At 37.6% G+C, this 60,948-nt stretch overlaps 2 protein-coding genes and 1 pseudogene across 2 annotated transcripts; 2 read left to right on the forward strand and 1 right to left on the reverse strand.

Moving 5' to 3' along the window:
- Positions 1-24,247: 24,247 nt before the first annotated feature.
- LOC119263255 lies at positions 24,248-25,281 on the reverse strand (annotated as a pseudogene).
- Positions 25,282-38,664: 13,383 nt separating this feature from the next.
- On the forward strand, positions 38,665-43,893 carry myf6 (myogenic factor 6). The gene is made up of 4 exons (XM_017709103.1): positions 38,665-38,831; positions 40,197-40,576; positions 41,990-42,083; positions 43,572-43,893. Exons 1-4 carry the CDS (start codon positions 38,687-38,689, stop codon positions 43,682-43,684), a joined length of 732 nt encoding a protein of 243 aa, XP_017564592.1. The 5' UTR covers positions 38,665-38,686; the 3' UTR covers positions 43,685-43,893.
- A 12,655-nt stretch (positions 43,894-56,548) lies between these two features.
- Positions 56,549-60,551, forward strand: myf5 (myogenic factor 5). The gene is made up of 3 exons (XM_017709105.2): positions 56,549-57,151; positions 59,472-59,547; positions 60,138-60,551. Exons 1-3 carry the CDS (start codon positions 56,711-56,713, stop codon positions 60,329-60,331), a joined length of 711 nt encoding a protein of 236 aa, XP_017564594.1. The 5' UTR covers positions 56,549-56,710; the 3' UTR covers positions 60,332-60,551.
- Positions 60,552-60,948: the final 397 nt, after the last annotated feature.

Raw genomic sequence — 60,948 nt, forward strand, 5'->3', positions numbered from 1 at the left:
ACCTGGTTCTAATTAACCTGTTCACCTGTGGAATGTTCCAAACAGGTGTTTTTTGAGCATTCCTCAACTTTCCCCGTCTTCTTTGGAACGTGTTGCAGGCATCAAATTCAAAATGAGTGAATATTTGCATAAAACAATAAGGTTTATCCATTTTAACATTAAATATCTTGTCTTTGTAGTGTATTCAAATGAATATATGTTGAAAAGGATTTGCAAATCATCATACTCTGTTTTTATTAATGTTTTACACAACGTCCCAACTTCATTGGAATTGGGGTTGTAAGATGTTTTGGCTATAATAACATCCCAAGATGTCTCAAAATGTAGATGCATAATATATATATATATATATATATATATATATATATATATATATATTCATTTTACCTACATTTTTTAAAAAATAAAGCTTTTACTTTAAAATATTTTGAAAGGAATATTAAAACGTAACATTATATAGAGCAAAAATGTTTTTATTCTATGTAGGATGCGTCATAGTGTTATTTATTTTCAGATATATTATTTTATAAACATACAAACATTACATACATTAGTGCATACTACAGTGATGCATTTCAGAACTAATTTAACAATAAAAGAAATAATAATAATAATAATAATAATAATAATAATAGGCACATGGTTACCAGTCTGTCTATGATAAGTCATTTTATATCAAACCACTAAATGACTTTGTTTACAATGCAATGACTGATTTATGCAAAATTTTTAAAAATGTGGAATTGCCCTTTAAATGTTTCTGTTGCATTAGAAAAGCTTATGGAATCAGTCATATGATGAAAATGTGTTAACATAAATCCTATTGTTTTTGAGTGTATACCTGCATTTTGCATAGACTGCACCACTGATCTCTAAAATCGGAAGGGAGTAATGTACTCTGGAGAAGTTTCTCGTCCCTCTAATTCATTCTGAATTCAGGCCACCACCCCTACATTCTCTGCATGAATGCCACTTTTGCAAATGCAGGCTCCTCTGAGCATGTTATTAAGGTAAATACATTTAACAATCATGCCATGTCTCGTTCTAGACAGACATCTTAATAAAACAGGACTGGTCATTAGTGCATGCACTGGGCATGTTAACATGCTGTGCTTGTCAAAGGTTTGGGAACACTTTGCATTCTTTTGAAATTTTCCCGTAAACATTTGGCTTTCCGGTTTACTGTTCTTTTTTCAAATTAGGGCAAGAAAATACTTGCAAAGGTTTTGCAGCTCTGTGCTGATGCTTTGAGTATATTTCTCTTCAACAGCTGTATGTTTTTCAAAGTGTCTTCCTTGGTATGAAGAGCAGGTTTTTCAATAATGATTGACAGCTGTCTTTTCCAAACTTATTAAAAGCTTATTTTGAAACTTTTTGGCTCAAAGCTGGTGTAAATAGCTATAATGTTTGAGTACTGCTGACATCAGCACAAGGGGATAAAATGGGTGGCTTTATTCCCAATTTTATTCCCAAGATTTTGGTTGTTTTTTGCTGTTTAATAATGGTAAGTTATTATATTAAGTTATTAAGTTATTATAGTAAGACATGCTTATTTGTAGTAAAAACAATTTGAATAGTTAGGTGTCTCCAAACTTCTGATGGACAGTAGCATTCATTTGCCATCTATATTTCACCATCACTGTTGCCAGATTGGTGAAACGTTGATATGGATTTGACCTTGTGGGACCAGCCCGGGCCATTTGATAGCCGGGGCAGGGTCACTGTGGGGTGTGTGTGGGGGAAAATGTGACTGCAGGAGTTAGCCGAAGGTTCCCGAGCCTGACCTCACCATGACCTCTGTTTGTTTATACAGATTGGTGAGACTCTCTTTGAAACTGACCTGCCCAACCCCCACCATGGTTCAGTCCACTCCAAAAACATATAGTGGCTCAAATATAGGTCAAGCATCAGGGCAGAAACTATGGCATGATCCACAATATTCCAGACAACCCACAGTGAGCAAAGTTCTGCATTGAATTTATTTAAATTTACTTGATTGATTATTTCTATACAAGTAAAATCATCAAATCATCAACACAATTATTGCTTCTATTTCTGTTGCTCTCACATGTTCAAATTACAGTGGCTCAAATATGAAGTCAAAATCAATGAAAATCGTAACACTTTATCTGAAGGCTACCTACATAGGAACTATATATTATGCATAAGCATTAAAAATGACATTCAAAAAGAAATACCTAAATCTTTCTAAAGAATGTTATAAAGTGTAAATGTACTATTTTACATGATTGTTTGAATATATATATATATATATATATATATATATATATATATATATATATATATATATATATATATATATATATGTGGGCAGGGCCAGCTCTAGCCTTCTGGACATGATTTTTTGGTGTCCCCATCTTGCTGTCTGATCTACTATAAAATTAAAAACTATCTAATAACAACGATGACCACAGTCTGTCTAAATCATATACACATAATGGCTAATTGTGTATTGCTGATGATTGAAAGGCAGTTTAAATTAGCTGTAAATGTGGTTGTCCTGTTTATTCTGTCCCAAACAATATGTGGCTCTCTAACCTTTTCAGATATGCTGAAATTGAATAATTTAGCAAATTTTCAACACACTAGCTTTGTAGCTGTATTGCTTTACAATAAAGGCTCAGGGTGATCTGACCATGATCTCACACTTTCAAACTCTCTCCTTCTCCCTCCTTTGGTGTATCAGGCTATGCTCCCTCTGCGCCCTTATGCCCTGTAAGGTCATGTTTGAGTGGAGGGTGATACTGATCCTAGGTCAGAGGAGACACACAGTGGGGATAAAACTCTAGGGAACCCACCAAAAACAGCCACTTCAGCTTTATTTATCTTTATTTACTCATGATGCATGACCCGTGAAATGGCCTGTTTTACTGAGTCCTCTGGGAGGTCAGCTCCAAAAACAACACCCCAAAGCTGCTGGATTTACAGGCCTTTTGTGTGGAAATGTGTAACTGCACAACATGTGGATGAACACTTTGTAACATGGGTTGTGTGTGTAGTCGTGACCCTTTCTCTGAGCAGATGAATCTGACCATTGAGTGTATGTTGAATGAGTAGTCAAAGAGAACTCCATAGACACGTAACACTGTATTGCTCTAAAGTGCAGTGTATCCCTCCAGTCCTCCCACTACTGCTTCTCCCTGACCCCTCATCATTACACATGAGGACCATGACCACATGACTAACCCTTCAGGCACGTCCCTCAGGATGAAATTCTGGCAGAGCCTTTTTTAACACTGCTACACACGGCTCTTGAAAAGACTGAATCGGGAATTGATTATAATCTAAATGATGATTTTGTTTTGTTTTTAGAAAGAAATTGTTGACAGCTTTCAGCACAAATTTCAGGTTTGTTATTACTCTTCTTCTGAAACCCCCCATGCAGCATTCTCTCTCATCACGCATCTTCAGTCTGGAGCTCCCCAACATCTCATTTAAACAACTGTAACAGTTTTCAAAAAACTTCAATAAACTGTTCTTTTTCTTTCTTTCTTTGCTTGTATATTTTTGGCCTTTCTAGCACTATATTTCCTTCAGGAAATCTAGCTATTACTGGTAATTGACTCAATGTAGATTGACATACTGTAAGCTAGACACCACTATTAGTCTTTCCTTTTTTCTCCTGTGGGTTTTAAGGTGTAAACTTAGGAGCTTAGAAGGTTAAAGTCAGTTACCTCACTAGGGATGAAATCTGTAATTTGCTAATGCAGACCAGGAACCAAATGTGCTCTTTGATAATCATGGTGTTTTGTCCCATGTGGTCTGTGGCGACGTGCTATGTGTGTGTGTGTGTGATCAAGCAGAAGTAGCCGGCAGCATCCCTGGAGCTACAGCAACAGAAACACACTGCTTGTCACTGTGGGTGGGATGAGGATAAAACACTGCAGACTGGTGGGCTTGTTTTTGCTACTAGTTTGGTAGCAGCACTCACACACACTCACACACACACACACACACACACACACACACACACACACACACACACACACACACACACACACACACACACACACACACACAGAGCAGTTCTTGTTGCTCTAGGCTCTAGCCATTAAACTGAGTTTCAGTGTTAGCTTTGCTCTTTTCCAATAACTATGACTAAATTTTCAAAATTTTCTAAACAACTGTAACAATAACATGAACACATTTAACAAATAGACACAATAAAAAAGAGGGAGTTGGTTTTCCCATTTTACCCTGATATAGTGGATCAGCCAAGATGTTTGCTGTCCAAATTTTGCTTCTTCATTTTAGTGCTGGAGCTACAAAGCTAACACTGTAAGTCAAACACTGTAAGTCAAAAGCTTTTCCGGAAATTCATCTCTCGCTCACATCACATCCAGCTTTTTATTAAGGTAGCACATACTAGTAGATGAAGCACAGACTAGATGTGGTTTAGGGCACAGTATTACTTTCTGTGAGAAGTATATATATATATATATGTTCATAAATAGAAACAACATAAATCACAAACATAGTCTGTCCATGTCTACATGCCTCCGTGATTTGTCCACGTGAAGCAGAGTTGGAATTCAACACATCTGTAGTCTAAAAAGGCTGCCTCTGCTGTTTAACTATGTGGTGACGTTAGGTTCATTTTTGTACTTTACAGTGAGTCGTATTGTGTCTTAAACCATACAGAAGAGTCTGTGAGGCGTTAATGAACAGCTGCATATGGACTGACCAGGTTGAGAGAAGAGTTAGGGATGTATTTGCAGAAAAATGGGGTAAGTCTAAAATCATGTAAATGAGATTTTTTTCAAATTTAGCAGTGTGTTAAAGCAACATTATGTAACAATTTCACCTTACAAAACTGCTACAAAATCATTTTGATGGTCCATTGTCTTACAGTAGAATGCCGTGTCTGTCATTTCCAACCCAGGCCCAGAATGCCTGCTATAGCACTTTGTAACTTTTGGAGGAACAGGCATGAGACCTCTCACTAGAACTGCATAACACTTTACAGCATCATGTCATACACCAACAACTATCTTCAGCAAGCTATAGGAGGAAGCTAGCTCCCAGCATGGACATCATGGCAGAGTCTATGAAGTGACCGAAGAGACCAAAGAACATGTTGTTGGGTTCACTATGTCAACCACAACACATGAATATGAACAAGCAAGCAAAAACAAACAAATAAAACAAAAAAACATGTATTAGTGTGTCAGGCGGTAGGATTCCCACGCTGATAACCATTGACATAGATCACATTAAAATAATTAAAAGATGAATATGTTGATTGTCTATGTAGAAAAAGATCAGTAAATATAGAAATCAATGTAAGGACACTGCAATGAACAAACTATGGAACTGAATAACTATATCATGGATGTGATTAACATTAACCTTGTCGAATCTAATTGAAATGAATCCATATGACTGGACTGTGTGAGGTGTGTGTCTCTGCAGAATGTCTTTGTGTGGGATGGCCCCACCTGTCTGGTTGCCCTGAGCTGAGAGGGTCAATGGAGGTCCAGTAGGAGGGCAATGCAGTCCTCACACACTCATACACACACACACACACACTGTTACACACAGTGTGAAACAACAAATTAAGCAGTCACCCTCAAAACGACACTTAAAACCTGAAAAAACTTTCCAATGCTCGCTGTGTGGTCTGCTAGCAAAGGCCAAAGCAGTATGGGTGGGGAGAGAGACTAAAACACCATTAGACCTGCACAGTACTGCATAGTTAGGACTTAATTCCAGTATTACAATTATAGTGTTACATGGACAAAAGGACAATATTTCTAAACACATCATCTACAGTTTTTAACATTTCTAAAAGATTCAGAGAATCCTGAGAAATCTCTGTTCATAAAGAGCAAGGCTGAAAAACAACATGGAATGCCTTTGACCTTCAGTCCCTCAGGTGGCACTGCCTTAAAACCAATATGCTTCTGTAATAAATTTGAACACATGGGCTCTGGAAAAATACAGTAAACCCATGTCAGTAAACACATTTCATCTCTACATCTACAAATGCAAATTAAGACTCTACTACGCAAAGCAGAAGCCTTATTTTAACAACATTCAGAAACACTGCCAACTTCTCTGGGCTAAACCTCATCTGAGATGGACTGATACAAAGTGTAAATTTGCTATAGTTCGATAAGTACATCTTTCAAATTATGTTTAAATAATAGTGAACATTATGTTCTCTAGGCCAAACAGGAAAAGGAGCATCCCAGTTGTTCCCAGCAAGTTCAAAAACCAGCATCTCTCATGATATGAGGTATGTTGATGGGTAATGCTGAGTAGTACATTCACATTTGTAAGCAACACAGGGTACCATGCACAACATCTTTTTCAGGGACGTTTCTGCTTTTTTCAGCAAGACAGTGCTAGACTACATTCTGCATATGTCACAACAGTAAGAAATTACAGGTGCTATACTTGCCTGCCTCCAGTCCAGATCTGTCTCCTATTAAAACTGTGGTGCACTATGAAGCGCAATATACAACAGCGAAAATCCCAGACTGTTGGGAAGCTGAAGTTAAGTGTTACGTCAAGCAAGAATGGGAATTTAAAAAAAAAAATGCAACAATCAATGTCCTCATTTCCCAAGTGATTACTGAATGTTTTTAAAAGGAAGGCTGATGTAACACAGAGGTAAACATGCTCCTGTCCCTGTTTTTGGAATATGTTGCAGGCATCAACTTTAGAATAAGCATATGTATGCAAAAACAAAAAAGTTAATTAGTTACAACATTAAATGTCTTGTCTTTGTAGTGTTTTCGAGTGAGCAAAACATTTTTCCTACTTATTCAACTTTTTTGGATTTGGTCTCACTTGGTCCACATCCTGATATAAAAAGCCATGTGAGTGTGTGTGTGTGTGTATGTGTGTGTGTGTGTGTGTGTGTGTGTATGTGTGATTCCGGTGTGTGTGCCTGCTACTGTTCCCCACATAAATCAGAGCAGCGTGACTAAACTCCCCAGTAACAGGAGCCCCCCAGACCCCGCTGAGTGAATCAGTGTGTCAACACACTACACTCCCAACCCAACACACACTGATAACACAAACACTTAGGTCAACTCTGAAACACACACAGGGCTGAAGACTAAGCCACTTCATCTTCTGAAGTCCACCCTGGGTACACAGTATAAGAAACAAAAGCATGCTGGGAAGTCTAAAGCACTTCAAGTACTGATGATGTAAATCAGAGATAAATGTAACTTATTACATATTACAACTTATTGTCATGAACTATGTAATTATGTAAGTTAATTATATAAGTTATTATGTAATTACATGTAAGTACTACAGTCTTTCACTCCTTTTTTTCCCTATTTAAGGACAACATATGGAGCTGCAAACCTGAATACCAACTGCAAAAAAGAAAAAGCTTTTTTAAATAATTGAACTAAAACTAGTTGAATGAATGAGACTTTGAAGTGTGCCATAAGAGAAAACATAGCAACAACATTGGAAAATCAATTAGACTTTAAATAAATGGCAAAGTAATATTCCCTGTCATTGTAATGACTGACAGCCTTTGAAAACACAATGTGATTTTCGTTTAAAATGTAGACAAGATGATTACAGCTCACCTCTGTGTTACCCAGGTGACAGTTATTGTCACAGTAAAATCTTTACTGAGACTGTGCAGGTGGGACTGACCACCAATAGGCCAGGAAGGTAAGTGTGTGTGTGTGTGTGTTTGTTTTGTTTGGTCATCAAATGTCCTCATTAGGGTCGCATAACTTTTATATCTAATTCCCATTTTTTACAGCCAAATTTGCAGGTGGCCAAGTTTGATTAGCCATTTTTATGTTAATTTATTTTTACCCAATTTCAGTCTCAATTTTTTTGTTGTCAGTTCTACCCATTAACTAGTTCTCCTCCTATCACATGATGCTACCAAGCTGGGAGGCTGAAGACTAGCATGTGCTTCTGCTAAGGCAGCTGAAGTGATACTAACACACAATGGAGGAGAACACTAACTGCTAATTCTGTTACATCAGCTAAGAGATGCCCATGTTGGCTGGCACTGTGCTGAATAATGGGTGAAAAGCAAGACCCATCCTACCCACCTAGAAAGACCAAGGCTAGTTATGCTGCCTTGGACTCCCAGATGGCTGTGGCGTCAGCGGGGATCGAACTTGCCAATGTGTAGACAGTTGCACCACTTGGGAGCCTCTTTAGCATTTTTTTAAACCTGAAGCTCACACTGTGTGGGTTATATGAACACATGAAACACATGGCAATTTCCAGTACTATCTATTAGCCAAAGCTGCAATATAAATAACATTAGTTGCTTTTAAACTCTTTAAATTCCTAGGCTTCTTACACCTCAAGGTTTAATATTTTGTAACTACATGGATCAGTGATGCCTATTCAGGCCTCCACCACACCCTTTAATGTTTTGCGATGGTTGTCGAACACAGTACATAGCTTATATTGCTGATAATATTTTCCATTAAGTCTCTCACGCTAGTTATATTGCATTGTCATTTAAAGCTAAAACAAAGGACATTTATGTGAAAACACAAGCGAAACACACCATGTACATACTCGGTGCCAAAAGAGCCTTCACAGCAGTGTGTGCAGCAGTGCATAGTGAAGAAGGTAGTCTTATGTTGGTTTACATTTTAGCAATGAAAAGCTGTTGTTCTGTGCCTCATAGCAGAACTGGCACCAGTAGACAGTGCTTTGTTTACCTAGTTTTAGGTATGAAACCTTCAACTTTTATGTTTAGGCCTTAAATGAAAAGTTGCCTATTCAAGCATCAAGAGCTACATCTCAAGTAAGAAGTGACAGCACAACAAGTTGTCTATAACTGCACTATGAGAGCTGCACAGGTGTAGTAGAAGCATTCTGTGTGAAGGCATTTACACAGCTCACATTTTTTACCTAATAAAAGTGCAACACAGATCAGCCAAAATGAAAATAGTACACTTGCAGAATAGCTGGACCAAAAATCAGCCTTTTCTAATCTTGACCAATACAGACTGGGAATCCCTACTCCCTATGTTGATAAAAAATGTAACTGTTATGAAAAAATTGTGTTTTTACTTTATTTATGCAGAATACATTTGTCTTTATCTAATGTTTACATGGTTTGGTTTAGTTTCTCTATAATACAGTTTACTGCATGTAAATCCTACAGAAGTTAGTTAATATTAGTGTTCATGTGTGCTTGTGTGTGTGTGTGCTCAGTGTTTGTTTTCTGTCTCTGTTTACAGGGGTCCTCCTAGTTGGCCCACATTACCACACTTCTGCAGCATCACCCTCATCAAACAGGAATTTAAGTGCTGCAGTTGTTCTGGACTTCTCAGACTCAGTCCGTGGTTTTAGAGAACAGTTCAGTTACAGGTAGGCCAAGTGAGCAATTTAAAGTCATGGTTGTAAAAAACTGATTTTCCAAATTTACGTTTACTTTAGGTTTTGATTTGCTATTTGGGATTATTTAACAATTAAACACAATTTGAGGTGAGCGTGTGATGATTTGTCATGACTAATGGTAATTACCATGATAATAAGCTTGCATCATTTGTTAGTTACATAAGCCTCATAAGCCTCCAGTGTAAAACTAAAGAAGCAACCTTCAGGCACCAAACATGTATTCACTGATTGACTACATTGGTAGTGGGGGGTGAGGAGGGGAGTGAATAAATTAGATTTTTTTGTTGAATTACCTGCGTCTCACTCATAAAACTCCACAGGGGAAAAAATCACTGTTCAACGTAAGTTTGCTGAATGTCACGCTGAAGCCTTGGATATTCTCATAATATCCACTCCTGGGTGGATGAAGCTTAAGGACAATGCTATTTGTCACCATTATGAAGATTGGCTGTAACTCAAATTTCATTTATTGCCTTAGCTAGACTCATCCATTGCTGAAGAGGGAGACAGAGAAGAACACCAGACACTCCAGCACTCTGTCAAAACATCAGTGCGTACTTCAGGCCATCCACTGGATTAAAGCGTGCTAAATCAGCATCACTGTCTGCAGACCCCAACAGACACAGTATTTTATTCATAAAGGGGAGATTAAAGGAACAGCTTTGTGATCTGTCAAATGTACATGCCCCTCAAACCCACCCTAGCTTACTCCATCTAAGACATGTTCACTGTCTGAAGTTTGTGCTTCTTTATAGCAGATGTTCCACCCAGTTTTCATTTGTTGATCGTCCTCCACAGTCTAACCAGATTGTCTTTGTTCAATGATCAGTGACTTGCGTCATTTTTGCTTGCCAGAATTTTGAAGTATTAAAAGAGTTTGATGATGTATAGAAACATATCAACATCTGACTGAAAAGACTGAACTTTGATGGTGTGAAAATGTTCCCTGCAGCATATGCCAAGTTTTGCAAAAAGCATGGAAGCTGTAAGGAAGGTAAGCAGTAAAGAGGACACACTAAATACTGAAAAAAGTGTATTTTTTCAGCTAAATATATATTTTTTGTTTATTTCCTGATGCTGAAAAATGAATAACTTCATGTATTAATTTCCAGCCATTAGGATGGGTAATTAATACATGTAGGGTGGTCTCTGACTATTGCACAGCACTGTATAGTTACCAGTGTTACTGATCGGCTGATCAAATGAAGTGTCGGTTAAGACCAGTTCCCACCTGAGTCGTAGTAAGCAACATTAGCATTTTTTTCCATCTTTGGCAGACATGACTGAACATTCAGATGTGCAGAGTGCATTACTGCTTTTAAAATATTTGTCAAAAGCTAAAAGTTAAACAAAATGATCAGAGCATAAAGATGTCCCACCACTATGAAGTCTGTCAGCTAACTGTCCAGCACCAACAAAACCTCCCCACTCATACCCTTTTATCTCTAGTGCTGCAAACCGAGATTCCTTCTCACTGATATCCACTGTTATGACATCCAGAGATGCAGAAATATTAGTGATGCAGTAACACTTTCTCTTACTGTACATCACAAGTATTAACAAAGTAAGTGTGAATGGCACACATTACAAAGATAGCAACTGGTAAGAACCCAGTAAAACTTCAGTACAAAGAACGCCTGGCTTCTACAGTTAGAGGTAAGCCTAGATTATTTTTGCTGATAGGAAATAAACAGGTATGTACTATAAGACTACATGATTCAAATACAATATTCATATAATATATCAAACAACTATCTGGTACTTTTTGGGCAAATCATTTGCACAACACTGTAGAGTTTGTACCTTACATTTACTCAGTTAATACTACAATGTAACTACTGATGATTTAGTCAATGTTACAGATGGAGTACAGAAGTACAGCCTATGTAAGTACAGATGTGCATGAACTTCAGTTTTGCTTCATGTAATTACACAAGTGTATCTTCTACACAGTAGTGTAGTGTTAAATAAGTGGGGAGTTCCTGTGTAGTTGTTATGTAGGTAATGTGTAATGATGGAGTGGTAATATAGACATCGCTTTGGGTTTAATGCAACAAGTTTAATCAATGTCCTAAAAGTTACATTTTAAGATAAGAGGATGTCTGCTGCCCTGTCACATATATACAGAATGGTTTAAAGTTGAAGCTGGTTACAATGTCACAGCACCAGCAACATGAATACTAGCTAAATATTTGGAAAGCTGGTAGATAAAGTGTAAGTAATATATTAATGCAAGTTATTACATACTTTCCTAAAAAATCTTCTAAAATTCCGTTCCAGTAACAAATTCCAATAACAACACATTTGTGTTATTACCCTTATATTATTACATGCAAGAGAATAGGCTGTCACAACTATTAAGATACACTTGTGTAATTGCATGAGGCAAAACTGAAGTTGATACACATGTATAATTACATAACATGTACTTCTGTAATCCATCTGTAGCAGTGACTAACTCATTAGTACTTACATTGTTATTCACATGTAACTACACAGTTATTAGAGACACTTAATATAAAGTGGGACAGAAACTCACTCCCAAAATAATTACCAAGTACTAGTGAGGGTATGTACCTTACATTTACCTGGTTAATACTTAGAATTTAAGGCACTGTCAAAAAAAGTGTTACCAATAATATTGGAGGGAAAATGTCTACATTAGACTTTTTGCTGAAGTGGAACTCACAAAATGAATTAAAGCTAATTCTACTGAATTTACCACCACCAACAAGTTACTGTTTGGAGGCCAAAAGTGTTTTGTTTTCTGTGTGACGCAGTGAGAGTAGTGTGGCTCACTCTGGAGATCAGAGTGCAGCTTTGTATTTCATTGAATTTTCACAGTGCATTTTTAAACATCACTGTTTCTTTTACCAACTGGAGTTTTTATGGAGATCACATTCTGTCGCCAAGTTGGCCTGAAGACTCTTCTTTGTTGTCTTAACAGCCCAAACCAGACAGACTTTAATTTCGCACACCAGTAGTGGCTATTGCCTCACTACTTAACAATGACGTTTATCAATATCCTATTAGTTTCTCTTGGAAGAAATCAATGAATGTCTAAAAACCTGTTGTTGTTTCTTTTTTGTTCCTTCAATCCGCTAATCGTTATTATAACATAGACTAAGTGTGCCGGCTTACAACGTCTCAGCAAAGCTAATACTGGTGAGCTGTTTCTTTCTTTGTTGTTATGGTAACCACTGCACTGTGGTGGCCAGGCTTTAATTGGGTTTATTGTGTCTTATCAGTGGATGAATCACAAGTTCCCTGAGGAGAGAGATACTAATAACACTTCAGTCTCTTCTACAAGCACTTAACATCAAAGAACAGACAAAAAAAAAAAAAAAAAAAAACTGGCACATGTATCCTGACTCCACACACGCTGGCCTCTTCGCTGGAAACAGCAACTACGTAGCTCCTTTGCTGGTGTCCATTCGTTGATGCTAAACTGACTCAAATTAGAACTATGCAATGTTTGGAACAACCTGACTCAAGTGGAAGCTTGTTCTAATAAGGTGGATGGGATGTGTGTACATTAAGTGACTGGAGAGACACCTGCTTGTCCTCTTCTTTGGAAATCAATTAATCAACAGGGAGTTTCCCGCTTTTCATCAGTAACAGCCTCTACTTGTCTAAGAAGGCTTTACAGTGGAGGTTGAAATATTCTGTGAATATTTGATTGCATTCAGCCCCAAGAGCAGTAGTGAGGTCAGGACTGGGTGGCACAAGTTTTGCAAAAGTTTGTACTTTAGTATACATTTAGTAAAGTCTTTTTTAAGCAAGACCAGCATACATTATACTGTAAATAAGCTGCTGTTGAAACACTGACGACAACTGTCTGTGTTTTTTTTTTGTTCCAAAATATTCAGTATATACTGAAGTACAATTAAGTAAGTACAATTAAAAAAGTCATTTCATTACATTTACTAAATGTATTATTTTAAAATGGATGGATGGATGGATGGATATTATTAATTTATTTATTTATTTGTTTTTTCATTTTCAGATAACCATTCACATAAAGGACAGCCACTCAGTATCGATGGCTTTAAACAGCCAAAAAACATTGCTAAGCTAGTTTGTGTTTTTTATGAGACCAAATATTCTCTACAGGGTTTTACTTTGGACTAAACACAAAAACCAATGGTAAAAACCCTTACATTTTGAGCTTGGCCCGTTTCGTTGCAAAGAAGTGTAAAATATATGTACATATATGATCTGTAAGTATGAAATATTGGACATGTATGCAATTTATATGTATTACATAGCTGAATATGTCCCAGAACAGTTATAATTGTTTATATGTTATCAGTTTGCTTTTAAATTTTAATTGATTTATATGTATTAATATTTTCTTTCATTTGATGTTTTGATGATTCTACTGCATAGCCCACAAGGCACGTTCTTATATGTAGCTGTTTTACTAATTTTTACTTCCCTATGAAGCATGTGGAAGAAATGAAGAAAAGACAAAGCTTAACTTCATAAAATATGAAGCTATATATCATATATATGTTACTCATATATATTCTATCAGATATTGATATAGTGTTTGTTTATAAATGGCTGAATTTGTGTCCAGTATTGGCCACTTTTTAAACGTCATATATTTGAAATTCATACACTGCTGAATATCAGATTTCTGTGTGGACTGTAAAGTGAACTAATGAATTGGACCTAAATGTGGTCACAATAGTCATGCCAGAATTGGCCCAAAAATATTGACCTGCAGCTGAACAGCTTCTGGCCCACGTGTCTAAAATGTGCAACAGACATAATCGGCCCATAACTGCCTGCTATCTGAGACAACAGATTTATTTACTTTGCCGAATTAGGAAAACAAGCTGTTTCCTTGGTTCAACAAAGTGGCTGCAGAAAATCAATCAGATTAGTGACCAACGTCTTAAAAGACTTGATAGTGGATCTAATACAGTAAGTTGTGCTGTGCTGCATATGCAGACTGCATGTGTTTCCATTGTTTAAGATGTCTCTTACACATCAGCTGCTTTTTCACCCTGAAACTGGCATCTCTTGTTTTATCTTTGAACTCCCATCAGGGGAAAAAGCTTGTTAGCAGCATATTGCTTTAATAAATACAATTATACTGAAGTGCATGTAATGGAGTTTTATTACTGAGATTGATGAACAGCTTTGTATAAAAAGTAATGTTCATGAGATTAATAAAGCCAGTTACAACACTGTTATGATGCCGCATTATTACTGTCAATATTCACGCTGACAGGAGCATTGATAGTTCAGCATGTTTGTTTAATTATAATAAAAGTAATATGAAGTATTCAAGGCCAGACTGTTTTGTATATTGAATAATCCTTTAATGGCTCATTCCTAATATACTCAATGCTAATAATGAGTATAGAACACTTAACCTGGGTTAGGTAAGTGTGAGCAGTGTGTTGAAATGAAACCTACACTAATCGTATTGAAAACACTGATTCCAATGTGGAGCAAGTGGAGCATGTACTCCTTCACTTTTATCTTTTTACTTCTCAGTGGAAGTAACTTCGTGAGCACAAGTTTACAAGATTAACTTACCTTTATCCTCCATCAAAACTAACGTGTCAGGTGAGAAGATCAATCAAAACGCTGGATGCTTTGATTAGATATTCAGGCAGGAACAAAACGCTACAACAGGGAGGAGTTCCTCCATTTGGAAGCTCATTTTTCTCCCTTTTGGATTTTAACAACAGTTTGAATCCAGTTTTTATCTCAAAACAATGACCTCACAAGGTTTTCTTTGTTGACATAATGACTTATCGATGAATTATTTAATATTTAATAATAATATTTAATTAATAATGTAAGAATTGATCATGTCCAGAAAAAATATTGTGTTTTTTTTCCTCCTTCTTGGATTCTAACAACAATTTCACTTTTTTGTCCTCCAAACAATGACTTCTCAAGATTTTCATTGTTATGTTCATAATTTCTCAATAATGGTGTATTTAGTCAAGATTGTAACTAAAAATATTTTATTTCAGTTTATTTCATGAGAATTTGACCGATTATGTTGAAATAGTATCATATTTTTTGGGGGGAATCAATCAAAAATGTCCTGTTTTCTGTGATTTTGACTATATTGATATAATGGCTTTTTTTCTCAAGATATTGACTGTACTGAAATAGCAGTCTTATAATGTCTTTTTTTTTTTTGAGATTTTGACTACGTTGAAATAATGTCTTATTTTCTCTTGAATCTGGCTGTTATGTTGAAATAATACCTTATTTTCTAAAGATTTCGACTCATTATGTTGAAATGTTTTTGTTTTCTAAAGATTTTGATTGATTATGTTGAAATAATGTCTTATTTTCTATTTACTAGAATTTACGGAGCCCCGCTGGTGACATCCTGTATAAATAAAAAATAATGCGTGGCCACGCCTTATTAACATGTGGGAACGAGATCCTAATGACTTATTAAGGCATGGGAACGAGATAATTAAGTAGTGGCCATGACTTAGAAAGGCGTGGGAACGAGATCGGGGCTTACTAAGTCATGGCCACAACTTAATCATCTCATTCCAATGCCTTACCAAGTCGTGGCCATGCATTATTTTTATTTATACAGGATGTCACCAGCTGGGCTCAGTAAGAATTTGATAAAAAATGTAAATTTTTTTTGATGCAACAGGAAACTTCTGCAATGTTATAAACAATAAATGAAGCACTTCTCTTATTGCACCCCTGTATCATTAAACACACGCATGTACAAATGGTTGTAACTGAGCAGCAGACACTGATCACTAAACACACTCATTCACCCGCCCATAAAAAAAAAGAATTTCCCGTACTTTCACTCCAAACCAAGCATCCATGGTAACCATAACTGTCAAGTCACATGGAAATGCTCAATGCAACACAACCTGTCAGTGCTTGCATGTACATTTTACCAGGTAAAGCCAGACCCAGACTATTTGTCTTTCATACGGTATAAGCAGTGGAAACAGTGCCTTCATATAAGGTTTCTTCAGAGGCTATCAGAGGGTGGCTACAGCTCAGAGTCTGACCCCTCTCCCTGTGCTCTTTACTGAGGTTTAAGCTTACAAAAACACAGCCCAGTGCCCTTGCCAAAACCCAGCTAGAACCCAGAGACCCCAGCCTCTGCTCCGGCTCCACTGCCCTGTGTGATAGCATCTCAGCTGAAAGAAGCTTTATTAGCGTGACTAGATTAAGTTACAGTGATGCCAAAGCATTTAAATCTGCTTATCGTCCATCAGTCTGTTAACCAGTGAATATGACCACATTAACTGCAGACATTAAAGAAACTTAAAAAAATCATTGAAAAACAAAACATTGAAACAGACGGCATCTGGAGTCTTCAAATGGTTTCTTTGTTGGTTCAAAACTCTATAATTTAATTACGTTTATTTATTTAAAATAAATAATTGAAAATTATCTTTTGTCCCTACCAAAACAATCATAACGCTAATGAAACATTATCAAATATTTCAGTAGTTACTGTTTCAGGAGTGACAATTCAATCTAATTTTGAGCAGAACTCATGACTAGCAAACGTTGAACAGTTGTACACCCATAAAATCATAAGATTTTATTAAAATGCAAAAAAGTTTATTATTATAAAATGTTTGGTATTGCAGAAAATGCGTGTTTATAGTGACAATTCCTAATGTAACACACTGATTTTGACTTTGAAACACATTTCCTTCAAAACATTAGGATCTGCTCAGGGATGCAGTCTCAGTTCCTGCTCTATAAAGCAAGGATGTGGCTAAAATAAGTCTCCACCTATGAACTAAAACTTTGTTTTTCAGCAGTGACATAAAAACATGAGAAGGTTTTTTACATTTAAAAATCAAACTCACTTTAAAAGAAAACAAAAAACATCTTTTTAAAAGCAACACTGAAAAAATGCAAAAAGCATTATAGTAAAATTGAACATAAAATATATTGTAATAATATATATTGGGAGAAAGAAAGAGAGAGAGATTTTTGGACAAATAAGTAACACATCCATAGGGCAGTAATGCTCAATTACTGTTCATTTGCTGAATTTAACACATTGAAGAAAAAAGCTTAAAAAGTGTAAAAATGCCACGTATATTATTTTACGTTTTTAAAATATGATAAACTCAAAAACAAACAAACAAAAAAAAACATGAAAAAGCACAGTAAAAAAACAGAAACAGTGCAGTAATGTTTGTAGAGAATAATGAATTGTGTTCTTTGCAGAGAATGCTTTTTTACCTTGAAAATCAACAAAACATGTCATCTGACCAGGTGGCTCAAACTTTTGCATAAGCCTTTACATCATTGGATATACACATCAGCAATGGATATAAACATCTAGCGTGAAGCCTTCCCAATGCAGTAAAGACTCTTACTCCCACACAGAGGGACAAAGTAATACCCTTGATTTCAGAAGAAACGTTGGAGGAGCAGAATTTTACATATTTGTTGGTCAAATTTAGTCAAACCATTGCTGTAATGTTAAAGTTAAATAAGTTTTTAAGTTAAATATTTAAATTAGTATTTGTAAAGCATCTACAGTGGACCTCCAGGGAAAATCAATTTCAATTGATTATTCTCACTAACGTTAGCTTCTTCCAGCAGGAAAGCAACTTTCAATTAGAAAAGAGTTTATTACATATTACCCCTTTCACATCTTCCAGAGCATCAAACAGTACACAGTGCGAAAAAATTTGGTGCAACATTGGTGTTAAGGTCCAGCTGTGTAAGTTTGAAAGTTTATTGACTTTCTCAGGGGAAGGTGCATATTTGTACCATTCCATACCCAAACATAATAAATATAATATATATATATATATATATATGGAGTCAAGCAGGGTGTATGGTGTCAATATTGTTTAAACAAGTGTAATTGCAATGGAATATAGTACATTTATATTTGCTACACTCAAAAAATTAAATATTGGATTAAAAAATGTTATGTCCCACACAACTGTGTTAAGTAGCCTCTAAGATACAGTGTTGAGTATTATGCACTTAATGAATTCAGGTAAATCACACTCAAATGATTGAAGTATATTCTAACAAACTAGACTGGTTATTTCATGTATTCCGCAAAAATTAATTGTGAGAATTACTAAAAAATGGTCTGTCAAGTGGGTCCACACAGCTGGGTTACATAGCTTTTAAAAAGTTAAACTGAGTAATGTATTCAGTGATTTCACGTAAATCACAGTAGAAAAAGAACAAAGTTAGCAGGTTTATGATGAATCTGCATACACTGTAAAAAATGGCTCCTCAGATCTACTTAAAAATTACTACATGTGGTAGCAAGCAAGAACTAAAACTAGTTTTATTCAACTTTAAAACTACATTGATTGAAAAAAGTATTTATTTAGGTTGAATAAACTTAGTTCACTTACTTGTTACCACATGAAGTGTTTTTTTTAAGTAGATCTGAGGAGCCACTTCTACAGTGTAATTTCATGAAACTGTGACTGTAATATTGAGCTTCATTATTTTTTGAATGCCAAGGTCACCCATAAAAAATGGTTCTTCAAGGAACCATGAACACTCAAAGAACCCTTTGCATCATTAAAGTGACCTTTGCATCGTGAAAGTGTTCTTCAGATTGTTGGAGAATGTACTGTAGATGGTTTTATATAGCCCTTTTTGGAAAAGGGTTCTATATAGAACCAAAGGGCTTCTGCTATTGTTATGATGTCAAGCTTGTTACAATAGAAGAACCCTTTCTGATGCTATATATAGAACCATTTTTAGAACCAGGTTCTAAATAGCATTAAAAGACATACCCTTGATGATGTCCCTCCAGTTATGTGACACGTAAGAGTCTTTTGGTCGATATTAGATCTACTTTATAGATACAGTACATACAGCGGCCCCAAAAAGTATTGGATGTTAGAAATGTATTAAATTGAATGTGAATGCATTCAATAGAACTGTATTAAATTGAATGTGTCAAGTTGACTGTGTTTTGTTTATTTTAAACAGATTTTGTCAAAGAGTGTGCTGCTCTATTTGGCAAAGTGTTCCTTCTAAATGCAGCTGGTGTGTTTCAGATCGTCATCGCTTCTTTGCAGACTTCTGCAGGCTTGCACCTAAACGACTTTGTACACTTCATTCACTTCTAATCAGTGAACACAAGCTCACCGACATTACTGTAAGAAAACCCCCAGATTTTGACATTTCCATGTCTCTGCTTTACAGTAACTCTTAGTGGACTTTCTTTAGAAATTCTTTAGTTTCCTCGTGTTTAAATAATTAAAGTGTCCAAATATTTTTTGGGGTACAGACTGTAGTCCATCTGTTGCTGCACAATTTATTAGCCCCTATACCCTGTTAATTATTGGTTATTTTCATGCCTTCCTGAAAAAGACAATTAGACCATCAGGATTAAAACCTAGTTTTGCTTTCTAATGTGAATTGGCTTCATGGATATCATTAGAGACCACCAGTTTCCTTTATCAAGCCCTTATGAAATGCCTCTGGTATAAATCCCAGAAAACTTGTTAGACCATCAGAATCCTTTATACTGTGATATTAACCCATCTGGATAACCATTAGTGAATTTTAACTTTTAATGGTGTTTATGATTTTTTCAGCAGGTTGACCACAGGACCACCGTGGACCACAAATAAGTTCAGGTGTATTTTTAATTTATTTTAAACATGAACAGTGTCATGTGCCAACTCGGTTTGCCTCATGATCTGATATTTTTGAATGTATCCACCAGCCAAAACTGCATTTTGCCCTTTTCTCAAGGATTTCATCACATTCAGTTGTTTCGTCTTTGAATTTAAAAAAGCTTACATCTTGGTTTCTTATATTTTGACAATAAATTACAATAAATAAATACTTTGCCATGATCAGAAACTAGCCTCCAGCCTGGCTCAGGAGTCCAGAAACAAGCTGTTCTGGAAGACCCCAGTGTGCTAATGCAAAGAAAACAGATGCCATCCCTCCCTGTCATCATGGGGTAGCCGCTAGCCGCAGGTCAGAGACAAAAGCAGTTTGAGTTTCAAAGCTAGTCAGGGGAAATGATGATGGCATAGGCGCTCTCCTGGGTGCTCTGTGCGTGTGTATGTATGTCTGTATTTTTGGGGGCTGTTTCAAAGGCACAACGGCTGAACCATGTCAGTTAGCGCTGGCATAAAGTTAGAACTTGCTAGCCAGATAATAATGACCTCATCGCAGCTTAAAAGTCTTGTTAAACTGGCAGAACAGAGCCAGATAGAGCTTACATGTGTACAGAAGGGATGGATCAAGGGTTATTGATGGGGACTTCCCTTCTATTCAGTAATTGGGAAGCTGAGTATTGAGGTTATTGAGAGTTTGCCTTTCTATTCATGCAAAGGCACATTAACCTAGAGTGTCAGTTAAATTCTCGTCCCACTGATCGACTTTTCGCTCATTAGAAGTGGTAAATGATCAATACCATCATTCGCGCCTCCATTTTGTTCACTATCCCCTTCCTCACAATTCCATCTGGCAGCAGTCTGGGAGTAAAAATGCTCGGGTAACTGTTATTCTTGTATTTTTTATAAAAATCTCTTTCTCTTGTTGGATGAGATCCTCCTGCGCTGCTTTTGCCCTCTGTCAATTTAGTTTAGCTACTTTGCTGTGAGTGGCTCATCTGTGAGCAGATTGAAGTGGTAGTAGTGGCCACAGGTTAACCAATCACAGCTGAACACTAACCCTAAGCAATCATAGGCTAGTCAGTCATAGGCTAACTAATCACGTGCTAACTAATCACAGGACAACCCTAACCCATATAGGCTAAGCCATAAAAGACTAACTAATCATAAGGTAACCAGCTAAGCAATCATGGGTCATTTATTTACAGACTAGCTAATCACAAGCTAACCAATCATAGATTAAGGATTCATAGGCTAACCAATCATAGATGGAGAAACCATACAATCACATCCTAGGCAATTGTAGTCTAATTAATTATATGTTACTTAATCATTGGTTAATCAATCACAGACTTCTTCATCATATCCTGGCCAAGCATAAGGTAACCAGTTATAAGTAACTAATAATAGATTAACTAATCACAGCCATGACCAATCACAGGGCAACTAATCACAAACTGACCAATCACAGGCTAAATATTCATAGACCGATTAATCATTAGGTAAAAAATCATAGCCTAACCAATCATAAGCTAACTGATCACAGGTTAACCAGTCACAACCTAGCTAATCATAGACTGACTAATCTATACAAATCTATAAACAGACTACGGAAAATGACAAAACTGATTACTTGCTGAATATATAGCAATAACCTTTACACAAACAATGTCATTAGTCCAATGATTGTTTAAAACATTTAAACCTCTAAATCTCTAAATTGTATACATCTGATTCAAACTCTAAGGATAGTTACATGTAGTTGAGGGTCATAATGTAAAAGCGCAGCTTTATGTCATTGAATTGAACAGTTTTATACAATGTTTTATGGTCCAAAGTGTTAGATTTTGGGCCTTTTGTGGCTTTTCACCTATATTTCCTTTTCATTTTATAATCTCTCTGTTATACTTCCACTCTTTGCTCACTTTATTAGAAACAACTCCTCTTATTGGCTACTTTATACAGACAGTTAAAGGCTGTAGTTCATCTGCTGCTGCACAGTTTATCAGCCCCCTCTATTCCATTCATCATTGGTCAATTTCTGACCACAGAACTGCTGTTGTCCAGATACACTGCTAGGTCATTTTCAGCAGAGCAGTGACATTGACATGGTAGTGGTCATAGTAGTGTGTGTGTTGCTGATAAGAGTATATCAGACACAGCAGTGTTGTTGACGTTTTTACACGTTAGTGTCACTGCTAGGTTGAAAGTGGACCACCACCCAAAGTATCCAGTCAAAAATGGCTCTGTGGTCAGAAACTGACCACTGATGAAGGATTAGAGGATGACCAACACAAACTATGCATCAACATATAAGCTACAGTCTCTAACTGGACACCAGCAAGGTGGAGCTACTAGAGAGGGGTTTCTGAAAAAGTGACCATTTAGAAAACATTTTGAATAGATTTGAACATTAATTTACATTTCTGATACTTCTTTGAAGAGGAATCCTGTCAATTAAAAAAAAAGTTAATAATTAAATCATCATCATCATCATCTTCGTTAACTGCTTAGTCAAGATAGGGTCTCGGTAGCACTTGGGAGAGCAGAGAATCCCAGATGACCCTATCTCCCACAACTTCCTCCAGCTCATTCCCAGGGACCCCAAACTGCTCCCAGGCCAACTTGGAGATATAATACCTCTGGCAGGTCCTAGGACGACCCTGGGGTCTTGTCTCAGTAGGCCATGCCTGGTACACACACCTGGTCCAGAGGGCATCCGGATCAGATGCCCGAGCCTCCTCAGCTGGCTCCTCTCAATGTGGAGGAATAGCAGCTCTCCTCCGAGCTCCTCCCGGGTGACCGAGCTCCACACCTTATCAAATAAAGTGTAGCCTGCCACCCTACGAAGAAAGCTCATTTCTGCCACTTGTATGCGCAATCTCATTCTTTCAGTCATTGACCACAGCTCATAACCATAGGTGAGGAATGGGATGTAAATCTTCACCTTATGGCTCAGCTCCCTCTTCACCACTACAGTCCGGGACAGTGACTGCATTACTGCTGCCACCTGTGGCCGCGGCCGATCTCATGATCCCTCTTCCCATCACTCGTGAACAAGACACTGAGATACTTAAATTCCTCCACCTGGGGCAAGTCCTTTCCCCTTACCTGGAGTGGGCATGCCATCCTTTTCCAGGCTAAGACCCTTTATTTCAGACTTGGAGGTGCTGATCCACATACCAACCACTTCACACTCAGCTGCAAACCGCTCCAGTAAGTGCTGGAGGCATCCATGTGATCCAGCCAAAAGAACATCATCATCTCCTCCACACATAATTCCCTCTTGACCCTGGCTATGCCTTGACACCCTGTCCATGAATATCACAAACAGGAGTGGAGACAGGGAAAAACCCTGGTGGAGTCCAACTAACACTGAAAGAGTCTGACTTAATGCCAAGTATACGAACACAGCTCTCACTCCGGGGTGAGTGGTCCAGAGTAGTGGCCCTGGCACCCCATACTCTTGGAGAACCTCCCACAGGATATCTTATGGAACACAGTTGTAAGCCTTCTCTAAATCCACCAAACACAAGTAAACTGGGTTGGCAAACTCCCATGCCACCTCAACAATCTGTGAGGGGGTAAGAAGCTGGTCCATTGTTCCATGGCCGGAACAGAATCCGCATTGTTCTTCCTCAGACTCAGGTTCCACCATTCCTGAGGTCCATGCAATATTGCAGAGGCATGTCAGCCATGACAGCCCTACAATATCCAGGGGCCAGATGTTCAAAGGTAATCTGATCGGATTTTGGTTATCGGATTGGATCAAATCTGGAAAACGGGTTGTTCAAAAGGGAAAGAAGCATTCTGAAATCGGATCAGATCATGTAAACCAATCCTAGTTTGGAAATGGATCAAACCTTCAATTTCTGTTGTTCAAAACTTTTCAGTAGGATTTGGATAACTTTGATCCAAAAAAACAGGATTACCCTAATCCCAACAAGGGGTAGGATTTCAAGGTGGATTTCAGGAAGAAAATGTAGTAAAACTTTAAAATTAAAGTTTTAAAGTAAAAAAAAAACATTTGTATCATTTAGTATATATACTCTTATTTCTATTTTGCACTTGACCTGTTTAACTGTTACAGTGATAAAGTAGACATAGGCTACCAATTAAGCCTTTTACTATAGTAAAGTAAAAATAAAAATGATCTTGGCCCCATGAAATAAGCCCCCAAAAAGATTTCAATAATAAAACAAAAATAATATATTAATTTTTTGATCTATGTCACTGTCATTCATCACTGTATATTAATGTCAAAGAAACATTCATCAGATATGAACATGTCGAAAATAATTTCAAACAGTTGCATCGCTTACTACACGTCCAGTCAGTCCCTCATTCTGACAGAACACCAGAGGTTGGTCTGGTTCTTCAACAGGCTCAGGTGCATCATAAACATCACAGAGTGGGACATTGCGTCTGGTAGCAATGTTGTGCAGGACAATACATGCAAGTATTATGTTGCATACTCCGTGTGGTTCGACTCACAAATAGTTCAGGCATGAAAAGCGTCTCTTAAGAACTTCATTTAAACGTTCAATTGCACATCTTGTTTTGCAATGAGCAGTATTGAAGCGGGCCTGTGCAGGCATTGTTGCTGCAAGAAAAGCCATGGTCATCAGCCATGGTAGGAGTGGATAGGCACCTAATATTACGCCATCCGGTCGGTTGGTTTGGAGCTCTCTATATAAAACACTCTCCCTCAGAATACGCGCATCATGAACAGACCCAGGCCACTTCACAACACAGTTTGTGACGATGAGGTCAGCGTCGCCTACAAGCTGGATGTTGATGCTGCACCTCCCCTTTCGGGTGATGTACTCCCACTCCCTCTCAAGAGGTGCTTGGATATGCACATGAGTGCAGTCAATAACTCCAATAGTATTGGGCATGTTCCCCAAAAGAAAAAAATTGTGCTTGGTCTGGGCAATCTGTTCATCCTTTGGAAGTGAAACAAACTGATTGACCAGGCTGGCCAATGCAATTGACACAGCTTTCACTACATTACTTGATTCGTCCACTCCTACATTGTCACCAACAACTTGGTAGAAAGTCCCAGATGCATAGAAGCGCAGAGCAATGAGGACCTGTTCTTCCACAGACTGTGACTCCTTCGGGTTCTCCGTTGAAGTTTGGCCCTGACAAGGTCTGCAATGTACTTAATATCAGCATTCCCAAAGCGAAAGTGAGCATACAGTTCTTCAGTGGTGTATTGCTCCAGTGGTTTTGCACACTCAAGATATTCCCTTTGATGGTATCCTCTTCCACCAAAATGGTGGTAGCGATGCACAACACCTGCCATGTCAGTGCCTCTCTGTAAGTCCTCAGAGGAAGGCTTAATACAAGATGGCTGTCAAATACCCACCCACTCATTAGCTGACATGCTTGTGTTCAATTAAGTCAATCATCCCCAAGTCCTACAAATACTATGTTCACCACCACAGATGAGGTGGAACCATGGATTCAAAAGGAAATAATTTCACGGTTGCAGAAACCCATGCACTGCTGGAGGGTGTAAAGTGCCATTATGCCTCAATTGTAGGAAGTTCTGTTGTGGGAATGGTGACAAACAAAAGGAAGAAAGTTGTTTGGGTTGAAATCACCCAGAATGTTAATGCAATGGGGTCTGGCCAGAAGAGGACCTTGGAGCAGGTGAAATTTAGATGGAAAAATCTGAGGGCCAGAGCCACAAAGGACCTTGCTGAACAAAAAAACACCCAAACAGGCAACAAACCATTTAAGAAAGGTGACTACACAGATGTGGTTCTGGACCTTATTGGGGGTGAGATTTCTAAATCTCTGCATGGTATTCAAGGTGTTGTAGGGGATGATGAGCCTACAATTGAGGAGGAAAATGACCCAGTTCCACCTAATACAGAGGAAACATTTATTGTGGATCTCAAACCTATTATTGAGCAACCTGAATCCTCACCGGTAGAGCCAGCAGTCACAGAAGCTCAGAAAAGAGGCTTGAAGCGTCCTTTGCAAAGTACTAATGGTGATGACTATGAAACTCTTCTTAAACGAGAAACTCAAAGAGCAGAAGCACAGGTTCTCCTGGAAGAGGAACAAATAAAGCTGACCAAACTGCAGCAAACCAGGGTTCAAATCCGCCTCCTAAAAGCAGGTCTTGAAAATGCAGGTCTCTCTTTCTCATATGAAGAACCCTGAATATCTTGTTAACTATTGGACATTTTTCATTTAAGATGCTTTCAATATATCCACAATATATTTGTTAATGTATATGTTTTTTATGTGTTGTGGCTCAGATGAGGGGTCATAAAAGAAATTATAAATGGAAGTGGATGTTTATGTTTTGTGTTTTGTCTCAAAATAAACACTTAAAGTGACCCCATGTTGGTTCTTCTACCTGTTCTTTACATAGCTGGTAATCCGGATTAGGTAATCCTGAAAACTGTGTATCTGGATCAGGGTAATCCAATCCAATGGTGCTTTGAAAAACCGGTTTAAAAGTAAGACAGATCACCTGATCCTGGATAGCAAAAAATGGGATTACCAAATCTGGATAATTTTGATCCGGATTACATTGTTTGAACAACTGGCCCCAGAGCCTTAATCATCTCTGGACAAATCTCATCCAACCCCAGTGCCTTGCCACTGAAGATCTTGCCAACTTCTTCAGTGACCTCCACCAGGGAAATGGAGCTAGACACATCAGAAGCCTCTGGCTCTTACTCCCATGAGGGAGACATGTCTCCCAGATTAAGGAGTTCCTCAAAGTGCTTCTTCCACCGACCGACAATATCCTCATTTGAAGTCACGGTTTCTCCACCCCTGCCAAATACAGCTTGAGCGCAGCCACCCAGACTGCTCTTGAGTCACTGGACAGTTGTCCAGAACCTCCTTGAGGCTGAATGAAAGTCTTTTTCCATGTCTTCACCAAACTCCGCCCATGCCCTTGATTTTGCTTTTGCTACCATTGCCGCTGCCACCTTTTTTGCCTGTCAGTACCAATCTGCTGAGTCGGGAGTCCTTCAGGCCATCCAGTCCCTAAAGGCTTCTTTCTTGAGCTTTTACAGCCTCTCTCAACAACAGTGTCCACCAGGGGGTTCTTGGGTTACCGCTCCGACCGGCACCCACAAGCTTTCAGCCACAGTTACACCTGGCAACTTCCACAATGGAGGTTTTGAACAGGGTCCATTCATACTCCATGTCCCCTACCTCCTCTGGGACATGAGAAAAGCTCTCCCGGAGGTGGGAATTAAAATCATTCAGAACATGGGTCTCCGAGAGTCATTCCCAGCACATCCTCACTATTCACTTGGGTCTACCGGGTCTGTCCAGGCTTCCTTGCCATCTGATCCAACTCACCACCAGTTGGTGATCAGTTGACAGCTCAGCACCTCAGCACCAAAGTTGATCATTGACCTTTGACCCAAGGAGCTGTGGTACCATGTACACTTATGAACATCCTTGTGTTCGAACTTGGTGTTTGTTCTGGACAATCGATGTCTGGCACAGAAGTCCAATAACAATTCACCATTCAGGATTAGACCAGGCAGGCCGTTCTTCCCAATCACTCTTCAACAGATCTCCCAGTCATTGCCAATATAAGCACTGAAGTCTCCCAGTAAGACTATGCAGTCTGTAGGCGGGACCCTTTTAGAACCCCACCCACTCGCTCCAAGAAGCCCGAATACTCTGACCTGTTGTTTGGTGCATAATCACACACAACAGTCAGTTTTCCTCGCTGCGATTTTAATTTGCATTGAGGTGACCCTCTCATCCACTGGGACAAACTCCAACTGCTGAGTAGGAGTTTGGTTCCAGAGCTGACACTGTGGGTGGAGGTGAGTCCAACTATATCTATATATCAACCTCCTGCACAAGCTCCGGCTCCTTCCCCCCAGTGACATTACATTATCATGTACCAAGAGTCAGTTTCTGCCACAAGGGCCTAGGCCAAGGGCCTCTCTGCAATCTCCCACTGCCTATATGGCACTGCACTGCTCCTCCATGCTGGACCTTGCGGGTGGTGGGCCCACATAGTCACCCCACATTGCCTCTTCGGGCTGAGCCTGGCTGGATTACATGGGCTGCCTGGCCACCAGGTGCTTACTGAGGGATGCTACTCCCAGTCCTGACTTCAGGGGTAGGTCCCGGTCACCCTCTCCCAGGCAGGGTACACGATCAGGTACAAATGGTTAAGATGTAAATAAAGTAATCAGATTGGTTTCATCTGAAAGGCTCTGTTGTAGAGAAACATACAATCAGAATTGTTCACAGTGGGGGTGATAGGAACCAGATGTTTGAAGAGTTTAATGCCCCTAAAAGCTTTAAAAAGAGTTCTAAAAGAGTTATTCCATTAAATAGTTATAAGCACAGTGCGTGATGTCAAAGACAGTGTTTTATTATAGGTTTGAGAAGGTTTTGGTCTAGAATGTGCATTTTAAAATCCATTCGTAGTTGTGAAATACAATGCATTATATTAGGTAGATATTGTGATCCTTGGTTCCTAAATTTCTGTAAAATTAACCATCTCACACCAAACCACTCTAAACGACTTTGTTTGCATCTTAATCACTGAATAATGCAAGAAGCTTGAAAAACTAATCTCTTTGTAAGCAGTGCTGTGATGTAGACTTAAAGACTTCAGATATGACAAGATTGCCAATATCTCGTACGGCTCAACTTTTCACACGTGTTGACTAACTCTGTTTCCACTTCATCTCAGCATGGATGGAGTAAACCAGTGTTTTACTCATAAGGACACTTGACCTTTGATCTTCATGTGTCATAAGTTCACCACCCAGGCGGACACTCTCATCACAGCTCTTTGACCTCCTACCGGCGGAGTGGAAATCCAGGTGTGGAGTGAAATATACGATGTGTTCGTCATGCTGAATGGAACTTCCTCTAGGAGCTGAACAATGATGTCGTAGGTTTAAGAAGAGGCTGTGTTTGACCCCAAAGGTCACTTTGTTGAGTGTTGACAAGGTTCAGAGCTCAGCTTTGCTCAAAGCCAGTTTATAAGGTGTGTGAAGGCAGTGACTAAACTGTAGTGATTTTGTAATGTTAGATTTGATTATAATCGATCCAAAAATCATCACTCATATTTATCCTTTATTTGTAACAATTCTTCTTAAACTAGAACAAATTACACGCATGTAAATGCATAAACAAATCCATGGATGTATTATTAAATGAATAAATAAAATTCAGCTTCAGATTTATTTCATGTTGAAAGGAAACAAAATGAGGTGCTGAGGAGCAAAACACTCAGTAAACACTATTAAAAATAAAACAGGTAAGCAAATCTACAAATATAAGTGTAAAGTGAGCAGATTGTAGACTATGAAAAAGCAATTGTCCAGTAAGGACTGTATAATTTTAAGACTTTATCAGATAAATTCTTGATCTAAAACATGTTTTAACAAAGCTAGGGTCAAATTCTTCATTGTCACTTTCTTAGAAGAGCAGAGATGTCCTTTTAATAATAATAATAATAATAATAATAATGAATTTTATTTGTAATGCACTTTACAAGAGAAACATGCAGTGACAACTTAGAGAAAAACTCTCATACTTGTAAATACCTTCAACACCTATGTGTACTACACAGTGCACTATAATTAGCTCAGCAATCAGCATCACTCACTGATGTAGGCATTGATAAAAGAGCTTTTAGACGAGTGTTTATCAGATGAGAAATAGGGGCTTGGTAAGACTGTCATTATATAAAACCCATTAACAAAATCATAGACGTATCTACTGACTAAGTGAAACATTCAGACAGTAGATTCTACCAAATGTACTGTTACCATATGTTTATTTACTGCACACCACCACCCACCAAAAAAACCCCCAAAGAATTCACTTGAGATATTCAGAAACATTTGTTTGCTTTTTGCTTTTTTCTGTACTCCTTCAAAAAAAGGTGCACATAGTAGAATGCAATATTGTCCCAAATGATGACAAACAAGAGGCTGGAGATGGGGATCATCTGTTGAAGAATCCATCTGACTTACCTTTAGAGGTTCTCGAAAAATTGTACAATCAATGCTGCAGTGTGTGGACTTCTTTAAGGAAGGTTTGATCCTTCCTCCACCTTCTTTCATGGATGTGCCATGAATGAAGACAAGGTTATAAGAGTTTTATTGGAATTTCACTCTAGATTCCAGTGGAATAAGGTCTGTATGTAAGGCCTTCTGTTTGAGCCCCTCTGACACAATCTATCCCTCCACTGATACACCCAGGCTGAGGGCTTGGCATCATTTTGGATGATGTGGCTCCCAGCACTCACAACTGTGTTACATAAAAAAGAATATAAAAAAGAAAGCAGAATAAATATCTTTGTTTCTAAACATTTTATTTTCTTTTGTTTTTGTGCTTTGCTTAAACAGAGCTTATACAGGACATTGCACTGAAATGGATTTTTGGTTAAGAATCTGTTCCACATTGTCATGCTCTTACACTTTGGCACATTCTACATCTGTATGTAAATCAGTAAAGCATTAGCAGATAGCGCAGCACTGATATACAGCACTAATGAAGACTGAACCATGTGAAACTGAAAGCTGTATTATGTTTTGTTAAGTTGGTGTTACTAGATGATTAGATTAAGTCAAACTCAGTTTCGTTAAATGTGTTTTAGCGATCAAGAAAAACCATAAAGCGCAATAATTTAATAAACTTTAAACATTTATTTGGTGAAAGGACAGAGAGAGAGAGGACAGAGGCACAGACAGAGAGAAAAAATGAGAAAAAAGACAAGGAGTGGAGAGAAAGTAGAAGGAAGGGAGAGCAGGAGAAAGAAAAGATGCAGAGACATACAATGTAGAAAGAGAAGAGAGGACAGATGAGAGAGAGAGAGAGAAAAAGAATAGAAAGCCAGAGAGAGAAAGAGTAGAAAAGAGAGAGAGAAGAAACAAGGGACAGCAAAAGAAAAAAAAAGATGCAGAGACATAGAAAAAGTGGGACAGAGAAAGAGAAAGGAGAGAAAGACAGAGACAAAGACAGGAGAATGGAGAGAAAAAGAAAAACGAAAGGAGAGAGTGCAAAAGAAATGAGAGAAATAGAAAGGAGGGTGAAAGAGAGAGATAAAGAAAGGAAAGAGAGTTGGAGAGCAAACAAAAGAGGAGGGGGGAATGGGGGGTGAGTGAATGGAACAGTGGGTTGTTGACCTCTGTAGATTCCTCGTAAATTTCCACATTAGTGTGAATGCGTGTCGCCCTTGCTGTGTTATTGTCGTGTGTATTTATAACTCCACTGCAATGTAATCTCAGTGCACGGGGGGACAGGACACCAGCAGGAGGACAACCTTCCCACCACTGATCACAATGACATCCCCCTTTACTTAGATTTACGTTTATGGCATTTGACAGACCCTCTTATCTACAGCAACTTACAATTTTAATAATTTTAGACAGATAGGAGAAGGTAGTGTTAGGAGTCTTGCCCAAGGACTCTTATTGGTATCTTGTATGGTGATTGCTTAGGTCTGGATTAAACCTGTTAACAGCACAGAAAAGGTGTAGGCAGAGGTGTTACCCACTACAATATATCAACTACTTAGAGACACTTCTTGATTATTGAAATATACAAACTATGTTCCAAAAAAGATAAAGCAGTAGGTGAATTGCTAATAAAACTAGAAAGCAGTGATTAGCAAATCCTATTTGACCTGTATTAAATTGAAAACAAACAAAAATCTAATATTTTGCTTTACTTTATCATTTTTTATATATACAGGTCCTTCTCAAAAAATTTGCATATTGTGATAAAGTTCATTATTTTCTGTAATGTACTGATAAACATTAGACTTTCATATATTTTAGATTCATTGCACAAGCCTTTTATTTTTTAATATTGATGATTTTGGCAAAAAAGTAAAGAAAAAACAAAAATCTAAAAAAATTAGCATATTTCATCCGACCAATAAAAGAAAAGTGTTTTTAATACAAAAAAGTCAACCTTCAAATTATATTCAGTTATGCACTCAATACTTGGTCGGGAATCCTTTTGCAGAAATGACTGCTTCAATGCGGCGTGGCATGGAGGCAGTCAGCCTGTGGCACTGCTGAGGTGTTATGGAGGCCCAGGATGCTTTGATAGCGGCCTTAAGCTCATCCAGAGTGTTGGGTCTTGCGTCTCTCAACTTTCTCTTCACAATATCCCACAGATTCTCTATGGGGTTCAGGTCAGTAGAGTTGGCAGGCCAATTGAGCACAGTAATACCATGGTCAGTAAACCATATACCAGTGGTTTTGGCACTGTGAGCAGGTGCCAGGTCGTGCTGAAAAATGAAATCTTCATCTCCATAAAGCTTTTCATCAGATGGAAGCATGAAGTGCTCCAAAATCTCCTGATAGCTAGCTGCATTGTCCCTGCCCTTGATAAAACACAGTGGACCAACACCAGCAGCTGACATGGCACTCCAGACCATCACTGACTGTGGGTACTTGACACTGGACTTCAGGCATTTTGGCATTTCCTTCTCCCCAGTCTTCCTCCAGACTCTGGCACCTTGATTTCCGAATGACATGCAAAATTTGCTTTCATCCGAAAAAAGTACTTTGGACCACTGAGCAACAGTCCAGTGCTGCTTCTCTGTAGCCCAGGTCAGGTGCTTCTGCTGCTGTTTCTTGTTCAAAAGTGGCTTGACCTGGGGAATGCAGCACCTGTTTCTACTCTTCCTGCTTCCGCAGGTCCCCCAAGGTCTGGAATCGGCCCTTCTCCACAATCTTCCTCAGGGACCGGTCACCTGTTTTCATTGTGCAGAGTTTTCTGCCACACTTTTTCCTTCCCACAGACTTCCCACTGAGGTGCCTTGATACAGCACTCTGGGAACAGCCTATTCGTTCAGAAATTTCTTTCTGTGTCTTGCTTGAGGGTGTCAATGATGGCCTTCTGGACAGCAGTCAGGTCGTCAGTCTTACCCATGATTGCGGTTTTGAGTAAAGAACCAGACTGGGAGTTTTTAAAAGCCTCAGGAATCTTTTGCAGGTGTGTAGAGTTAATTCGTTGATTCAGATGATTAGGTTAATAGCTCGTTTAGAGAACCTTTTCATGATATGCTAATTTTGTGAGATGTGAAATTTTGTGAAATTTTGGGTTTTCATGAGCTGTATGCCAAAATCATCAGTATTAAAACAATAAAAGACCTGAAATATTTCAGTTGGTGTGCAATGAATCTAAAATATATGAAAATTTAATTTTTATCATTACATTATGGAAAAGAATGAACTTTATCACAATATGCTAATTTTTTTAGAAGGACCTGTATATATAAATGTATGCTCATTTCAAATTTGATGCCTTCAACATGTTCCAAAAAAACTGGGACAGGAGCATGTTTATCACCTTCCGTTCTTAACAACAATTAGTAATCGTTTGGAGACTGAAGAGGTGAGTGAAACAAACTGACTGTGAGGTGGCTCTAGACTGCAGGCGGGCCAGTCTAGCACCCACAGGATTGTAGTCTCTAAACTGTTGGATTATTTGATCATGCAGATTTTGGCAAAACGGAAAGCCCCAACCCATCCTCGGTCATAAATGACAAGGCCACCTAAGATGTTTTTAAAGATTTCACAACATTCCTAGTCTTTAATTGCTCCTACTTGCTTCCAAGAATGTGTTTCAAACATCAGTTTCAGAATGAGTGTATATTTTAAAAAACAATGAAGCTAATTGGATAAAACATTACATATATTGTATTCATTCGAATACAGATTAAAGTAGACTTGTGGATCACTGCTTTTGGTTTTCATTTTCAATTTACCTACTGTCCCTTTGTCGAGTTGACGGTTGGTTTTGTTAACAGTCATGCAGAGTGGTTTAATGTGAAACGATTTTAGAGAAACCTACTGACTCAGACGTCTTTACAGCGGTGGTGATAGGAACCAGGGGTCATGATGTCTACAACAGTATTTTTGGTTGGTGGACTATTCTCAGTCCAGCAGTGACACTGAGGTGTTTAAAAACTCCAGCAGCACTGCTGTACCTGATCCACTCAGACCAGCACAGCACATAATAACACACCACCACCACTGCAGTGCTGAGAATGATCCACCACCCAAAAAATACCTGCTCGGTGGTGGTCCTGTGGGGCTCCTGACCACTGAAGAACAGGGCGAAAGGGGACTTATAGAGTATGTAGAGAAACAGATGGACTGCAGCCTGTAACTGTAGGACTACAAAGTGCACCTATATGGTAAGTGTAGCTGATAAAATGGACAGTGAGAAGGTAGGTAGTACCTAAGAAACTGCTCAGTAAGTGTATATACATAATAAAGAGCTATTCCAGGCCCTTCATGTAAACTTCCATTTTTTCCAGTTTTAATTCCAAGAAAAGAAAGAAAGAAGCTGCACTGAAGCTAATAATGTCTGAAGAAGCTTCAGTATGTTGTTTGAGAGTGTAAACAGGTGGTAAACACACTCCAGTCACACTCCAGTTCTATCTCTGGGATGCCAAGCATTTTTTCTGTCGTCTCAGTCACTAACCCTATGTGTGTGTGTGTGTGTGTGTGTGTGGTTTGGTGGGTATTTACATGCTGCTCTTGAGCAGCTGAAGCGTCAGCTCTTTGACATGCTGAGAGATTTATCGACACATCATCCTGGAGCCCCCTAAGACGGCAGGATACAGAGAGGAAGAAAATGAGACCGGCCCATAGTTACCCTTCAGAGAAGCACTGTTGTTATAGAAACCAAGGATGAAAATCTCTGACCTCAGTTCAATTCAGTTTGATTAATACACATGTAATGCACAGCACGTAATGGCCATTCAGCTTCTCTTGCAATCAAATTTCCAACTGTGTTTGATAATAAAATGTCAAACCAAGTAGCCAAAATCGACTGATTGATGATGTGTTAAATGTCTTTTTTTTCCAAATGAAAAATACTTTTTGAGCAACCAGCTGTCAAACTAATGAACTATCTGTTTATCTCTCTCTCTCTTTCTCTCTATCTATCTATCTATCTATCTATCTATCTATCTATCTATCTATCTATCTATCTATCTGTCTGTCTGTCTGTCTGTCTGTCTGTCTGTCTGTCTGTCTGTCTGTCTGCCTGTCTACTCAATAAAAAATCCACTGAATACACATATATAACTTCAGCAGCTATTTACCCATATATATAAAGAACAAATACAGTAACCTATGATTCATTCATTCATTCATTCATCCATTCATTCATTCATTCTTTCATTAATTCGTTAATTCAATACAAAACAAATGGCCTGCATTATTGCAGCCTTTGTTGAATATTAGTATAATTGATTCTAACATTCCAAAATCCATTCAGTTGAACTGCCAACAGTGCATCACTTTGCAGTTTTGCTCCCTTAACAGAAATGCCTATGACTTTAATGCCTTTTTTATGTTTATGCATTCATGCACTTAATACATTCCATTATTCATTTACCCATGAAAACATGTATTTAATAAATGGCCTTTTCTTATTTATTTGTGTATTTATCCCTTTATTTAAGTGAGCATTTATTTTGCTTCTATTTCTTCTTATATCTTATTTTATTTGATAGTAATGCATGATCATACATGTATAAATTATATTTGTTGGCATACAAAATATACATACAACATATATACACAAAATGTAACATAATCAAACACAGTATAGTCACATATTTAAAAATTAAAATGAACAAGATGGTGTGTCAGATGTGTGATACTGTACCTATGCTGCACTTCATTTACTGTTACAGATCACTAGCTTCAGTACATGAAAGAGGCTATAGGCTGAATGAACTTTGCAGGGACATTGCATCTCATTCAACCAGTGTGACCAATGTTCCAAAAAAGTTGGGACAGGGGCACCAAAAGACTGGTAAATTTGTGTTATGCCAAAAAAAAACACCTTGTGGTTGGCAAAAGGTCAACAACATGATTGGGTATAAAAAAGAACATCCCTGAGAAGCTGAGCTCTTTGAAAATGGACTGAGGGGAAGTGGAAAATTGTTCTGTGGTCTGACGAATCAACATTTGAAATTCTTTTTGCAAATCATGGACACTGTGTCCTCTGAGCACTCAACTTGTTATCAGTGCACAGTATCTGTGCCAGTATTCATGACGGTATTAGTGCATATGGCATGGGTGGTGTGAACACCTGTGAAGGCACCATTTAATGCTGAATGATATACACACGTTTTGGCAACATATGCTGCCGTCCAGACAACGTCTTTTTCAGGGAAGGCCTTTCATTTCAGCAAGACAACATAAAACCACATTCTGCATGTATTGCTTTATATTAAAAGAGTCGGGGTGCTAAACTGACCTACCTGAAGTCCAGACCTATCACCCATTGAAAACTTTGAAAAAAATTGAAAAATAAAAAGTACATCAAAGAAGGCCCTGAATTGTTGAGCAGCTGAAATCCAATATCAGATGAATGGGAAAACATTTTACTTTCAAAACTACAGCAGTTGGTCTCTTCAGTCAAATGCTAGAAGAGTTGTTGAAAGGTAATGAAGTGGAAAACATGCTTTTTTTAATGTGTTGTTGGCATCAAATTCAATATGGGCATATATTTTTCAAAAAGCAATACAATTTTGCAGTTTCTACATTTGATATGTTGTCTTTGTAGTGTTTTCCTTTAAAAATACAGCTTTGCATTTCATCGCATCTTATTTTTATTCACATTCTGCACAGCGTCTCAACTTTTTTTGGAAATGGGGTTGTACATCACAGCAGGAAACAGTAACAGACATTTTCTGATTTTGTGTGCTCTTTTGTCCAGTTTTATAAATATGTGTCAGAAATTACGTACAAGAAACTTGATGCATCTGTGTCTGTGCACTGTGATGGCTATTTTAACTAATCCTCCAAATTCAGAGGAACAGAAGCATGGTACATACTGAGGCTGCACTGATCTTGTAGAAAGGGTTGACCAGAAAGTACTGGACTTTAGGAGCATTGCGAAATATCAACACCTCCCTCAGACAAATGTTATGGCTCTGTACTCAGAAAAAAAATTGCCCCCCCCCTCCCATCCCACCCCTATGTAGAGCGGGAATTCACTCCCATCTGCTTCTGAAGAACCTGAAGCCTCACACTGCAGCGTAGCTAGAAACATTCCGAGAAGAGCAAGTCATCATGCTCATCACATGACAGTAAACAAACCGAGCAATTTCACTGAACTACATTTAAAAAAACAGTTCCAACATACCCTGTTTACAACCTCTCCCTCCTCTTCTTCTCTTTTAGTTATTTATCTTTGTATTTTATTTTATTCATTTTATTCAAATTTTTATCTTGTGTGTTTCTGATTTGATTGTTATCATTTACTGTTACTATTTCTTTGTACAGCACTTTGAGCTGATGTACAGTGTGGGTCCTGCTAGTCAAACAAAGTTTTGTTTATTTACTCAATGAAAATAAGTTAACACATCCTCTGCACATCTTAATGCACATTTACTGTTCATTCACAAAACGTCATTGGCCCGGAGACAGGGATTGACAACATGTCTGAAATCTGCATTTAAATTATGATGATGATGATGATTAAATGTATAAATACACACACACACACACACACACACACACACACACACACACACACACACACACACACACACACACACACACACACACACAAATATATATATGTATATATATACATTTAATTTAGATTTTGTACTTGTATGGCACCTTTTAAAAATGACTTAAAGTCTTGAGACAAAAGTAAAATACTAAGATAAAAACATAATGAAATAAATTTAGTTTAAAATTAAGGTAAAGCCTAAAATAATAGCTAAAATAGCCCTAGAACCAGCTGTGCACAGAAAAACATGTACATGCAACATGTAACTGAAAAATACCTGACAGTTAAATACAATTTATATAATAGTGTCTTTATTTGAATGCAATATAAAATATGTACATTTTAAGATTTTTTTAAGATAGTTTTTAAAGGTGCCATGAGTCACTGTAAGGCTATCAGGTACAACTTTCCAGATTTTAGTTACCATAGTGACTGAGAGCTAAATTAGCTAAACCACTTTTCATGACAGCCTATGACATTTCTACACATTAGGATTACAAAATAACCTGTAGTGCTGACCTTTTACAGGATGTATGGAGAAGTAACATACATCACTAACACGATGGCACCTCTCAAAGGCCCTGCAGATCTTTCATTGACCTGAGAGGAGTTGTAGACTTTGGGAAACCTATTTATACTCTGCATACTTTTCAAAGTCATTTACTCTGTTTCTATTTATGACAAAGTATGCCAAAACAAAGCCCAGTCCCAGACCATCCCACGAAAACAATTACTTTTGTCAGGTATTTTCTAACAGTTGTGAATGATACAGTGGTTAGTTCATGTCCTCATGTTCAGTCTTAAAATAAATGAAACATAAAATAAAACCTTCACATTTGCTCCAAGACATTCATGCGGCCTATTACAATGAACAACCATGCAATCTGAGACTGTGCCAGTGGTATATAATATTAATGTTTGACCATGAAACAGGTATTTAAAGCACCTGTCATAAGTCTGAGGTGACGTTTTAGCTTTCATTGAGAGGTGTTAAGGTGTTTTTGTTTTTTTTTACACAAACTGCTAGTAGTAAAGGCCCATTGAAAAGTGTTTGATGCACTGCGACAGCTAGCTGATGGGATAGAGTTTCAGATTCTATATTTAAGTCCAGGGGGAACTTGTGTCGCTTGCCAAAGTCTTACTTACTCTCAAAGAGCGGGACAGTTTAGAGCCAGGCCAAGCACAACATGATGGACCTTTTTGAGACCAGCACTTATTTTTTTAATGATCTGCGCTACATAGAGACGGACCAGAGTTCCTTACAGAATTTGGATTTAGCAGAAGTGTCTCCTCTGTACCAAGGCAATGGGAGTCCACTATCTCCAGGCAGAGGTGGGTAAAAATTGGCCTCAAGGTCCATGTACTTAATAATACTTTTACTTATCAAATCTTTATATCGAAACTTTACATTTTGTAGGAGTAGGATGTAACAAGATTTTGTGTTTTTATGTATTTTTTTTATTCGATTCAAAATGAACAGCAGATAGTGTTTTTGAATGGTGTAAAATATTAATATATTTATAGGTAACTGAGTATATTTGTGAACAAAATCATGCTGAATTTCATTTTATTATTTCATATTTAGGTCTTATTTCCCTGTTTGAGTTTAATTTCATTCTGTTTGGTTGGTTCAGCTACTGGACTGATTTACTGTTACTCATACAGTAAAGCTTTACCATTTTATTTTAGACTAAAAGGATCCAAGAAAGTGAAGAACACAGCCTTAGTTCTTATGTTGTTAGATGTTGTATGATGAAGCTCCAATGTGGTGAACTTAGTATTGGAAAGGTTTTTGGGTTTGATACTTCTTTAGTTGGCTTTTGCTTGGTTACTTCTACTTTTCTTTGACTCGTTATTTCAAAATGACCAACTTAGAGCTTAAAATGCATACCAAACCATACCCCATTCTAAACCATCATTCCCCACCAAACACCATACTCTTTCACCACTAAACATCATATTTTTGTAAAATAAAATCATCATACTCAACAAAGTACCAACATTCTCCACCAAAGGATATCATTCTCAAACAAAAGATCACGATTGTCCAACAAAGATCATTCTTCTCCACCAAACACCAATGTTCTCCATCAAACACCAATATTCTCCTGTAAACAACATAATTCTCCACCAAACACTTCTGTTCTCAACCAAACATAAACATTCTCCACCAAACACCAGCATTCTATGATGAAAAACACTGTTCTTCACCAAACACCACCATTCTCCACCAAACACCACCATTCACTGATAAATACCACTGTTGTCCAACAAACACTATAATTCTCCACCAAACACCAACATTCTTCACCAAACACCATTATTCTCTCACAAACATCACTGTTCTCTAACAAACACCATGATTCTTCACCAAACACCACCATTCTCTGATAAATACCACTGTTGTCTAACAAACCCCATTATTCTCCACCAAACCCCAATGTTCTCCATCAAATGCCAGCATTCTCCTCTAAACACCATCATTCTTTAACAAACACTATTATTCTCCACCAACATTCTCCACCAGACACCATCATTCTCCAAAAAAATCATCATACCCGACCAAACATCAACATTTTCCATCAAAGGCCACCAGTCTCCACCAAACAGCAACATTCTCCAAACACCAACATTCTCCAACAAACACCATCCATTTGGAATACAAGTTTAGACAGTTCTGCTCACTTTTGTTTTCAGGCCAAGATCCAATTCCAAGTGAGCCAGGCTGTGATAGCAGTGGAGAAGAGCATGTTCCTGCCCCTCCAGGTCTCCAGGCACATTGTGAAGGCCACTGTCTCATCTGGGCCTGCAAAACCTGCAAAAGAAAGTGTGCTCCAAGCGACCGGAGGAAGGCTGCCACGCTGCGGGAGCGAAGGCGGCTCAAAAAAATAAATGAAGCTTTTGATGCACTGAAGAAAAAGACGGTGCCCAATCCTAACCAGAGGCTGCCCAAGGTGGAGATATTACGCAGTGCTATAAGCTACATTGAGAAACTCCAGGACCTGCTGCACAGCCTGGATGAGCAAGATAAACTCTCTGATAGGAGTGCATACAGCTATAACATCAAAGACCACAATGTAAGAACCTGCTAAACTGATAAAATTTGTAATATCTGCAGAGGCGGGTTGATTACTAAGTTTATAACTAAGTAAAAGTGTTGGTACTTCATGAAAAAATGATAGTAGAAGTAAAAATAATGGCTAAAGTGAAATAAAAGTAACTATAAAACCCCCTTTTAAGTAAAGAACAACAACAACAAAAAAAACAGCATGAGGTCCAAAAACTCTTATAGTACATTGTTAGATTCTGTTCTTCTCTTTTTGGATCCTTTCAATCTAAAATACAGCAGTAAAGCTTCAAAGTGAGAAGTGTGAATAACAGTAAAGCAGTCCAAGAGCTAACCAGTGCAACAGAATGAAAATAAACCCAAGAAAATGAATTGGATAGAAAATGATAAAGACTACTATGTAATTGAGGAAAACGTAGATTTTTTATATTAAAGGACATCAGAGAAAAGTACAGAGTACATCTAACTGAGTAAAACACTAATTACTACCCACCTCTTCCTATCTGACAACCTTGTGATTAAGTACATGCTATGACCTTTAGTAACAACTGTAAATTACTCTATAGCCATTAATTATTCAGTAACTACTATAAATAATGAAGTTACTATTATGAATTATTCATTATCTACTATGAATTAATTAGTAAACACTTAATATGTAAGTATTTAATACGAATTCTTCAGGTATCTACTATGAATTCTTCAGGTATCTACTATCAATTATTCAGTAACTACTGTGAATTATTCAGTGTTTAATATGAATTATTCAGTATTTAATATGAATTGTTCAGGTATCTACTATGAATTCTTCAGGTATCTACTATGAATTATTCAGTAACTACTATTAATTATTCAGTATTTAATATAAATTATTCAGTATCCACTATCCATTATTCAGTAACTACTATGAATTATTCAGTATTTAACATGAATTATTTAGTATCCACTATCCATTATTCAGTAACTGCTATGAATTATTGAGTATTTAATAATGAATTATTCAGTATCCACTATCCATTATTCAGTAACTACTATGAATTATTGAGTATTTAATATGAATTATTCAGTATCCACTATCCATTACTCAGTAACTACTTTGAATTATTCAGTATTTAATATGAATTCTTCAGGTATCTACTATGAATTATCAGTAAGTATGTAAGTAAACTTTATTTATATAGCACATTTAAAACCAAGTGCTTTACAATAAACACAAAAAAGATTTTCACCTTCCAATCATCACCGCCATACATTAACACAACAGTGTACTGCTCAGTAACTGCTATCAAATAAATGTTCTGTAGTCACGATAGTGAGGAACTGAAGTGTTAAAGAGCCATTAAAAGGATTAAACATTGGAAAATGTTTTCTTGACATAGAACAGTTTATAAACTGACATGTGGAGAAATGTCTTTCTGTTTAGGTGATTAACACTGAGCATCATTGGAAAAAGACTTGTCAAAGCTGGCAGGGAAACGCGGATCATTCCAGTGAGAACCTGTCTCATCAAAGAGAAGGTGTGTACAGCATGCATTCTGCAGTTCACTTCTATAAACACTTGTTTTACACAGCGAGCACTGTCATGTGTCACGATTGGCCCCTCCCAGTCCTGTCCATGTGTTCGTGTTTTGGTTTACCATGTGAGTTTTTGTTTTGGTTTTGTAACTCCGCTCCTGATTGTTTGCACCTGTCCCTCATTATCCCTGTGTATTTAAGCCCTGTGTTTGCCCTTTGTCTTCGCTGGTTGTTGTTGCTCGTCGTGTTTGTGCTGTTGGAAGCTCTGTGCTGGTTTGAGTCTGTTATTTGTCATGTCTGAACCCCAATCTCTCCGTGTTGGCTCAATGACCCTGGACGGTTACAACCCTGATTTTGGATTTGCCCTCAATAAAAGTCGCTTACCTCTGCACATGCGTCCGCTCCCTCGCTCCACATTACATCATGTTGCAATACTGTTTAAATATAATTACATCACTATAACACTGGATCACATTTACAGTGCTGTACACCACCCTTCATTTATTTATATCCCTGTCAAAACAGCCGTTATGTAAAAGTCATTTATTTTTATGAGATATTTCTCAGGAAATTAGATATAAGATAATGCACTTGCATGAAGAAAAGATGAGCCAAAGCAAAATAAGTAGAAAAAAACTGAAGTTTCCAAAAGTGGAGCTCAAAAACTATAAGACAAAAAAAATAAGATTATATAATAATAAACATGCAAGACCTTGTAGACCACCAAACCGTTACCATCAGATAAAAAGCACTTAAAGCTTTCATCTTTGAGAGGGAGGAGAAAAACAAAAAGATGTGAAAAAAATCCACAGGTGTTTCTTTACATTCTTCCACTGTGAGAAGACAACTCAGTACTATGACTCTGAAGGGATGTTTAACTGTCAAGAAGCTGAGAAAAAGAGTCTATGGATAATAAAGTCTTTTTACAGACCACAAAGCTGTTGGTGTTCTGAGAACAGTGGACTGACCACCCCAGAGTCCAGACCTCAACATCACTGAATGTGTTTGGGATTAGTTGGATTGTGTAAAGCAGTAAATGTAACCAACTCCTAAGACTGAACTTTGGAGGTATAAAAGTATCCCTGCAAATTTCTTTGAAAAACTGAAAGTAAAACTTCAGAAAAGAAAGGCAAAAGGTGGACACACGAAATACTTACATAAATTAATGGTAATCTATGACTCTTGCACTATACTGTGCATTAGATTTACATTCTGTAGGGTTAAGTTTGATTCTGCACTTTTGACATCAATCTGCTTCTTTTTATGTAAAAAGCAAAGACTCTGCACACAACAATACATTTTCATTTATTTCATAATAAAATATCTCTTCTTCTATCTATAAACACATGAGACTTTATAGGTTTACAGAGTGTTCATGAAACCTCAGGCTGACCATCAGAGGTCCAAGATAATTCTTAAGCCTGCTGTAAGTCTTTATTGTAGAGTTTCTCAGTTGAACATGTATAATTCACTTAATTTTTACTGTTTAGGATGGACAACAGAGTCGTCAGCGTCCAGCCTCCGCCGCCTCTCCTCTATCGTTAACAGCATTTCCACAGATGACACTAAAGTGCATTGCCCTAAGGAGAGCACAGAAAAATGAAGACAGATGAATGAGAAGCCATCTCACATTTCCACATTTCTGTTATGTTTTGATTCTGCTGTTGTATATTTATATAAACAAAATTTAATTTGTGAAATTTGTGGCCAGTGTATTGTAGGACTGCACGTGATTCCAATATTTTCATTTTTCATCAACAGACTGATTCCTGGCAGATCATATTTTCTTTTAAATAATATGTATAGAGAATGTAGTATTTTATTATTACTTAAATTATTTTGTATTTGTGAATAAAAAACGAATGAATGGTAAAAGGTGTTGAGAGCTCTTAATTACATGCAAAGACCATTTTGCAACAATTAGCAAATTTTGAAATATGTAAAGAGTGAACTGTTACAGTATTGTTTGCTATTCTATACGCATTGCAGGATAGTAGCTATAGTGTTTGGCAAGTAATTATAAAAATTGATTAAATATCAAGACCTGACATATTTAGAGTCGTTATGATGCTGAATCGATCAGTTGACTGTATTATGATGCTAAAATAACCACACACTGTAAGCATTGTGATATATTCATAATAGTGTTTCTGTGAGAATGAGAGCATGATGGTGTTTGGTGAAAAATGATTGTGTTTCTTTGAGAATGATGGTGTTTGGTGGAGAACAATGGTGTTTGGTGGAGAACAATGGTGTTTGGTGGAGAATGATGGTGTTTGATGGAGAATGATGTTTGGTGGAGAATGATGGTGTTTGGTGGGTAAATATGGTATTCAGTGGAGAATGATGGTGTTTGGTGGGTAAATATGGTGTTTGGTGGAGAATGATGGTGTTTGATGGAGAATGATGTTTGGTGGAGAATGATGGTGTTTGGTGGGTAAATATGGTATTTGGTGGAGAATGATGGTGTTTGGTGGAGAATGATGGTGTTTGTTGGGTAAATATGGTATTTGGTGGAGAATGATGTTTAGTGGAGAATGATGGTGTTTGGTGGGTAAATATGGTATGTGGTGGAGAATGAAATTTGTTTTTTTTTTGGACAATGATGGTGTTTTTTGGAAAGGTAGTGTTTGGTGGAGAATAATGGTTGGCAGAGAATGATAACATTTACTAGAGAATTATGGTATTTTCTGAGAATGGTGGTGTTTGTTGGACAGTGATGGTGTTTGGTGGAGAATGATGTTTGATGGAGAATGATGGCAGGTATTGGAGAATGGTGGCATTTTTGAAAATGGTCTTGGGTGGACAATAATTTTGTTGGAGACTGAGGTGTTTGGCTGAGAATGATGCTTTTGATAGGACAGTTATGGTGGAGAATGGTGGTATTTATTGGAGAATGATGGTGGTTGGTGGAGAATTATGGTGTTTGGTGGATAATGATGTGATGTTGAAGAATGATGATGTTTGCTGTAGAATGACAGTTCCTGATTGAGAATGTTGGTGTTGGAAATTATTGGCATTTGGTAGAGAATGATAGTATTTGTTGGAGAATGTGTGTGTATGTTTGGTAGAGAATATTGGTGTTTGGTGGAGAATGATGGTATTTTGAGGGAGAGTGTTTACGCTTGGTGGAGAATGATAGTGTTTGTTGGAGAAAGAAGGCATTATGATTGGTGAAGAACGATGGTGTGTGGAAGGAGAATGTTGACATTTGGTGGAGAACGAAATTTGAGGGAGAATGTTTAGGTTTGGTGGAGAATGGTGATGTTTGAATGTATATCATGATATTTGGTGTGGACAGTTTTCTGATTCAGTTTTAGATTTAAATTATTTATAAATCAGTCAATCAGCTTTCACCCTGTGGTGCCCTACATTATGTACCACCTTTATCTAATTCAGTTGAAATTAGAAGGCTAGATTGTTTCTCTTTGCTAGCAAGCTAGGTACATGTTCTCATTAAGCTTTGAATTAAAAGCCTTCAGCAGACACCAGAGCAGCTTTGCACTCTGAGATTTATGAGCGTCAGAGCCATGACCATCATGAATGACCCTAAAATAGACTCTCAAAGTCCAGTTGCCAGGGCTAAACTCTGGATCTATGTGGTATATTTAGTCAAAGCTTTAACTTTAGTGCATGATCTGGTCAGAGTAAAATGTTGCAAAGCTGTGATCAACAGTAAAGGTATTACTGTACTATTAGAGGGTGTAATTACTTCCCATGTGGGAAACACTGGGCTGTATGAGACATGCCAAGTCTGGCCATTTCTTACTGTTTTATTATGTAATACACATGTAATTTCCATGTGTGTGCTTTCCAGTGCCTCAGTGTTTATTTCCTATTTGGAAATAAAGTAAATATAGTAATACTTAAGCATAAGTCTCTAGATTAAATTGTCTTTAATGCCCCAGGGAACCTTAATTCATATTTTCTTTCTAAGTAGGATAATCTTGCTGTTGTGGATACACAATATACATGTAGAAAGTATGTTCTGTGAACAACTTTCCATTGACTAGTCAATGGCAGACATATTTTGTCAAAATTCTTTAGATATAAACCTGTTGGTGGGATCTAATTTTGAGTATGTAATCAGCACACTTACCTATCACTGCCCACAGTTGTTGTGCACCCCTCAATTTTTCAGGTCAACAAATGACTGATGAAGTTCATTTTCACTAGCTAGAATTAATACTATGAACAGCCATGAGTGGCAATTTTACCACCATAATATAACAACAAATTAGGAAACACTTTAAAAGAATGGACATTCAGTTTTGAGATGATATTGTATAATCACTCAAACTTCAACGTTCAAAAAATTCAGTTATAGATTCAAATATTCTGTTACAGAGACAGTAGCAGGCTGTGAGGAGGATTCAAGGCTCAGGATGCATGAGAGTGTTTGTGTTGCTGTGTCCATCACCTGATCTCACATTAAGTCGAAGTAACTTAACTACGTAACTTCACTACTGCCAATTCATGAAATGGCAATTTTCATCTCATGGTCAACTACAAAAATATTCAAAGTTATTGTGGGCAACATTAAAAGTGCTGACTTTCATCAATAGTTCAATGTTACGCCAACATAGTCAACATTGAAATTTTAACCTTAACCAAAATGATGATTCTGATGGAAAATCAATAATGGATCAATGTTACTCTGCTATCTGGTTATATATTGGCTGCATTTCTCTGTGTACATTTCAAGTCATGTGTCAACTACAATGACTTTTTGTGGTTTTATCCTGGGTTCAATACTGTTTGGTCTAAGGGCATTTTCTCAATTTTTGCATATCTTCTTAGATTTGTCTTTGAAGGTGCTTGCATATAACATTACCCATATGTTTCATATCAAAATATCCAGTTATGTTTGTCACTACTTAGTCTAAAACCAATAGACACCAACTAGTTAAAATAAAGTACACCCATTTCATAACCTCAGTGTTCTTTCACATAAACCAAATGAACACATACGGTTCCTTCTCTGAGAAAACTATCGGCCCACTTGCACTAGAAAACAGCAAAAGATTATATTATACATCACATCATATAAATTCATCTAGAATCGCCACTGTTGCACTTGTAAATATGACTTTGTCACCTGTTCAAAGGCAATTCACAATTAGGAAAGTTTCTATTAACACTTGAGTACAGCATTGGGAGAAATTGACTCCCAATCCCACCTGTGCTCATGGGAATAATGGGACCATGCCTAAATAGTTGTGAGATATGTCTGATAAACAGTTTTTAAACCAGGTTTTATTTTGTTTTTTGCTGAATGTTTAATAAAACACTCAATGTTAGTACCATACTAATTTTTATAATACTTTACACTGTGTTCTCTGGACTAGAACCTAAAATAACCCTTGGCCATGCTTTTGCATATCACACACACACACACACACACGTATACTCCTACTTATGCATTACTCAAACACACCAATGACTCACCCAGTTAGACTGTGGCAGTGACGTATATCCAAAGGGAGAAAATCAGCCACACTCTCAAGACTCATTACTGTAATGTACTGTAATTACTGTGGCTGCAGAAGTGATAAGGTAAAAATGTACATAAATTGTGCACAAAAATTTCCAAAAAACATTTAAGGATGTGGAAATCAACTAAACATGTCATTTGACCAGAGGTGTTCAAAGATTTTCCTTATTTCAATTAATGTGTTTGCTTGTTCAGAATCATAGTTTGTGACACAAACAAAATCTATAAATTTGTATTTAGAAGTCCTGTCCTCTACCGCGATGAAAGGGTATGAAAGGTCAAAGATCAGTAACAAGTCACCATGAATTGGAATGGATTCCGAAGATTCCACTTCTAGAATTCTAGGTTAAAAAGTCAAATTTTTGAGTATTATTTCAGCAAATACAAACCTCAATTCCAAAAACGCTGTCAAAAATAATAAAAACAGAAAGCCTTTATAAAGTTTTATAGATTTATAAATCTAGTTTATACCTGGATTCAAACAACATGTATTGTACACAAAAAACAAATACAACATGGTTTACATGATCAACTTCATTGTTTTTCTCTCAATACATGCTCATTTTGAAACTCATGCTTGCAATATGTACCAAAATGGTCAAGACAGGATCAATCTAACGATTGTGTGGTGTTCATGTTACTCAGTGGTGTGGTGGACCCACTGGATTTTTACATTTTATATATATATATATATATATATATATATATATATATATATATATATATTTTTTTTTTTTTTTTAACAAAAATGTTTAAAGATGTGTAAAGTGGCCAGTATATGGTTCTCCTTTAGCAGCTGTAGCCGGTCAGTAGTCTGTCCATGTTGTCAACCCTCATACACACACACACATGCGCGCGCACACACACACTCTACAGCAAGCCATGTAGGAGGAGAACAGAGTGAGGGACAGAGCACCTCCACACTTTCATTCTCTGCGAGTTCACCCCAACACCACATGTGTGATAGAATTGTGTAGGGGTGTTCAGTATGAAGTCATTGAAAATGTGTTATTTCATATGTTTTTCACAGAAAATGAGCAAAGGCCAAGGAATATGAGGTTGAAATAATAATAATTGCATATTAATTCTTTTGGTAAACATTGAAAATGGGTCCCACAGACCTGAACATCACACAAGTGTAAAAACTAGGAACACTGTTAAGTGTTTAAGAACATATCAAGCACATGATGCAAACATGATTGGTATAAAAAAAGCAGCCAGCAAAATTTCAGCAGTTTAAGAACAACAATCCTCAGTGAGCGATCACAAGGATTTTGTTTTTTACCTTCTATGATGCGGAATTTCATCAAAATTTCATCATTTAGGGGATCCCTCAGAAAGCAGTGAATTAAAAACCAGCATGCTTTCATGATGAATATCGCCACACAGAGTACTTTGACAGATCACTGACAATAACACTGCTTGTTGCTGCATCCACAAATGCAAGTTAAAACTGTACTATGCACAGAGGAAGCCTTATTTCAAAAATGCTGGGCTCTGGACTGATGGAATGGAAATAATGGACATTGTGTTCTCCAGGCCAAAGAAGAAAAGGACCACCCAGATTGTTACCAGCATAAAGTTGAAAAGCCAGGGTCTGTCATGGTATGAGTGTATTTGTGCACTCTGATGTGCAACTTTGACATCTGTGATAGTACCATTAACAATGAACACATTTTGGAGCAACATATGCTGCCCTCTGCTCTAGACTGGCCTGTCTAAAGCCCAGAACTGTCTCCCCTTGAAAATGTAAGGCACATTAAGTGCAATATACAACAGCAAAGGTTCTGTATGCTTTGAGAGCTATTAAAACTGCAACAGTTGGTGTCATCAGTTCTGAAATGATTATTCGGTGTTGCTAAAAGGAAAGGTGATGTAACACTGTGGTAAACATGCCTCTGTTCCAACTTTTGTGTAATGTGTTAGAGGTATCAAATTTGGTATGAGTGTATATTTACTCAAAAAGCAATAAAATAGGTAAATAAAAAAAAGTCAGTTTAACTTAATACAGGTCGAACAGAATTTATTTTTTATTAGCATTTCATACTGCCCCAGACTTTTTGGAATTGAAGTTTGTATCTCTGCGGTCTTCATATGATCTGAAACTGGCAGACAGAAAAAATAAGTGGCCTAAAAGGTATCAGTCTCAGTGATTTGTGCATGCTGAGAAGATAAAAATAATCAAAACATTGCTGTGTTCTTTGCTCTGTTGGGCTGATTGAGTGAGATTGAGTGTGCGTCGGGCTGATGTGTGATAAGCTAGATCATATTCAGACTGCAGCACTTCAAAGTCATCTCTCATGTCTCTATTCTGATGATGTGGAGTTAGAAAGGCAGACTGAAATCAGATAGCTCTCTCCATCCCAGGCTTTAATGGGGGTTTGAGTTGGGTGTGATTTTATGGGGCTGGATCACGCTCACAATGCCAGACGCTCTGCATGGGTGTAGATATACAAAGACTTTGTGGAAACACTTTCTGGAAACAACCATAGTTCTGGATATTACCATTGCAATATGGACACCACCAAGATCTGATTAATTATAAGTTAAAATGTTAGGAAAGAGTTAATGTGATTTGGAGTTTTTTTAGGCCATGACTGTTGGTTTTGCAGCAAATGTTTATGTATTAATACATTTAATTCCCAAAGAGAATCTTCTTTGTTTCCCAAGTAGTATTATTACAAAATCTGTACACTGAAAGATCCTTTAGGCAAGTATAAGTGGATCTTCCATGCCATTGCTCCAAAAAACCTTTTTGTCTCCATTTGACTCTTTTATTTTAAACAGTGTACGTAGAAAATTGAAACAGTCTGAAAACAGTTTGTCTCTGCATCCACAAATGCAAGTTAAAACTCTAAAACACAAAGACAAACCCATATATAAATAGAATACAGAAATGCTGCCACCTTCTCTGGGCCTGAGCTCATTTAAAATGGACTGAGGGGAAGTGGAAAAGTGTTCTGTGGCCCGACAAATCAACATTTTAAAAATCACTGCATCCTCTGGACTAAAGACCACTGTGAAGTCACCATTAATGCTGAATGATATATAAATGTTTGTTTTAACATATGCTGCTATGGAGCCAATGTCTTTTTCAGGGAAGGCCTTGATTGTTTCAGCAAGACAATGTCAAACCACATTCTGCATGTATTACAACAGCATTGCTCTGTTTTAAAAGAGTCTGGGAACTAGTTTATGAAATGAAAAATATGACAAGGGAGACCCCATAATGTTGAGCAGCTGAAATCCTATGTTAAGCAAGAATGTCAAACATTTAACTTTCAAAACTACAGCAGTTGGTCTCCTCCATTCCCACATGCTTTGAGAGTGCTGCTAAAAGAAGATGAAACACAGTGGTAAACATGCCCCCGTCACAAATTTTGGAATGTGTTGTTGGCATCAAGTTGAAAATGGGCATATATATTTTTAAAAACAACAGAATTTCTAAGTTTCAACATTTGATTTGTTGTCTTTGTACTGTTGTCCTATTTGTACTATTGAAAATATGATTTACATGATTTTCATTTCATAGCATCCTATTTTTTATTTACATTCTGCACAGTGTGCCAATTGTTTGAAAATGAAGTTATACATGAAATTGTTATTTATATACACTGTCTGATTTTATAGACATTATTTTATAATAGTTTTGAGACCTTTTTTGGTCTAAAAAATAGTTTAAAATTCTGCAAAGTTACACACAAACAGAAAATAAGGCAAAATACTCCCGAAAAACATGTTTGTTCATTTACCACTATTTTGTCATCATCAACATTACATTTAAAACTCATTTCAGCATCTCTAGTATGTATCCTTGGGATCACCACCAGTATAAAGCGAAAATTGATACATTTCTTTTAACCATTTCACATTAGACCACTCGGAACGACTTTGTTTACATCTCAACAACTGAATTATGAAGACATTGTTAAAAATGCTGGTAATTTATTACAAACATTTGTTACAAAAAGTTCAACCTTATTGTTAATGCTTATTTCCATAACTGCATGTAAGCTGTATTTCATCATTTATTTGTCTCTAATCAAGTGGAACAGTTCATAATCAGGTCAAACCGTGTTGAGCAGTCACACAGTGAAGGCTGATGAAAAGATGATTTGGAATAGGAAGAGAAAAGTGCTGATTTACAGCCGTGCCTGTGTGTGTCCTGCTCCGAGGCAATTCTTTGCTGGACTGGAGCTGGCAGGACGTTTCCTCACTCTGCCAGACAAATGCTGCTGCCAATCATCCAATCAGACCATATGATCTAATATGATCCTGTTATTGCAGAGAAGAAAAATGCAGCCAATAGCCGGTCTTAGCAAAAAAGAGGCTTTGGAGAGAGGGGGTCAAACGGAGGTGGAGACCATTTCTCTCTCTTGTTTTTTCCAATTTAGACAACAGGATATGAAGCTAAGAGCCAACAAGAACTTTGATACTATTCTATCCATATACAAGCATGTACTGGAATAAAATAACATTACTCTAGGGTCTTACTATAGTTAGCGTGCTAATTACTGTGCTAATGAGCTTCTATCACTTGTTAGCTACAATAGCCTAATTAGGGCTGCCAGGTGTCTGGTTCATTGTCCATTTCTGCCAACTGGACATAAAAACATGTTGAGTCTTACTTTATATAGTTGAAACATATAACGTAGATTAAGTGCAGTCTCTCTCTCTCTCTCTCTCTCTTTCTCTCTCTCTTTCTCTCTCTCTCTCTCTCTCTCTTTCTCTCTCTCTCTCTCTCTCTTTCTCTCTCTCTCTCTCTCTCTCTTTCTCTCTCTCTCTCTCTCTCTCTCTCTCTTTCTCTCTCTCTCTCTCTCTCTCTCTCTCTCTCTCTTTCTCTCTCTTTCTTTCTTTCTCTCTTGCAGGGACAGAGCATTCTGTGTCTATTAATAAAGACACATATACTGTACTAAAACTTTTTTTTATACACTTTGCTTTTTATACTTTCTATACTGTGCTGCCATATGAACATGGGAGGTGTGGATATGCAAAGTGGACATGCAAAGTGGATCTCGGGAGCCAACATTAAATGTTCATGTTGCTGTTGTTCAGGTTGGGCTGTAGGATAGCTGGTGTCAGTGTTAGTGCCTACTGTAAAGAGAAAGTGTATGGCTGGAAATGAACTGCCTGCTTTCCCAGCCCCTTAAATAACTTTTAAATAATTTTTAGGTAAGAATAAAATAATCATCCTTTGCAGTAAAATAAAGCCCTGCTGACACAGGTTTAACAATAAATGGTCTTAAACACTGGAGTTAATGTGGCCAAAATCCACTGATTCACTAACCTTTTGCCTTATAGACTGATTCAAGGACTGCTGGTCACATAGAAATGCAGATAACGATCTTGCCTAGCTAATAGCTAATGAAAAGGCAATGAGAAAGATTTAAGATGAGCATGGATAATTTGGAGACAAATTGAGTTGCCTACATTTATAAGCACTCAAGCTGGTTTCCTGATATGTTTAATCTGCATTGAGAAACTGTCGACCACAAAAAATTGTGAAGCGTAAGTCAGCTTCTCATTCGCCAGCTGTCAATTGACAAGCTGACTTTACCCTCATGAAAAGCCAAACATTGAGACAATTTACAAGCAGCTATTCTGCTTTTGAGTAAAAGTTTCCTGCTGGAAATGCAAGAAAAGTAGCTGAGTTAAAGCTAAAAGCAGAGCAAAGTAAGTCTGCGTTTTCATTTATATTATATTTTTTAGCCAGTACCAGGATATTAGCACATACTGGGACATATTCACAGCCAAGATGGTGAAATGTACATAAAATGTTGTGGCTCCCAAGGTGGTTTGAATTTAGTTGAAAGTACAAAATGGCTCTTTTTAATATTTGGGTTGCGACCTCTGAGTTAAGTAAACAGCGATATCGTCTATGGCTGTACAGTATGTTGTTTGCTATTCTGTATTGTGATATTGGCCTTGTGTATTCATGGAATCTAACAAAAGTCAGTTATTTTAGTGAAAATGTTGCAAGATAATATTTAATCATTTAGTACGTGGCATATTTTTTTCTGCAACAGCTTCTTGCTGTCAGGACACCCCCCACCCCACCCCACCCCCACACCCACCCACTCTGTCGCTAAACTCCACCCATTCTCTCACTTACCAACTTTCATCCTTGCACTAGTCACATTCACTATTCCTAGTACAACATATGGTTGCTGTCAGAGAAAACCTTGCATCTTCATATTTGTCGTTTTTTTAGTTTTTCACATTTTCTGAAAGTGACATCTGACAAAGGAACCAATAGATATATTGCTAAATTGAAAGTATTTTGTGTTTTTTCCAATTTTTTTGTTCTTGGAGATACAATGTTTTGTTTTGGCAGCAATGACATATTATGTTGCTGTTTGTGTTTGTATGTAATTACTGTTACAGTGCACTCAGTACACACTCACTGAACTTCTCTTATGAGCCTCTTTTTTGCTGTTATTAACACTTATTAACATTAACATGTTCCATCATCAACCATCAAGTTCATACAATGTTTTAGATGTGTAAGGAAGCACAACACTACAAATGTGCAGCAGCATTATCCATATCACACAGCCCTGACATCTGTCTTCGGAAATGAGAAAGTTGTGGAGTTGTGAACACTAAATAAGCCCCTGCTGCCCTGCACTTAACACGGTCCCTGACCCCTAACTACAGTCCTCCAGGGGCCAGCGAGAAAAAACACACTGGAGCTTTCCCAGGAGACCACAGCTACCCTACACATCTCACCACAGGTCTGCAAGAGCCTCAGAGGAGCAATGCGCTTTCAACATGTGCTTATGCTATCTCGGCTAGACTCACTTATCCTGGCAGGTTTTCTCGTTGTCTGTGTTGTCCACAGTCAATGGCCTTTGATCCCTGGCTCAGTTAAAGAGCGTTATCCCCTGTCCATGTCTTCTTCAGCTGTGTGCAATTCAAACTACAGCGCAAGCTACGGCCTGTGTTTGTTTAGCTGCGGAGCACAAACGTTTTTAACACACTGGGAGAGGTACCCACACTGTATCCTTATTCACTGTCAACACAGACTGCAAGTAATGACCTCTACTGTTCATTGAGTCTGCTAATTAGCTTCAAATGTGTTCTATGTTAAAAGTCATTCAAGCAAATGCAAAATTAATTAAAAATATCTCTTACAGAGTTAGTTGGTCTGTTGTTTGCCAAGCATTCCAGGCCAGATACAGTCATATGTAAAAGATTGTGTGCCACTGCTCAAATTACATGTATTGTTGATTTTCTAAGGGAAAGTAAATCAACACATCCTCTACAGAGAACACACGTCTGCACATTTTAGTGCATAGCTACTGTCCATTTTTAATTTTAACATGTTTGTGGAAAAATATAAAACATAAATTGTGGCACATTTTATATTTTCTGTTTTATTTTATATAGTATGTTAAACTCAAATAGAAAGAAACTGTGCAGTAACATTTGCAGGAAAATGTCACATTTAAGTTATTCCCCGGAGATGAATAACGTATTTTATTTAAGAAAATCAACAAAACATGTCATTTGACTGAGGATGTTCAAACGTTTGCATATGCTTGTGCATTTTACATCTCACATGAGTGTTAATTACTCCTTAACTAACTTAACGTGTTTGAAGTAACACTGCTATCTGCATTCCACCCTTCATAGCTGAACAACTGTTCAGTCAGTTAGCTTCAAATTAGTTCTCTATTAACTCTCATTCAAGCAAAAATTTCATTCAAGTAAAAAACTCCTTTTACTTCACACTGTAATGAGATTTAACTAAAATTTGCATCTGCCTTGTCTGTATTAGCCATCAACACAGAAAGCCTAAATAATGACATGTAGCCCCACTGCCCAGTAATTTAGCCTCATATTCTCATGCACCAATATAGTGAATCAAGCATCATACAAAGATTTCTTTGTTTTTAATTCAATGAAAAGTTGTGATTTAATGTAATAATGAAAAAAATCTCAATTTTAAAATTTTTCTTTATCACACATGATTGTTAATGACCTATTAAGTAATTTAATGGGCTTTCAGTAACACTGTTCTGCCAGTTTTCACGCCTCCACAAGCAGTTCTGCTCCTTCAGTTCCTGGAGTCCTGCAGCTCTATAGCGTCCCCTGTGCAGCTGAGGTCTCAATTGTGAATCAATGAGAGAGAATTGGGTACTATTTGAATTTGTATGCTGTCTGTTTTTGTGCGTATTAATCAAAATAAAAAATGCTCATAAAAATGTATATGAATAACAGAAATACTCCCAAAAAATAATATATAAGTATAATATAACATATGTAACTACTTTAGGCCTAGTATAGTTTGGCCTGCAGGGGCATCCAATGTATTGTTTATTACAATCACACAAAATAAAGAATAGTTATGATGTGTGTAGTAATTTTTTAGGTATTTTTAGTAAATAAATAAAAAATAAAACAAATTTAAAAAAATATACTTAATAAAATAATTCAGATTCAAACTCTCTCAGTTTTTACTCTCTTTCTTTATTCTTTCTGGCAATGCCCATCACACCAGTATACACCATGTACAAAACTGCATATATATATATATATATATATATATATATATATATATATATATATATATATATATATATATAAAATTTATTGTATATGAAAGTTGCACTAAAGAAAAAAGAATAAATATGAAAATGAGTGTTTCTCATTTTTGCTTTTATTGATGACAAAACCCTCTTACTAGGTCCATCACACAAGGAAGCTGTTTTAGCTGAATGAGAAACCACTCCTTCATGCAGATGTGGGAAACTCCACAGGGTGTAGACAGGAGTCGGGGTGAGGAGGGTAAGGAGATTGGGGTGGAGGAGAATGTTGGGTGGTGGGAGGTGCTGATTTCACCCTTTGCTTTGGGCCAATGGGGTATGGTCATCGCAGCTGGCCAATGTGGGCCCAGGCTTGTAGGATAAGCTCCTATAAGAAGAGGTCGAATGGCAGCAGCCTTTACACATCACTCTGAAGCTACCAGCTTCATCAACCTCTTTTTACATCAGTCTGATGTTGCTACTTCCTTTCAACCTCTTTCCTCAGACGGTACTACCTTCAACAAGCTCTTTTTAGAGGTTAGCTAATTTTCTCTTCAAGAGATTACTAACGTGACAGTTTTCCCTCCAAAACTCGACTGGCCTAAGAATGGACGTTTTCTGCCCAACCCAAACCTTCTGTGCCTCTTCTCCTGAGGCTCTGGAGTTTGGTCATTCAGGAGAACTAGCCGGATCTGAGGAAGATGAACACATTCGAGCTCCTGGGGGCCTCCACCAGCCTGGCCATTGTCTTCAATGGGCCTGCAAAGCCTGCAAGCGCAAAGCCAGCAGCGTAGACCGTCGCAGAGCAGCCACCATGCGGGAGAGACGCAGGCTGAAGAAGGTCAACCATGCCTTTGAGGCACTCAGAAGGTGCACCTCAGCTAACCCCAGTCAACGGCTGCCCAAGGTGGAAATCCTGAGGAACGCCATCCAGTACATCGAGAGCCTGCAGGAGCTGCTGAGGGAGCAAGTGGAGGAATACTACAGCCTGCCCACAGAGAGCAGCTCTGAACCACCCAGTCCATCATCCACATGCTCTGACAGCATGGTAAATATAAATACTTCAACATTATACTTTCTTGCAATGTCATCACAGTGAATGTGAGCTCTAGCACAGCAGCTCTCAACATTTTTTGTATACAATAAGTGCCATTGTGCACCTTGTCTTACTGGAAATTTGTCCATTTTGCTAGCTTCCTCTGCACATATCAACCTGCAGGCACCACAGACATGACACTGTTGTATTGCAATGTAAATTGTTAAATGGGCACTGGATAGTCATGAATTGTGATTGGTTGCCATCATTAATAATATTATTTTTAAAACAAGTTTAAAACAACAATTTTTAGACCAAAGTAGATTTGAGAAGCTTTAAGAAGATCTAAGCTTTTCTTTACAACTTTTAGTCATTATTGCTACACAAACCACAAAGTTGCTATTGTGTGCTGCAAAGACGATATGAAAATACCCCTAAAATGAACCATGGGGCTGGTTTGCTTCTGTACTGAAAATACTATAGTACAATTGTAGCTTCAAATATGGTGATTATTAAAGAAACTCCAATTGACTGAATACATGGCATAATTAAATGCAGTTCTTATAGTTCTAATAATATTCTTCATAAATTTATATATATATTTCAATATGTTAAATTCTGCAAATAAACAAAAATTGTACAATGAAATGTGCATAAGTGTGTTCTATGCAGAGGATGTGTTCCTTCTACTTCAATCAACAAAGCATGTTATTTGAGTAGGAGTGCAAAACATTTGCATACGGCTGTATGATGGACACATTTTAGTCCCTTATATCAGTGTGGCAGCTCCAGGACTGACATCACTGACCTTTGAATCCAGCTTATATGTATATGTCTATGTATACTGAGCTTCTCTCTCTCTCTCTCTCTCTCCCTCTTTCTGTCTCTATGAGTGTATAGCTGTCTCTCCCTCAGCATGTCTATAATAAATCGCTGCCCACATCTGTCTCCTCTTATACGCCAACATATTAGCTTACTGCTTGTCTGGTCTCTTAAGGTTTAGGCCGATTTTATTAGCGTGACGTCCAAATTGTCTTTATTCTTGCATTGCTTCTTTATGGGGGCTGGGAAGTGATCCAAAGGAAGGAAAAGGGTGATTCTTACTGCTGAAGACCTTTTGGAACACATTGGGGTGGCTTTTTAACCTTCTGTCTATAGTCATGATACAGTAATATACAATCAACAAAACTACTTTAAAAGTAATTCAATTTAATTAAGAAATTCATAGCAGAAAAAAAAAATTCATAATAGATGCTAAACAATCCATAGTGTTTACTGAATAATTCATAGTGTTTACTAAGTAACTCGTAGCTGCTGAATAATACATCTTAATATTAATAGTCAAACCTGCCTCCACCGTAAGGAGTTCATTTAACACACCTTCAGCTTTTGTTTCTCATTTCTCAAACATGATTTTGGCCTAATCTGAGTCATTTACCATTTATTTGGCCCAATAGTTTTCCAAGATGTTGCTTCTCTGGACATTAGTGATTTAAGATGTTTTTAAATGGCAGATGACGGCCGGCTTTTCCCACTCAGCTCTTTACAGCCTAATAAAGCCTGAGCTAATCCAGGCTGGGCAGGCAGGCAGGGAAGCCTGAGCATAGCTGCATTCCTCTCTGAGCTCACTGCCTGAGCTCTGTTCCTGCCAGGATTTTCTGCACATTTACTCTAGCCAGAGCTTCGTCTTGCACGGGCCGGTGTGCTTTTCACTCAAACGATCGATTCGGCATGCCTGGAGCCCAGCTTAGCGTGGGAGTTCCTCACGGGGTGTAAAAGGGGGGCATGAAATAAAGAAACAGTGACCTAACAGTCGAGGAACATGAGAAACGGGCAAATGTATCTAGATCCAGTGTACATACAGTCCAGGCAAGGCATGAATATAGGTTCAAAAGACATTTTGATAGGCTATTGGACAAATCAGTGAAGTTAATGCTTCTCTATGCCAAACTGAAAATAAATTCTTAATAAGTCTTAATAAAATGTGCCCCAACAAGTGAGCATGTATCTTCTTCAGTGCTGCTGAAAAAACATCTCAGGTGGCTCCTCCTGAAGCTGCTTGATAGACTGCCAAGAGTGTGTAAAGCTGCATGGAGGCCAAGCAAAGTTATTTTCTAAAAGAATCTTAAAATACAGTTTGGATTTGTTTGGCACTTTTTGTCCACTGCATAGTTCCAAATGTTTTAGAAAATATGAAAAACAGTGAAAAAAAATAATGAAAACAGTTCATGAATAGGTGTTCAGACTTTTTGTAGTGTAGAGAATGGCCTTGTTGTTACAGTGCATATTTGGATATTGTGCTGAACAGTATGTTGTTCTGTTCTCCTTACAGACCGACTGCAGCAGCCCTGTCTGGTCTCAGATGAATATAATACCCAGCAGCTCGTACAGCTACAACGTCCAAAGCAGTAAGTTCTGTTCAATCTTTGTCTTCAAGTTGGTTGATCTAAAGTTTGATTTAAAGTTTTATTGAGGTGATATTTTGGCAAGACTTATACAGTTTTCAGTTATCTCAAATGTAGTCGACCAGCCAGGACATGCTCAATGCATGAAGTTTGTTTCTTTAGTTTATCCTGGGAGCTACGAGGCTAATGTAGCTACCACATAATGAATGCTTATTATCAAACATTTAGCATTAGCAAATGCACGTCTAAATTATTACACACTTGCCTCAAATCATGCTGACTTGTAATCTCAGTCACTAATGTACGCGCTAGTAATGTTTGCATTAGCTACCTAGCTAGCTAAAATGTTAACTTAGATGCTAATTCTAAAATAGCGATTAACATGTCAGCACACCTTTATAGTCTCCAATCTGGAGTGGTTACTGGTGGTTATCCTCATGTCAGCAAAGATAGAGGAGAATTTCCAACTGAAGGCAGAAACAACTCAATTACACGAACATTACTCACTGCAGCCCTGTGAATATGATCCTAACAAGTCAGGACCTCAGTTCTTTCTAACCCCTGACCATTTCAAACTTCTCTTTTTTTTCCAGTTAGTGGGGTGGAGAGGGCTGTCGGAGCGTCCAGTCTGCAGTGTTTGTCCAGTATTGTGGACAGACTTTCCTCAGTGGACACTGGGATTGCTGCTGGAATGAGGAACATGGAGGCCCTTTCACCAACACACAGCGATTCCCAGTCCAGCGCTCCAGACAGTCCAGGCAACAGACCCATCTACCACATCCTGTGAGACGGAGAACAAGAGAAAGAGAGAAAGAGAGAAAGAGAGAGACACTCCAGGAACCTAACAATCACCATGCGAATATAAAATGTTGACATTTATGTACACCATTCTCATGGCTGTGGCTGTTGTATAATCTACATAAAATCTTTTATGTAGGAGAATCTCAGTAAAATATATATATTTTTTCTGGCTAAGTAAAAGGCAAACTCATATGCAAATGTTTGGGTGCCCCAAGTGAAAATAAGTTAATATACCCTCTACAGAAAACACACTTCTGCACATTTTAAAGAGCAATGGCTATGTGCTGAATTTTATACATTTTGGAAAACGAAACGAAACAAAAAATGTGGCCTGTGTTATGCCATATTTTATGTTGTTGTTTTTTTTTTATGGAAAACTCGGCATTGAAATTGTGCGCCACAATGTGCACAAACATGCCATATTTAAGTGTGTTCTCTGTAGAGCAATGTAGAGAAAATTCAGCAAAACAGGTCATGTTACCGGAGGTGTTCAAACTTTTGTTCTTGACTGTCCATCAGGCTTATTTTGTCATTATGTCTTGCTTGCACCATGACATTTTCAGTAAGTTTTAAATGAAAGGCTAATATAGAGAGAGTAAAGTG

This window comes from Pygocentrus nattereri, chromosome 1 (assembly GCF_015220715.1).
Source record: "Pygocentrus nattereri isolate fPygNat1 chromosome 1, fPygNat1.pri, whole genome shotgun sequence".
NCBI lineage: Eukaryota > Metazoa > Chordata > Actinopteri > Characiformes > Serrasalmidae > Pygocentrus > Pygocentrus nattereri.

What these genes read in the sequence shown, in the direction of transcription:
- myf6 (XM_017709103.1), top strand. Translation starts at nt 38,687, where the DNA reads ATGATGGACCTTTTTGAGACCAGCACTTATTTTTTTAATGATCTGCGC. An exon ending in TCCACTATCTCCAGGCAGAG is followed by an intron (nt 38,832 to 40,196) that starts GTGGGTAAAAAT and finishes TTTTGTTTTCAG; the next exon opens with GCCAAGATCCAATTCCAAGT. An exon ending in CCTGTCTCATCAAAGAGAAG is followed by an intron (nt 42,084 to 43,571) that starts GTGTGTACAGCA and finishes TTTACTGTTTAG; the next exon opens with GATGGACAACAGAGTCGTCA.
- myf5 (XM_017709105.2), top strand. Translation starts at nt 56,711, where the DNA reads ATGGACGTTTTCTGCCCAACCCAAACCTTCTGTGCCTCTTCTCCTGAG. An exon ending in CCACATGCTCTGACAGCATG is followed by an intron (nt 57,152 to 59,471) that starts GTAAATATAAAT and finishes TTCTCCTTACAG; the next exon opens with ACCGACTGCAGCAGCCCTGT. An exon ending in CAGCTACAACGTCCAAAGCA is followed by an intron (nt 59,548 to 60,137) that starts GTAAGTTCTGTT and finishes TTTTTTTTCCAG; the next exon opens with TTAGTGGGGTGGAGAGGGCT.